The 60,948-nt window shown below is 43.8% G+C and overlaps 1 protein-coding gene across 5 annotated transcripts; it reads right to left on the bottom strand.

The window, feature by feature from the left end:
• Positions 1-549: 549 nt before the first annotated feature.
• Positions 550-28,937, bottom strand: FBXL15 (F-box and leucine rich repeat protein 15). Of its 5 annotated transcripts, none has more exons than XM_075288289.1 (5): positions 28,878-28,937; positions 19,138-19,196; positions 12,761-12,920; positions 7,926-8,428; positions 550-1,257 (listed from the first exon to the last, which is right to left on the bottom strand). In XM_075288289.1, the coding sequence occupies exons 2-5, from the start codon at positions 19,161-19,163 to the stop codon at positions 1,068-1,070; spliced, it is 879 nt and encodes a 292-aa protein (XP_075144390.1). In that variant the 5' UTR covers positions 19,164-19,196; positions 28,878-28,937; the 3' UTR covers positions 550-1,067. The 5 variants fall into 5 exon arrangements, with proteins under 5 accessions (XP_075144390.1, XP_075144391.1, XP_075144392.1 ...); XM_075288290.1 differs by having other exon boundaries at positions 28,825-28,925; XM_075288291.1 differs by having other exon boundaries at positions 28,900-28,921.
• Positions 28,938-60,948: the final 32,011 nt, after the last annotated feature.

The raw sequence follows: 60,948 nt of genomic DNA, 5'->3' as shown, positions 1-60,948 counted from the left end.
GCCTACCCAACTCTTCCTATCAGCATGGCTCTTGCTTGTTTGGACCTGTGCAGTCTCAGTGCTGTTCTGTACAGAATATGGCTGCAGTGCATTGCATTAGTTAGAGTGCACCTCATACTATGCAACAGCCTCCTATGTCGGCATCAACTGGTGACAAAAACATCAATCTTTTTCAATCTTCCCCAATCTGTGCAAAAAATCTGCACTGCAAATTGATCAATATTGTGTATTTTACATCTGCAGTGTATCAAATTTTGCAGATTTTGCAATGCCTATGGTGAAATCTGCTGCAGTTATGCATGAAATCCAGAATAAAGACGGCACATTTTAGTGCATGCAGTGTATATGTCCTGTCTGGATCTAACTCCACTTAAACTGGAAAATTTCAGATGGTCTAGTGCCACGTGCCCAGATTATACTTTCATCTGGTCCTATATTTCTGGTCTTCCAGTTTATACAGTGGGCTACTTTGGTAGCTGATCTCATACAACTTATTGAATATACATGGTTTAGTTTAGCAATGTAAAATGCAAACACCCGGCCTCAGAATTCACATAATCCTTTCATTTATTAACTCTAATTTAATGTAATCATTGAACACAAAACATTTCCACCACTCTGTCTATCCATATTCATAATCTAGCCTGATAGTCTAGTCTGCAGCCTAGCCACGCTTCGGTCGCTGCATGAAGTTAGCTGGAGTGAATGATACTGTGTAAATATGTCTTCTCCTGCTCTGCAGTAATAAATAACGCCATCGGTGGTGTCACCGGCGGGGCAGTCTGCTGTTCCCTGCTCTGTAAAAGGTCAACAAATCAAAGATCTTGATGTGCTAATAATCACTATCAACCTCCTGTTGAATTATGGCAGTAAATCTCGGCTGCCTCCAGCCACAAAGTAATGTTCTCCGTCCTCACAGCACCTTTTAAAATCTTTACTGCTGCTGTAAAGTTTGGCTTCAGACTGTATGCCAGTGTGGGGGTGTTATGGGTCATGCCTGCTGGGTTTCTGGGATTTTGGCAGTGGTGGAAAATGAGATAATGGGTGGCCTTGTGTTGAAGATATTGCTAAATTTGAAGATTAATAAATGGTGCAAATCCAACAACGTCCTGCAAGAGAACCAATGCTCTTTGTAAGGGGGGCTCCACGTCCAAAGTAACGTCTCTCTTCCTCAAGATTCCTAGGCTAGATTCTGTCACGTTATGGCAATGCTTTACTTTGAGGGATTTCAGCTTGGCACAGTACTCCGCAAGAGTCCTAGAGAAAGAAAGAAGAGGATTTAATCAAACTGAAAACAATAGGAACCATTTCTGGTGAAAAAACCTGCCGGATTAATATCAGCTTAACACAATGACATTGTCAGAGGTATATGGAGTCTCCTAGCTTTCCCCCCAATGGCAGACATCATCAGGCCGTTAAACATACCCGATCCTTTGGTTTTCAAGAGACAACCTGCTGCCCTCATACGGGCTCACAGTTTAATATCCCAGTCTTGGTCATGTAGACATTAGTCCATGAAGCAGGTTTCCTGATAGTTAATTTCATTTTTGTTCAAAGGGTTAGAATGGCGCAAAAACCCCCAAAAACAAACTAGTACTTCCCTACCACCGTTTATTGGGTCCCTACTGGTCCCTGTTAGAACACAGGAAATGGCTATTCTACCAATCTGTGGCTGTAGCGGTGACCGGTAATGGTCAGTGTTTGAGCATATTGTATTTCATGACAATGACTCAATGTATAAAGTAATAGTGGAACAGGTTATATAGACCGCTGTCCTTACATGCCAGATGATCTTTGCTGTGTCTACCTGCACCACAACTAAGGCCTGGCTCACATCTGCAATTAGTATTCTGTTCAGGGAGTGCGTTTGGGGATCCCCAGAAAGGAATACTGAATGCATTTTAAAGTGGTGAGCAGTGAAAGCACACAGACCCCATAGACTATAATGGGGTCTGTGTATTTTCCGTGCGGTGTCTGCACAAGTCATGCAAAAAGTAGTGCTTGAAGTACTTTTCTCTCTGCATGATTCATGCGGTAAACACACACACCCCATTATAGTCTATAGGGTCTGTGTGAAACATACTAAACAGAAACACAGATAGGTCGGGTTCGCCTGTAATGCCTTTATTCTCCTTTAAAATGTCTTCCTCCGTTGCAGAGATATTCATTTATTTCACAATATGCAATTGTTCAGTCTGGATCGCTGAGGGCGGCTCCATCGCTACAAACTGCTATATAGTACAGGCGATGACTAGAAACTTTGTGATATACTTTATTAAAGAAAAGCATACTCAGGAAATGACCTATTCTTTCAATCACATTTTTATATTAAACATATTTTTGAAGAATTTTTGGCAATGTTTTTACATTTTCATGTTATCTAGATTTAAAAAATCCTAAAAATCTTGCCGTTAAGTCTAATAGTTTATGACTTGCTGCCTTTCACAAGCAAAATGAACCTATTGCCTTCTGTGGCAGAGTGTTGTAGGCATGCTCTGTGACCTGTGCAGAGAGGGAAGTAGAGATTTGGCTTAGGGGTTAGAAGTCAGAACTGCAGGATTTTTAAGATTTTGTTTTAAAAAAAAATAAAAACATGGGGAATAAAAAAATAAAACCTCACCAAAAATTCTTTAAAATTATGGTTAACATGATTTAAAAAGAAAATGTTCAATTTTTTCACTTATTTGCCGCCTCTTGCCAAGGATCAAACCTATACAATAAAAGTCTATGGAGAGAGTAAAAGTAGGAATCTGAGGGTTCCTCAAGGCATGGACATCTGCAATATATAGAGACTGTTTTCTTTCACATCACTTATGACATCCCGCTTTCTCCAGGCAGAAATGACTCATTTTATCCTGTAGCTGGCCTCATATTTTTCCTCCTTTCTCCCGCCTCTGTTGTCTGTCCGTGACCATGTGATGTACAGTCTATGGTCATGTGATGTATATCGCAGGTTCATGTGACTGACACACAGGTGCACAGCTCGTTATGGTCACAGCACAGTATTAAGACATCTGCCTGGTAACAAGCTGTACACCTGTGTGTCCATCACATGACCATGGACTGTATGTCACATGACCATGGACTGATTTTTTTTTTTCCACTGGGAGTAAGCAGAATGAATGACAATAAACAGAGATCTAGAAACTGTGAGGAATGGATACAGAAAGTATATTGGAGAATTGTATAACTTTTCATTACACAAACAATAACCTTTGACTCTCAATCTTACCCCCTCGTTCACATCTGCGTTCAGTATTCCGTTTTGGAAGTTCGCATGGGGACCCCCTGAACGGAATACCAAACGCAACTGCAAGCGGTGTGAAGTAAAAGCACACAGACCTCATAGACTATAATGGGATCCATGTGCTTGCTGCATGCTGCCCGCACAAATCATGCAGACAGCAAAGTACCGTATTTTCCGGACTATAAGGCGCACATAAAATACTTCGATTTCCTCAGAAATCGAAAGTGCGCCTTATAGTCCGGTGCGCCTTACATAAGGCTTGAAGCGGCGGCCGCCGGCAAAGTCTCCATGCCGCTTCCATACATTGCAATGGGAGCGCGCTATTCAAATAGTATTCGCGCTCTCATTGTAATGTATGGAAGCGGCATGCAGACTTTGCCGGCGGCCGCTGCTTAAAGAGATTCTACTAGAGATGAGCGAGTACTGTTCGGATCAGCCGATCCGAACAGTACTCGCTCAACTCTAGATTCTACCATTAAAAGAACTTCTTCCCCCTAACCACGTCGGAATAGCCTTAAAAAGGCTATTCGTCTCTTACCTTTCCCATAGCCAGCGCCGCCTTCTCCCTGAGCTGTGTTCGCGCCTTCCGTGTCGTCTTCTTTGGGCCTCATGGATGACGCATGCGCAGTCGGCTCTGGCTGCGAGAGCCTGTTAGAGCCGACTGCGCATGCGTCATCCATGAGGCCCAAAGAAGACAGAGACGGAGCTGCGGAAGAAGGCGGCGCTGGCTATGGTAAAAAGGTAAGGAGATTATTCCGACGTGATCAAGAAGGAAGTTCTTTTAAAGGTAGAATCCCTTTAATTCCTCGCGTGCCGAGCGCTTCCATTCATTTTAATGGAAGCGTGCCATTGAAATGAATAGAAGCGGCTGGCACGTGGGGGGTTAAGCGGCCGCCAGCAAAGTCTGCCGGCCGCCGCTTTCAATCATATAAGGCGCACCGGACAGCGCTGCGCCTTGTAGTCCGGTGCGCCTTATATATGGACCTAGGCAGGACTATAAGGCGCTCATGGGTAATGCGCCTTATAGTCCGGTGCGCCTTATAGTCCGCAAAATACGGTAGATTGTGAACTACTTTCCTGTCCGCATGATCCCTGCGGAGATCTTGCGGCAATCACACGGACCCCATTATAGTCTACGGGGTCCGTGTGCTTTCACTGAAACAACGCTTGCAGTTGCGTTCGGTATTCCATTTGGGGGGGTCCTCATGCGAACTCCCCCGGACAGAATCCAAACGCAGATGTGAACAAGGCCTAAGTCTTAAACTGGACAATCTCTGTAAGTCATTTTTACATCTCTACATTTAATCGCTTGTCTTTAGAGATATCTATAATGCGGTCTAGATATTTTCCCACAGCTTCTTTAACGTGTTGTTGTTTCCCAACATTATTAGTAACTGTCCAGTATGGGTTCTCCTTGTGAAATACTTTGAGGATTGTCATGGCATGTACCATATTCTCAGCTGACTTCTATAGCTCATTGTCATACGACGCCCACAAGTAGATTCTCTTATGAATGCTACTCTTGTTCTCACCGCTGCATTTTATGGAGGGGGATGGGGACTGATCTAGGGAGGATCTCATGCATCTGTACATCAAACCAAACTTCAATACTTCAAACTTTTTAGTATTAGGAAGCTCGGCCTTTATGACAAACGCTGTATTTGTTTTACAGATCCTGTTATAACAAACATCATTGGAATATGTCAATGATGATTCCCAAGTGATCAAAACTCAACACCTTAATATAGTCTCCAAGCTCTAAATAAGTTATCAGTGTAAATGTATAAAATATTAATAAATATTCTCCTGGAGAGGAACGCCGGATGTTAAACCCACAGTCCTTGTGATTACTTATTTAATGGTTTCCCAAAACTGCCTGGTAAGCAAACACAGAAGAAAGAACTTGCCTCCAGCTCCGAGTATTGTCACTGGGCAGCATTCACACACGGTATTGCTGCGAGAAATAAACTGCTTCAAACGTGTTACACAGCAATTAAATGCATTTCAGCAGGTGGCTCGTGGCAGTCTTGTGTATTATACAGCTGTAATACTAGAGATGCTGAATTATACTTACAGGCTGCCCTACTTAATGGAGTTCTGTGAAAGTCCTATTTACATGGCAATGTTACAACACTATTAGGCTTCTTTCATACGGAGTAACACTCCGCTCATTCTGACACGTAAACACTTGTCAGAGTGAGCGCAGTAAAACAGAATCCCATTGACTTCAATGGGTGCCGGCTTACGCGCACTACCCATTGAACTCAATGGGAGGCTTATTTTTATTTTTTACCTATTGCTTTCAATGTGGTCCGCGCATACCATGAGTTCAATGGGTAGCAAGCGCAAGACTGAACCCATTGAAGTCAATGGGATTCTTTTTTACATCGCACACTCTGACAATGTTTACGTGTCAGAATGAGCGGAGTGTTACTCCGTGTGAAAGCAGCCTTACACCAAAGAAGTATATAAACTCATAGGTCATAGGCAACGTATTGTAAGCGACCATTTTCTTGTGGCCTGGAGGCATGCGAAGTCGGCTGCCCGAGGCCTAGGAGTTTGAAGCCACCGCCGGAAGAACATGCAAAGAGAGCCCGTTCCTGAAGAAGATGGAGGCGACGCTGGAGAATTCTCTCTCAGCATTGGGGATGCCCCCAGTGCTGTTTGAGTGCTGGGGCCCGTCCCCAGTGCTGTGAGAGAACACATTTGCATACCGACGAAAAGCAGGATCTAAAGACATCTAAAGGTAGAAGAAGAATAGCCTTTCTTAAGGCTATTCCGACATGTTAGGGACAAAAAATTAGTTTTAATGATAGGATCCTTTTAAATAAAGGCACCTATGCAGTAGTGAGGAGATATTGGACATGTCCCTATGCCTTGCTTCTGTGATATGGACATGAAACTGGATGCTTTAGTATTCCATCAGTATCTTCTCTTTATTTACGTTCATTGGTTTTATTTTATATTAAGCAAAAACAAATCTGTTTTTGCACAATAGAAAATTTCAATAGATGTAAATACTGATGCATATATCTTTTATTCTCTGTCTTTATGGGCATTTTCTATCCACAGAACAGATGAAACTAGTAATATAATGATACTCATATGTAACTCTACTGCCACTAGGTGTCTCCCTCCTTCTCAAATGCTGTTCGCTCCTTGTTTCTAGGGTTAGCCTACCTTTAGAAACCAAAAATCTCAAATTGGGAACATAGGAAGTGGAAGGGTAAAGAGGCAGGTCTCTTCTCCCAGCCTTTGCATGTTTTCTCACAGCTTTTCCTGCCTGTAATCTGCACAGTGGGTTGGATCCAGTAGGTGGCGCTGCCTCTGCTCTGGGAGTGTTAGCTGTCTGGTCTGGTTGTCCCGACCACTAGCCCATCACTGCTAACACAACTAAAGTCTCTGCACTTTTTGGTGTTGCAGTATTGAAAAAGAGGCTAACTATGTCTCTCCTATATGTAACCCTAACCCACCTGGTTACACATGGATATAGCAGGTGGAGCCTCATACTAACAGTCACCCTAAAGCTACCTACTGGATCCATGGCATACCGGAACGCAGGGTCTGAATCATTTCGCAGCTCAGTGTGTGTGTGTATATTGAGAGTCTCTGTACTTCTGACTAGCAGCTTGTGTTATTGCTGATGGGATGTTAGTCATAGACTGCAAGTAGCGTTCCTAACTGTGTTCTCAGGGATCTTTCTAGCTACATTGGAAGTTGTATCTAGAGTCCAGTGTCCCTGGATCTCCTGCAGTATGTTCACATGGGATTTTCTCAGCTATTTGTTTGCTATTTTTACAGTTACTTCTGGCAGAAGTACCAGAACCTCTGACATGGGTCTCCTTTTGGAGACTACTAGTTAGTAGTGAGAAATACAGTCCATGTGTCGGCTGTATTTCCTGGCCCAAATGTGGCCATGATCTTACAGCATGAGAGTGAATTATGATACTGTGGTCCTCAGAACCACCACAACCATACTGTCCTGCACTGACAGCAAGTAAGCGCAGTAATACTGAAGTTTATAATGTCATATATGACTATGATGCTGTGAGTTCACAGGAGCGGAGGTCATATTGGAAAATATGACGGATAGATGTACTATATTTCTCAGCCAAAATAGGGCCGTGAGAGAGGGCACCAAATGTAGGTAGTCTTTTAGGCCAGGCAAGGTAGAATTGTGTTATTAGGTGGCCTGTGACGAAAGATAACTAAGTGACTGGATAAGAAGTTTGTATGAAGTACATAACAACTGAAATACAGCCTTGCCTGCAACTAATCAATCACAGACTAACTAAGGCTACATTCACACTACCACTATTAATGTCCGTTGCTGTCTTCTGTTGACTCCAATGTAAACCACATTGCAGATGCTGTCTGTCATGTTTGTTTACTCTTGTCCTGCATGCACAACTTTTTCTTAAGTCGGAAAAGTAAAAAACATGACGGAAGAAAGCTTGGGGTAAATGCAGACGGATGCCCAACAGAGCGGACTCCATCTGTCATTTAATGTCTATCACTCTCATGTGACGGATAACGGTAGTGTGAACCCATCCTTACACCATTTACATTCTAGTAGCTTTTGATGGATCTTGTATAAATATTGCAGATGTCAGTAAAGTATAATACAATATGTATTGTATAAATACAATCTAAAATACAATACTATATGCATGCTTACCTAATGGATTCATTCTTGACACGCAGACATCCAGTCAAGTCAAAGTGCTCTAAATCTCGACAATTTTTAGCAGTCTCCTCCACGGCAATATCGCTAATGTTTGCATTGACCGCTAGTGAGAGAGATTTGATCTGCTTGCTTTTCTGCACCAAGTAACTTATTGCATCATCCTTCAGCTGACGACAAGCTGTCAGGTCCACAGCCTCCAAGTATTTACAGTGATCTGCCAGGCTGCGCAGGGACAGGCAATCCACCCATTCACAGTGGCCCAAGCAGATATTCCGTAAGTGGGGGCAGCTGAGAGAGATGGCTACCAAGGACTGACGGCTCAGCTGGACACAGCTATTCAGATTGATATGAAGGAGATGATGGTTCTGTCCAATGATTGGAAGTAGCTCCTTATCTGTTAACCAGTCAGAACAACTTCGTAGGTCAAGTCTCTGTAATACTGAATTGTGTCTAAGCATGCTAGAAAAAGCACTTTTTGGTAACTGTGAGCCGAGCTGTCAGGACAAAAAAAAAAGGTCAGACATATCTACAAAGACAGTTGCATATAACATGATATAATTATTTTATTCACTTCCATAGCACCAACATACTGTGCAACACTGTACAAACATTGTAAAGCAATTGCAAACATTGTAAATTGTAAAGCCGTACATGCCTGCAGTACAAATAATAATAAAAAAAAGTTTTATACTCGCCATGCCACTATACATAGGGTGAAGCCAGGGTGTACGTCTTTGGCTTCACTGCAGATCTGCGCTGGCGTTGCGAGCACCCGAGATGAATCCAATGAGACTCATCAGTTTAAAGGTTTGTTTGTCATTTTAATGCAGGTACAGATGGCTATAAAAATGGCAATCTGGGACGCTAAGGGTTAGTTCACTCGTAAATAACGTGTGGCTTATTTTGCCACCGGGAAAAAAAAGCTTCCTATTTAGGAAGCTTTTTTTTTACCTTGCCAAGCTTTTTTTGGAGTGTTTTTTTTTTTTTTTTTTTTTTTTGTGAAAACAGCTTAAAAAAAAAGCCAGGCTGTTTTCCCCTCCTGTAAAGTGAATGGGCTGAAAAAACAGCTAGCGGGTTTTTCCGTGCGTTTTTTTGCAAAAAAAGCATCACTTATCTTTGCAAAAAAACGTGCGTTTTTCGCCTCCCATTCACTTCTATTGCTTTCTTCAGGCAGAAAATGCCTGAAGAAAGGTCATGTCACTTCTTTTTCTGCTAGCAGAAAAAAAAAAAGCTAGCTATTCACATAGGGCTCCATTGTAAAGGGGCTGATATTGAAGCGAAATACGCTGTCAAAATCAGCTTCTTTGCCCCCCATGTGAACTAGCCCTAAACCCTCCTGCCTATAAAGACCTGTGGATGGTTTATGTCCCAAATCAACCTTTAACTCAGGTGATGAAGCAGTCACAGTCTGCAGTAACTACAGAATACCTCTCGCATGTCTACTTTCTGGGACCCCAGATTTTGCAGGTGGTAGGACTGCCTTGGCAAAGACTATATATTTTAAAATCAGATTGATAGACATCCCAGTATAACTTGTCATCTCCTGATAAGATTATTCTGAGTTTAGGGGTCCAGTGAGTGTTTCTACTCTGTAAAGGATGTTATGTAGGTGTTCCTGGGTGGATGGTCACTGAGTAGAACACCTACTGGTCTCCTAAGCCAATGGGCAGAGATATAAATGACTTTATATAGACTACTCTAGAACCTGCATTTTCATGTGACACATTCCCTATAAAGCAGTTGACACTAAGGGCTGATAAAACATGCATGTTACATTGGTTACAGGTATCATACATGTAAATCATAAGGGGGTATGTATGTACTCCCTCGTGTTACAATAGCCAGTGATATCCCTGTAATCCTGAGATCCATCACACAGTTCCTGTTCATCATGAAAAATATAAGAAAACATATCGCACTGAGCAGCACTTATTGATCAGTCTCATGGATAGTTTCAGAATGTGAGATGCCTTGTTTGGAATTGGATTTCTCTATTATCTAAGTGGCTCTGTCAGCTAGGTAACATCATCTGTCAGCCAGCCATGCCACCTACTGCTCGCTATATAAAAGGTCAATGTCTTGTCTAAGATCTTCATTAAGTCCTTGTGACTACAGACATGATGAATATTAGGCCACATTGCTTATTTCAATTACCTTACTGAATAATTATTGATTGAGAAGAGGAGGAATCCGGGTGAAATTGGATCGATCGCTTCATATCACACAATTGATTCTTTAGTGGGAAGGAAATTCATCATATTCATGATATTATTTCCAAGAAACCTTGAGATAAATTTATCACATGCCTCGGTTTACACTTCTAGAAAATCTGTGATTTATTTTAAGATGTTATTTTTAATGAGTTTCTGTAAACTTTTTCTGAGGGTGATTTGACATACGGTATTTTTCTGAAAAAAATGTTGCTAACGTTTTCCTAGCTAAATTTTTTTTTTTCTTAAACTTTTTGTTTCCCCTCACAAAAAAAGCATGATTGCCGTTCAGAATGAGCGGAGCGTAAACTCCGTGTGAAGGCTCCCTAAGCGTGAGTTCACATAGTGGAAAATAAAGAAGAATTTGAGGCAGGCATGAATTCGAGGCCCAGATGATTGGTGTGGGGGTCTCACATAACAGCATCCGCAGAAAGACTGAGTAGGACACTTAAGGCGGGTTCACACCTGCGCCCGGTCTCCATTTTAGGCAATCCAGATGGGTTTCCGTCTTCTGCCCCGAGAAAGTGGACAGGGGACGGAAACCCAGCAGTCAGTTTTCAAACCCATTCAAGTGAATGGGTTTGAAAAGTGAGCGCCCGTGACTGTTTTGTACCTGTCCGCAGCAAAACCAGTTTTTATAACTGGATACAAAGTTTTTAAAAAAAACGATTTCGCTGCAGACAGGCACAAAACGCTCACAGGCGCTCACTTTTCAAACCACTTGAATGGGTTTAAAACTGACTGCCGGGTTTCCGTACCCTGAAAATGTTTGTAACTGATACAATATACACTAGTTTTGAACAGAATCCTCCCCTCTCTCTGTCAGTGATGTGATAAAAGGGGTTGTCTATCCAGTCTCCATAGCTAGGCCTTCCCCCTGTCTCAGAATCAGCCCCTTCATATATGTGCCCAAAACACAAGCAACTTTTCTATACTGTATCACTCCTCTTCCTAGACAGGAAGGATGTCGGTCATATCTAACATTACATTTATATTTATATAGAGATTTTTGGTATCTTTATGTTTAGTGATTATGTGACATGATGACTTGTTTGACATAGGTTTAAATAAATAAAGTCTGTGCCATTGAAATGATCCTATGATGCATTAGAACTAGAGATGAGCGAACACTAAAATATCTGAGGTTCGAAATCCGATTCGAACAGCCGCACACTGTATGGCTGTTCGAACGGATTTCGAACCCCATTATAGTCTATGGGGGGAAATGCTCGTTTCAGGGGTACGCAAAATTCGATAAAATTATACTTACCAAGTCCACGAGTGACGGTCGGGCTGGATTCCCCTTGAAGTCTTCTCCCGGCGCAGCGCCCCCGCGGTGTCTTCTGGCTGGAATTCACTCTGCCTAGGCATCGGGGCCTAGGCAGAGCCAACTGTGCATGTGTGGTCGGCTCTGCCCGGCCCGACGCCTGAGCAGAGCCGACTGCGCATGCAAGGGCATGCCCGCGCATGCGCAGTCGGCTCTGCCTAGCCTAGGCAGAGTGAATTCCAGCCGGAAGACGCCGCGGGGACGCTGCACAGAGAAGACTTCTAAAGGTAAGAGAAGAACCAGCGTTGATTGGAAGAATGTATAGCATTCTGCCAATCAACGCTGGTTCTGCATCGAACCTTAAACTTCGAACAGCTAGTAGTGTTCGATCGAGTACGAGTACCTCGAATACCGTAGTATTCGATCGAACACTACTCATCTCTAATCAGAACATGATAGAAGTTTGAACTTAGCCTTAAAGGGGTTGTCCCGGGTATTTTGTTATTGCAGTAAAAAAAAAAAAAAAAAAAAAAAAAAACACAACATACTCACAGGGGTGTAACTACAGGGTAGTGGCTGCCCCAGGGCCCAGGACATTAGGGGGCCCGCTGGCCCCTGATGTGTGTGTTTTTTTTGCTTTTTAAATAGGCTGTTACCTGCTGGAGTGACTCAGACCTACTGGGGGACTTTTCAGACCCCTGAGTATAATGATCGGAGGGCTAGGGAAGGTGAGGGAACATAATAAACATTGTTACTTACCTCTCCTGCACTCCAGAAGGCTTCGGGCCTATTTGGTGACATCACGTGGGCCGGGCCTGTGTCATTATGCTTCGTGACCCAAACCTGGCTCACGTTAAGTCTGGTCCATCTTTGAAGATGGCCAACATCAGCGGGGAATGCATTGGAGCCCAGGAGAGGTAAATAAGAGTGTTTATGTTTGTATCTCTCTGGATCTCCGATCATTATACTCTGAGGTCTGAAAATACCCCAGAGTATAATAATTGTTCATGGGTGGTCCACAATGGGGCATAATACTTTATTTTTTCAAATTTTTCACCTTTCTCATTTCCTGCCTCATGCCACTATAATAAAATATACTGGACAACCCCTTCATAGTGGATAGACCAGTCAAAAGCAGAGGGCAGTGTCTCAGACTACTAAGCACACAGTATACTGCAAGTAATCTAAGAAACTGGTGATCAGAGAAGAGAAGAGAAAAAAGTAGACAAGAGGCTGGTGGCAGAAGGCACAGGGATATGATACCTGCAGGGAATGTGTATATGAGTTGTAGTTGTAGTATTCTGAAGACGTATGACACATGTAAAGTCACAGAACATTCAGCAGTTTACCTGCGTAGAATCAAAACTGCGGCAATTGGCCAGATAGAGCTGGACTAAGGACTGGAAAGCTTTACTGACTCTCTGCAGACTTATGATGTGCCTCAATGGTAAATATGAAAGGATATGAGGGACTAGCACATCTTCCCAAGGCAGATCTAGCAAGTGCAAGCTGTAGGGAAAAAGAACAAGGATTAATTTATCATTAGCTGGAGCACAAGCCCAAACTTTTTCTTTTCTTTTTTCACTTATGTTATGGTAACAATGAAACTACAACTGCTATAGAGCGCACTTATCTTTATGCACTTTGCCCTAAATTTATGACAGCAAGATACTGAACACTGTCCTTAAAAGGGTTGGCCACTTTCAGACCAATATTGAAAAACAAATTTACAATAAAAAGTTGTACAATTTTCCAATATACTTTCTGTATCAATTCCTCACGGTTCTCTAGATTTCGGCTTGCTGTCATTCATTCTGTTACTTCTAGAGCAGGGGTTGGCAATTAATTTTCCCATGGGGCCACATAAGAAATTGAAACTATGCTAGAGGGCCATGTGCGCCGCGGCAAGTTTAGCTCCACCCACTTCTACGTTGACTCTGCCCATTCCCAATCATCTTTCCATGTGCGCCCACAAAGTATAATCCTCCTACAGTCACCCGTACATTATATGTCCCCACATTAAAATGTTCCCTTCTAACTGCCCCACAGTATTAGGTCCCTCTCCTGGTGCCCCAGTTTAAACTGGGGGAAACTAGAGGGGACATGAAACTGGGGCAGCTGGAGGAGGACATTAAACAGTGGGGGTAGTTGGAAGAGGGCAATAAATTAGTGACAGCTGGCGCGGGACATGAAACTGAGGGTAACTAGAGGGGGACATTAAAATCGGGCAGCTGGAAGCAGACATTAAACCATAGGGGTAGCTGGAGGGTAACATTAAACTGGGGGCAACTAGAGGCAGACAGGTCCCCCTCCAGCTACCGCCACAGTTTAATGCCCCCTCCAGTTGTCCCCAGTTTAAGTGCCCCCTTCATCTACCCCCAGTTTCATGTCCCCCCCCCCCTCCATTTCTTCCTCAGTTTCATATCCCCCTTCATCTGCCCCATTTCATGTCCCCCCTCCATCTCTCCCCCAGTTTCATGCCCCCCCCCCTCCATCTGCCACCTCTGCCCTAGTATAAGATTCCCCTTCCATCTCTGCCCCTAGGTTACTGAGACACACACACACACACACACACACACACACACACACACACACACACACACACACATTCTCCACCCTGCATCTCACATTCCCCTCTCAGTACCTTATGACACACACCACATGTCTCCATCTTCTTGCACTGTCCTGCCGGCACTAAGACACGCCTCCCTAGTCAAGCTATTCGGGCCGGTCTGAATCAGTCAGAGGGCCGGATATGGCCTGCGGGCCATGCTTTGCCCAGGTCTGTTCTAGAGGGTAAAACTCTGACCATGGTCATGTGATTTATGGTCCATGGTCATGTGATGAGCACAGGTGCTGCTCGTCGTGGTCACAGCACAATAATCAGACATTTGCCTGGTAATCAGCTGTGCACCTGTGTGCTCATCACATGACCCTGGACCGTAAATCACATGACCATGGTCAGACTTTTATCTCCTAGAAGTAACAGAATGAATGACAGCAAGCAGAGATCTAGAAAACTGTGAGGATCTGATACAGAAAGTATATTAGAAAATTGTACAACTTTTTATTGTACATTTGTTTTTCAATATTGGTCTGAAAGTGGCCAACCCCTTTAAGGAGAATCTTTCACCTTGAGCATAGTGCATGAACTACAGGTAGCATGCTGACATGGCCAAAATGGGAGCTGCTCCTAGAGAGGAATTCTAGCAGTGAATTCCCTCTATGTTATCCATATGCTCTTATAAAGGACTGGTCTTGGTGAGACTCCGATCATAGATTACAATATTCTTCAATTTTAGTCACTTGAAATGATTTGCTTATCTTGTAATGCTTCTGCTAAACTCCTCTTACTAGACAGCAGTGCATTGTGGGAACTCAGATGACAGGTACACAAAACTAGGATGTTCGTTAGGTCAGATGGCATAATGTAGATAAACTTCAGGACCAAAAGAAATCAGCAGAATATTAGAATTCAGCGCACTGTTGACTTTCTAGCGGTATATAAAACCGCATGTGCCCGAGGACATGAAAGGTCCTCTTTAATATTTGTGGGACAAATTGTTATTTGTAATGATACCACTTAATATTCTGATTTGGCAGTCTATGGGACTTTCACTATATAACTATTGAGGCTGGTCATAAACCTGCCTCCGTGGCTATATTACTTTTATAGGCCTGGGAGACTTCAAATGGCTCCCAGCTGTCATAGTAACAGCACGGCCTATGCATCAATAAAGGTACGATAAGATAAAATGGAGACCCGGTAGCTATGGCGGCCGTCATCTTTAAAGATACCACATTTGCCATAACAGTGTAGCACATATCGGGAAGTGGTTAAAGGTCTGCCACTTGCAGACCAATATTAAAAGACAAATGTTATTGTTTATACAATAAGTTCTACAATTTTTCAATATACTTCTTGTATCAATTCCTCTGAGTTTCCTATATCTCTGCTTGCTGTCATTTATTTTGCTTACTACTAGTGAATAACAATCTGTCCAAGATCATGTGATGGGCAGTCCATAATCATGTCAGTAAGGTCAGGTAAGTGCATGGCTTGTTACAGTCACATCTAGGGTTGAGCCAATCTTGAAATTTCAGGATCGTTTTTAAAATCCGATTTCCAATCATTTTCTATTCGATCCCGATCCCAATGCAAGTCAATGGGATTTTTTTTTTTAATAATCGAAGATCAGATTTTAAAAACAATCCTATTCACTACTCTACACTGTGTAGTGATTAAAAGAAAATCCCCCGGCTACTTAGCCCCCCTGGTTTCCGCTTACCTGCATAATTTTGCTGCAGTTCCCCGTTCTTCTCGGTCCGGTCCTCTCTCATTGACATGCCTTCACGTCAATGAGAGAGGACCGGACCGAGAAGAACGGGGAGCGACAGCGGAACTGTGCAGGTAAGTTGAGCGAAGTTCGTGAGTAGATAGTATCTATCTACTCTTCTGTTTCCTCCATGCTGTGCCATATATTGGACTCTTCTACATCTCAGATGTAGCAGAGCTGAGTATACGGTAAAACAGGGACAAAGCAGAAGAGTGGCAGGCTGCGGTAAATCCATAGGAATGAATGGACGCAGCTGGCACGCAGGGGAATAAGAGGCAGGACGCCGGCAAAGTCTGCGTGCCGGCTGCTTCCATTCATTTCCATGGGTGCGTGCTATTCGAAACAGGAGTTTCGAATAGTACTCGCTCATCTGATACTATAGCTTTTCCCACAATGATTGGCCAGTAGCCAAGCATTGTGGGAAATAACCTCCAACCTCGATCGCAGGAAAAGATTGGGATCGGAATTCCGATCGCTATAGAGAAATTTACTCGATCGCCGATCGGAATCTGAACATTTCTGATCCCAATCGCTCAACCCTAGTTACAGCACATGCTTTATCACATGACCATGGACAGATTGTTATCCACTGGAAGTAAACAGAAGAATGAAAGCAAGCAGAGATCTTTAATGCATTTATGTATATTAGAACACAATGGGGGAGATTATTCATTTATACCGGATATTTGGTGTGAAGGAGTAGCAAACCTCAGGATTGTGAGTTTTTAAAGAGGACCTTTCACCACCGGGGGCACATGTGTTTTAATACACCGCTAGAAAGCCGACTGTGTGCTAAATTCAGGGCACTATCGGTTTCCCATTCGGTTGCCCCCGGTGAAGAGCTATCAGTGCCGGTACTGTGGCTGTTCACTATCAGAAGGGCGTTTCTGACAGTGAAGATCTACGGTACCAGTACCGATAGCTCTTCACCGGGGGCACAGATTGTGAAAGCCGATAGTGCGCTGAATTCAGCGCACTATCTGCTTTCTAGAAGTGTATTATAGCGCATGTGCCCCAGATAGTGAAAGGTCCTCTTTAAATGCCAGTTGCGACAAAAATTGTCACAGCTAAGGATTTTGTGTGATTCTCCCACTGCTGTGACATCACTCATTCTACTTGAGCCGCAACAACAGTGAGTGCTCCAGGGGGATTAATGTCAACCCCCAGTGCATCATTTGCCTTATTTGTATCAGACTTCACATTTGTTTTTCTCAAAATCTGTAAAAGTGGCATGCATAACATAGGTATAGTTATCACTGTGATGTATAACACAGTGGTGAATGTTGAGTATGCGTGGGGGAGGTGATAGTCTTTTTAAATATATTTGGTTTATGTTGTTAATGGCAGCATGACTTTTCATCCAGGAGTGCAAGTCCTGTAAGTGCTCTGAGGGTGGTCCTTCACCCTGAAGTGCTCCATGTATTGTGCTGCTCCACATCCGCTCCCCACCGGTCTGAGTGACAGCTGCTGCAGATTCCTGGTCGTATATTACAGCTTTCACTCAGAGAATAATGAAAGTGCTGCAGGTAATAAAATCCTTTGTGGTTTTGACATGAAAAAGTTTCGGATTTATCAACTTTTAAATGGGGCCATCCTACATGTGGAGCAGAAATCTCAGGAGAAGTTTCAAACTTCTGCTATAAATTCTTAGAAAAAATTTTACATCATATTTTCCTAGGCAAATTCAATCTGTTTGAGCTTGTCCATGCGGTCTAGGTTAGATATATTGTGAATAGACATCAGAAAGTGATATTCTTCTATCTCCAAGTGTCAGCAATCACATAAGCCTCAGATACAGCGGCGATCACTATGACACATGCCCTGAATATTTTTGTCCAGATCGCTGGAAACTTGCATTAACAATTTACTCACTAAGTCATACAGAAGGCAAAAGACATGAGTTGTACATTTACATGACTACTCTGAGTACCTGCTAGCAATGCTTTCTATGTCAGATTCACAGCTAGCTGCTAGGTTATGACATCCTTGCACTTTTTAGTTGTCACGCACACTATTAAGGCTCCTTTCACATAGAATTAGTTTACAAGGAAATATGCATTAGCGACAATCTGTATCTCATACTCACCCCATCCTCTTCTGGAAAGTCATCAATTACTCTTTTTCTATGAATCTCAGGGGAGTTTTTGTGTGTCTCCACCGTACCAATTTAGATCTACAACTATGATTATTCAGCTAAATAAATCAGCGTACACATATTTATTAGCAGCTTTGCAGATTCTCCCCTGCACTGTGGCGCTCTCATCCATCTGCTGTGCATGGAATTGCAGCACAACATGATTTACTTAAAGGGGTTGTCCAAGATAAAGCCAGGGGAGGTGGAAAAAAAACAAAAAAACACTCGCCTTTGCCTGGTGCTCAGGTACCTCCCAATATGGTCTGGTACTGGTTCTCCAATGTTCTCTTACATGCAGCAGTCCCCGCCATGGCTGCTGAGGACATCTACCACAAGTAAACATCAGAGCATGTGTCTGACCTATGTAAACTATGGGGGGGCATCCCCAATGCTGCCAGAGAAATCTCCAGCGCCGCCTCCATCTTCATCCGGCGCTGGGTTCAAACTTTTATGCATGCACAGTCGGCTCTGTGGGCCTCAGGCAGAGCCAACAGCACATGCCCACGGCCATTTTTTTGTGGCCGCTTACGCGAGTGTACTGCGCATGCGCAGTACGCTCCTGTAGTTCAACAGAGTACAGAGGCCCGATGGCAGAGCCGACTGCACATGCGTAGAAGTTTGAACCCAGCGCCAGAAGAAGACGCAGAGAAAGGCCGTTCCAGATGAAGATGGAGGTGGCGCTGGAGATTTCTCTCGCAGCATTGGGGATGCCCCCAGTGCTGCGAGAGAACTCATTTGCATACCGAAGAAAACCGGGATTTCTGCCGAACGGTGGCATGGAAAAGACATCTAAAGGTAGGAGAAGAATAGCCTTTCTTAAGGCTATTCCTGCGTATTAGTGAGAAAAAAATATAGCATTTTAATGATAGAATCCCTTTAAGACTAACATGAGTTATAATGACTATTATAATGTTATAATGACTATGTTGCACACCCTGCTCCTGGCGAGCGAGGTACAGTACAGGGGTTGTGACACGCCAGGAAACTGGTGTAGAGGGATTGATATTGTATTTTATGTTGGTGGTGAAGTTTGGTTATTATGTTTTGTGTTTCTTTAATAAAAAATGCAAAAGGCTTATAAAAATTTTAAAAAAATATGAAATTTTCCATTTAATTCAATTATCCGATTTGTAAAACGGACCACCAAGACCACCCAAATTAGGTAATATCTAACATTTACTATACATCTACTTTATGTTGGTATTTTTTAAAGAAAGAAAATGAGTGAAGATTGTCAGGTATGGAAGTAACTTACCTGCCATTAATCTTGTCCTTTGCCATCTTGAAGGTAATCGTATATATGACGCTTACTGGCTACACAAAAAGAGAATAGATTCAATTAATTTATTTTCAGTTTTATATACTCCCTTATCGTTGCTAAGCTGATCCTGTTCTAGTCAATACTAGCTAATCTTCCTAAACCTTTCACTCTCAATACCATTTACTTTCCCTAAGCTCTCTCATCCTATGATTTATGCATACTACCTCCAATATTTCACATTAACATTTATTATCATGGATCCCAAATGTAACATATTCTTTCCTCTTGACTTGCATACAAATAACTTTCTCTTGGGCTGCAACAACACAAATGCAATGACACTGTTTCTTACAAGGTTATGCTCTTTCCCCCTTGGGACTTCGTCTCGTCCCAGATGGTCCCATGGAAGGATAGGATGGCAGCATATATATATTGACTTTGTAACTGAATGTTTCGTCTGACATTTCATTTTATGATGCCATCAAACATAAAATAATCATAAATGAATGTACATGTCTGTTCCTTTCAGGCAGGGGAGAGGAGTGGCTGCCAGACTCCTCCAGTGCTGCTTATCCAAAGGAGAAACAGAATCAGGCAGAGAAAATCCACGTTTTCTCATCTATTTTCAGTTGCTGTAGAATTTGGATATTGTATTGTCTACTGCCAGGTTACAGGGGGATCTGGGTTTTATTTTTATGGTCTTTCAGTTGGATAGGCCATTGTTATCTGACCAGCAAGGGTCCAAAGTCGGGCACCCATACTGATCAGCTCTTTGAGACTGCTGCTGGGTTTTAGTACTATACAGTGTACGGAGCTGGAAGCAAAGGGGTCCATACATTGTATAGAGGTTGTGCAATGTTACTACAGCTCTGCTCCATACACTGTATAGTGGCTTAGGCATTGCTATCTGCTTCCGGCTCAATACATTGTATAGTCTCAAAATGTTGATGGCTGTAGCAACCTCTTGTAGCACCTCCTCCCCAACCAATCCAATATTGATGGTCTATCTTAAAGGGGAAAAAAAATGGTATAACGTTTATAAAACTGGTCCCTGCAGCAATGACATGACAAACAACATTCATACGACTGCGGCCAGTCACTCGTCTCAGCGTCGACATGTGTATAACGTATGTGATGTTATTGTGCAGGACCGGTGAGAACTACAACTGTGAAGGTGCTGCAACAACAGGGTAAATAACAGGTAAGTAATGGTTACATTTTTTTTTTTATTTTTAATAATTCTTTTTCTGCCTTTAAGCAATTTTCAGAAAATCTTAGGTATGCACCATACTTACATAAACATAACGCTGTTGTTATAGAACTACGGGTCACAGTATACAGTCCAAACAAAAGTTTTGTCACTTCTCCATGTTGTGGAATCAAAAGCTTATATACTGACTTTATGTTCATCCATTGGTTTTAGAAATGACTCATATAAAAGCTGAAACCCTCCCAAATGTTTTTTTTTGTTAAGAAAATTAATTGGCTTCACCACTGAAATATTGATCATTTAATGAACACAGAAAGGTCAGATTTTATCAAGACAAAAGTTATGTTGCCCAAATAAAGTAATGTGAAAATCAAACCAATAATTCAGTTCTAATACAAAGATGGTGAATGAAGTTGTGGTGCTATTAGAGCCAGATTTAATATTATTTGTGACTTCCATGAGCTTGCGTTTCCATGATCCATGCGTTTCGACAATGATTCATACAATTTATTGATGAAGTCATTAGTAATAGCACAGAATGCCATCTTACAGCCTCCCAAAGGTCATGAAGATTCTTTTGTTTTGTCTGCCACACTTCCTCAATGATGTTCATGTCTGGTGACTGGGCTGGCCAGTCCTGGAGCACCTTCATTTTTGCAAATATAAGTAAAAGGTCAGAAAATCAGCCATGATTTCTTTATTGTGGCCGGGATATCTTCTGATAACCCGGCTACAATAAGAAGATCATAGCTGGGTTCCTGACAAGTCCCAGACCATAGAAAGATTCTACAATGGTGGTCGTAACCATTGGCAACCAATCAAGACAATAGACTGTCACCACTAAGAAAGTTAGAGAAAATCTTTAAAACTTTGCAGAATTTTCAATTACTTACATTTGCAAAAATGTTTAAAGGGATTCTACCACTAAAACACTTTTTTTTCTAGTTACCACATCAGAATAGCCTTTAAAAAGGCTATTCGTCTCTTACCTGTGGAAGTGCTCTCCGCCGCGCCGTTCGTTCAAAATACCGGTTTGTACCGGTATGCTAATGAGTTCTCTCGCAGCGATGGGGGCGTCCCCATCGCAGGAGCAGCGATGGGGGCGTCCCTATTGCAGCTCGAAAACTCACCGCAGCGCCGCCTCTCCTGTCTTCGGTGTCCTCCCTTTGCTTCTTCAGCGTACTGTCGGACGCCTGCGCAGTATGCTCTGTTCGACGAAGATTGCCAAACGTACTGCGCATGCGCGAAATTGCGATCCCAGCCATAGTGCGGGCACCGAACTTTCGCGCATGCGCAGTACGTTCGGCAATCTTCGCCGAACAGAGAGCATACTGCGCAGGCGTCCGACAGACGCTGAAGAAGCAAGGGGAGGACACCGAAGACCAGAGAGGCGGCGCTGCGGTGAGTTTTCGAGCTGCAATGGGGACGCCCCCCATCGCTGCGAGAGAACTGATTAGCATACCGGTACAAACCGGTATTTTGAACGAACGGCGCGGCGGAGAGCACTTCCACAGGTAAGAGACGAATAGCCTTTTTAAAGGCTATTCCGACGTGGTAACTAGAAAAAAATGTGTTTTAGTGGTAGAATCTAGAGATGAGCGAACACTAAAATGTTCGAGGTTCGAAATTCGATTCGAACAGCCGCTCACTGTTCGAGTGTTCGAATGGGTTTCGAACCCCATTATAGTCTATGGGGAACATAAACTCGTTAAGGGGGAAACCCAAATTCGTGTCTGGAGGGTCACCAAGTCCACTATGACACCCCAGGAAATGATACCAACACCCTGGAATGACACTGGGACAGCAGGGGAAGCATGTCTGGGGGCATAAAAGTCACTTTATTTCATGGAAATCCCTGTCAGTTTGCGATTTTCGCAAGCTAACTTTTCCCCATAGAAATGCATTGGCCAGTGCTGATTGGCCAGAGTACGGAACTCGACCAATCAGCGCTGGCTCTGCTGGAGGAGGCGGAGTCTAAGATAGCTCCACACCAGTCTCCATTCAGGTCCGACCTTAGACTCCGCCTCCTCCGGCAGAGCCAGCGCTGATTGGCCGAAGGCTGGCCAATGCATTCCTATGCGAATGCAGACTTAGCAGTGCTGAGTCAGTTTTGCTCAACTACACATCTGATGCACACTCGGCACTGCTACATCAGATGTAGCAATCTGATGTAGCAGAGCCGAGGGTGCACTAGAACCCCTGTGCAAACTCAGTTCACGCTAATAGAATGCATTGGCCAGCGCTGATTGGCCAATGCATTCTATTAGCCCGATGAAGTAGAGCTGAATGTGTGTGCTAAGCACACACATTCAGCACTGCTTCATCAAGCCAATACAATGCATTAGCCAGTGCTGATTGGCCAGAGTACGGAATTCGGCCAATCAGCGCTGGCTCTGCTGGAGGAGGCGGAGTCTAAGGTCGGACCTGAATGGAGACTGGTGTGGAGCGATCTTAGACTCCGCCTCCTCCAGCAGAGCCAGCGCTGATTGGCCGAATTCCGTACTCTGGCCAATCAGCACTGGCTAATGCATTGTATTGGCGTGATGAAGCAGTGCTGAATGTGTGTGCTTAGCACACACATTCAGCTCTACTTCATCGGGCTAATAGAATGCATTGGCCAATCAGCGCTGGCCAATGCATTCTATTAGCGTGAACTGAGTTTGCACAGGGGTTCTAGTGCACCCTCGGCTCTGCTACATCAGATTGCTACATCTGATGTAGCAGTGCCGAGTGTGCATCAGATGTGTAGTTGAGCAAAACTGACTCAGCACTGCTAAGTCTCTGCATTCGCATAGGAATGCATTGGCCAGCCTTCGGCCAATCAGCGCTGGCTCTGCCGGAGGAGGCGGAGTCTAAGGTCGGACCTGAATGGAGACTGGTGTGGAGCGATCTTAGACTCCGCCTCCTCCAGCAGAGCCAGCGCTGATTGGTCGAGTTCCGTACTCTGGCCAATCAGCGCTGGCCAATGCATTCTATTAGCCCGATGAAGTAGAGCTGAATGTGTGTGCTTAGCACACACATTCAGCTCTACTTCATCAGGCTAATAGAATACATTGGCCAATCAGCGCTGGCCAATGCATTCTATTAGCTTGATGAAGCAGAGTGTGCACAAGGGTTCAAGCGCACCCTCGGCTCTGATGTAGCAGAGCTGAGGGTGCACAAGGGTTCAAGTGCACCCTCGGCTCTCCTACATCAGAGCCGACGGTGCGCTTGAACCCTTGTGCAGCCTCGGCTCTGCTACATCAGAGCCGAGGGTGCGCTTGAACCCTTGTGCACACTCTGCTTCATCAAGCTAATAGAATGCATTGGCCAGCACTGATTGGCCAGAGTACGGAATTCGGCCAATCAGCGCTGGCCAATGCATCCCTATGGGAAAAAGTTTATCTCACAAAAATCACAATTACACACCCGATAGAGCCCCAAAAAGTTATTTTTAATAACATTCCCCCCTAAATAAAGGTTATCCCTAGCTATCCCTGCCTGTACAGCTATCCCTGTCTCATAGTCACAAAGTTCACATTCTCATATGACCCGGATTTGAAATCCACTATTCGTCTAAAATGGAGGTCACCTGATTTCGGCAGCCAATGACTTTTTCCAATTTTTTTCAATGCCCCCAGTGTCGTAGTTCCTGTCCCACCTCCCCTGCGCTGTTATTGGTGCAAAAAAGGCGCCAGGGAAGGTGGGAGGGGAATCGAATTTTGGCGCACTTTACCACGTGGTGTTCGATTCGATTCGAACATGGCGAACACCCTGATATCCGATCGAACATGTGTTCGATAGAACACTGTTCGCTCATCTCTAGTAGAATCCCTTTAACTTTTAATTATCTACAAATATAGATATGATTATGTACATGGGAATACCCCTTTAATTCTACCCTTAGGACCACAGGTCACAGAACATTCTACAATTTCCTGAATTACAGGTCAATATACTTAGTTCTATCCTCTTAGAAAGGTACTTAGATCTATCTTCCAATCTACAGGTCACAGTCCATAGGCTCATCTTATGAACTGCAGGTAACAGGTCTATCCTCCATGCTGGAACTTTTAGTTCTACAGCAGCAGAAAAGTCAAGAGACTGAATATATCTGAAATGAACCATATGTAATAATCAGATAAAATCTCTCATGATCTGGTCTTATTTTTCAGAACGTTATGATTGACCCATGATATTCCCTAGCACAGCACATACATTATAAAACAGGACGCAGGAATTAGACTTACAAAAGAAAAGAGCAGAGCATTGCCCCCTAAGCAATACAGAAATACTAGAGACCACAGACATTATTAGACAGCCCTTTCCATACCATCTTCCAGTCTTATGCATGTCGTACCTGTTCCTCAACCTTCTAGGTCCCCATGTGTAAATTTAGGAAATGATCCTCCTTCCAAAAACTGTGACTCGTTCTCAACATAAGCCACAAACACAACACAAAAATGACAGATGACACAAAGAGGACACAATTTCAGGAACAATCGGAATCCCCCGGCAGACACATGTGAGCTTACATTTCCAGACAGCCCCGGCTCTGTATAAAAGTCACTGCTGTACTGTGGTGACCGGGACACATGTGACCGCAACCACTGGATTAAACTCTTAGTATATACATAGGACACAGGATTTCATCCATTAACCCTTTTTTGGCCTTTAAAGACCAATACTTTTTTACATTTTGCCTCCCAGTACTGACACAGCCATATATTTCTGTTTTGTTTTTTAATACTGACATAACCACAATTGCTTCTTTTTTTTTTCTTTTTTTTTTTTTTTTTTTTTGGGGGGGGGGGCTTCAGTGAAAAAAAAAAAAAAATGATGATTTTTATGAACATAACTAATAATTCTAGCATCATGATATCTTTATTATAGAGGTTGCTAAGGTTAAAGGGATACCAATTGCGGTATGTACTTTTTCTGTTTTCTCAATAAAAAACTGTTTATTCCATTTTTGTCTAATATTTTCTCAAACAGAAATTTTTATTTCTATTTTAAGGCTAAGGCCCCATATACGGTAAGTGAGCCGCAGTCAAAAAACGCTTAAACAAAGATTGCGGTAGAAGCGTATCGCATTTTTTTTCGCAGCAAGTTTTCCTCTGTAGACTTTCCGTCTCTAATATACCTTTACGGAAAACGCCAGCATTTCCATAGGTATAATTGACACGCTGCGATTTGCAAAAATGTGACTGTTTTTAAAAGCAGCATGTCCACTGTGGATTTTTTTTTGTGTGGATTGGATTAGCCGGAATCACAGCAACTTTGTAGGTAGTGTAAAATGCAGCATTTTTTGCCACAGAGTTTCCACCGCGGCCAAAACTCTGCACATTTGTAAGGGTTGGTTCACACTAATGCTTGTATTCCGTCCGCAAGGATTCCGCATGGAGACCCCCCGGATGAAATACCAACGCTAATGCAAGCGCTGTGCAATTAAGTACACGGAGCCCATAGACTATAATGGGCTCCGTGTGCTTGCCGCGCACTGCCCGCACAATTCATTCGTGCGGGCAGTGCGTGGCAAGCACACAGAGCCCATTATACTCTATGGGCTCCATGTGCTTTGCAAGCACATCGCTTGCAATTGCGATTGCATTCCGCCCGGGGTGGTCTCCATGCGGACTCCTTGCGGACGGAATACAAGCATTAGTGTGAACCAACATGGGTCTAAAGCTATATTCCCATCTAAGCATCTCTGGATATATGATATCCATAAGATATTTCATAAATGCCTGAAGGAAAGGGACATACATCTGTCTTGAGAAAGGGGCTGTATATGCAAGTGAATAAGACACTGACACGTTTAAATGGATTCCTTTATTAAAATTGTATTTTTTCTGCCTACCACGTCGGAATGGCCTTAAGAAAGGCTATTCTTCTCCTATCTTTAGATGTCTTCTTCGGGCCACCGTTCTATAGAAATCCCAGTTTTCATCTGTATGCAAATGAGTTCTCTCGCAGGGGGCTCGTTTCAAACTTCTAGGCCTCGGGCAAAGCTGACTGAACATGCCCGCCGGCCACAAGAAAATGGCCGCTTACACAGTAAGTGTAAGCGGCCATTTTCTTGTGGCCAGCAGGCATGCGCAGTTTGAACCCAGCGTTTGAAGAAGACGCGAAGGGAGGCAGACAAGGATTGAGGCAGCGCTGGAGAGTTCTCTCGCAGCCCAGTGCTGCAAGAGAACTGATTTGCATACAGATGAAAACCGGGATTTCTACCGAACGGCGGCCCGGAAAAAATCTAAAGGTAGGAGAAGAATAGCCTTTCTTAAGGCTATTCCGATGTGGTAGGCAGAAAAAAATACAATTTTAATGAAGTAATCCCTTTAAGTCTCTTCATACATTCGTGCAGGACTTGTGAATAAACGAACACGCAGCCTCAGCTATTACCAGACATCCCATTCAGGTACATAGATCTCTTTCATTTATTTGGGCCACCAATTGGACCATATTCCAGGTCAAAAACGTAGAACCTTCATCTATTAGACACTTATGGCATTCCTATGGATATACTTGTAAATGGCAACTATATCCCTTCTAGGCGGAGGCCACAAGTAACAAAACACAGCCAAAAAAACAAAAAAGGCAGTAGAAAACACAATCCCAAAAATGTTTGCATTGTTCACTAATTTTCTGCTGCGTGTTGCATTTTAGCTTCTCCCCGTGTTCATGGGGAACACACATAAGTACATACCGTAAGTGTGCAGCATTTGTCTCTGCAATGTGGGAATGAGAATAAATGAAATCACATTCAGTTTGACTATAAAACACAACTCTATTTCAGCAACGGCCAAAAGCTCTGTGATTCCGCAATGTGTCCTCAGCTGAACATAATATATGGAAATTCATGTTTGTTCCAATATACGGTATATATTTAGAGACAACATACCATCAGACCTTGCAGACTCTTCCCTTTAAGTCATGCCCGGTTCACACATGCTGATGTGTTCCGTCTGTAAGAGTCTGCATGAGGACCCCTACGGACAGAACACAAGCGCAAGTGCTGTGCAGTTCAAGCGCACGGGCCCCATAGACTATAATGGGTTCGTGTGCTTGCCGCGATTCCCCGATGCCTCCCAGTGTGGTAATGTAGCTCCGTGGATATCTTCCAGCACAAGTACACGTGACAGCTCAGGTTAATCAGCTGCCTCAAGAATGGAATTCTGTCCATTGTTCTGATCCGTCAATAAGACACACAGATGGCAAAGATAGTGAATCTGTCAGGTGTCCATTCTTTTAAACTGTAAACACTGTACAAATAACTTGCTGCACTTTTTCGTATATATCGATTTTCATGACACACTGCAATAGAGTCTGCACTGCAGATGTGAACAAATTCCAAGTCTTTGTGAAGAAAACCTTGTAGGTGTGAACGTCTGTTACGCTAGGTTCACACTTTCCGTTCATGGGGTCTGGAAACCTAATCTGCTTAAAAAAAGCAGTTCCCTTCAGAAATTTGCAGACCCCATAGACTATAATGGGATCCATCGGGTTTCCACCCAAAAATGTAGAGAGAAAAGTCCTGCTTGCAGCGTTTTACTCTCCAAATTTTTAAAATGGAATGGGGAACGGAATCCTCCAGCAAGAGATCAGGCGCGGGTGTGAACCTAGTCTTAGTGGTTCTGTTAGGGTCCATTCACATTAAGTATTTTGGTGCTGATTCTGGCGCGGAATCTGTGTCAGAATCAGCGTGGGGAAAAAAAAGCCTCCTATTGACTTCAATGGGAGGCTTTCTTTTTTTTTTTTTTCCCCATGCTGATTCTGCACCAGAATCTTCCGTGTGAATGGACCCTAACAGATTCTATTAAAAATGCTGGAGAAGAACACACAGACTATTGCACCATTTTGTGTGATAAAATGGCCAGCGCCTTGATAAAAACCCATCAGACCCAGTGGCCACACGGTGGCTCAGTGGTTAGCACTACAGCCTTGCAGTGCTGGAGTCCTGGTGTTCAAATCCTGCCAAGGGCAAAAAAACATCTGCAAGGAGTTTGTATGTTGTCCCTGTGTTTGCGTGGATTTCCATCCCATATTCCAAATATACATACTGATAGGGAAAAATGTACATTGTGAGCTCTATGAGGGGCTCACAATCTACATTTAAAAAAAAATATATATATATATATATATATATATATATATATCTATATCAGATCCCATTATAGTCAGCAGGATCTATCAGGTGCCCTTTGATGTCTGTTATGGAAAGGATCCTGCACTTCAGTCATTTTCATTAATCTGCAACTATAACTGAGCAATGCGACAATATTACCATCACAAGTGTGAACACAGCCTTATTAATAAATCATCAAAAAAATCCAATCCATGCAATACAGATGACACAGTATACAGGCTCTAGCCTATGTCTATAGCAGCCATCTCCGGAAATCTGCAGATAACACAAGCTGTGCATGTGGAGACAGGTCACAGTGCACACTACACCGCACATCCACACGAGACATGAAGCGGCCATCACAAACCTCGGGCTCCGTCTACACAGAGCTGTCACACACAGATCTTTCTCGCTTCCCACCTTCAGTCAACCCCTCCTCTACCCGTCTCTAAGCCAGCTGTCAAATCTGCCGGTTTCCCATGGCAACGAATAATGACGTAATTCCGTCGCCGGTCGTGCAAAGATGACGTAAGGCGCCGTCGTTCCTCCATCTTGGTGAGGGCAGAAGAGACATCAGAGAGGAGGAGGATTTGGCGCATTTTTTGTTGCTGAGGTGGCGCTCACTCAGTGTATGTGACTGTATGAGGTGACTTGTTATATAAAGTGTGGAATAGTTACATGTAGGAAAGAAATTCACCTCAGAAATGCCGCCTAAAATACTGTGTGAAACTGTATTTGTGGTAATGTGAGGACTACATGGCCATGAGGGGAAATAATGGTTACCCCAATGTTAGGTCAGCAGTGGTGTAGGCTCCTTATGTAAGAAGGTTTGGGACAAGTTACTGACAGGTGCTGTGTACTGTGACAGGTAAACCATGAAGGGGCTGACTGGGATGTTGTGATATTGCTGGTGCCTTGGCAATATTTTAAGGATTTTCCAAAAAGATTACACATTTCCCCTCACTTCACATTCTCTACAGCCAGAAAGACTGCTAGACTAGGTTCACCCCAGCCCTTGAACTACATTTGGGGCTTCCATCCCCGAACCCTAAGAGAACCCCCCCCCCCCTCAACACCGGTGTAAACCTAGCCTAACACATACATCCAGTGCACTACAAGGGGGGTATTTATGCAATAGTTTTACTCACTTTTTTTAAAAAATGTTATGTGTATTGAATATAGCAGGGGTTTTTTTGGGGGGAGGAGGGGGGTACAGGTACTTTTCGTAGTCACTATAGGTAGAAATGTTATAAACCTGTACACAGTACAATATGGTGTGTGTGGAGGGGAGTATACCACTTAGTATATCTTTGTTTTCTTTATAGCATGCCTCTATATTATATAACGCGGTGTACTGCATTATTTCACGCTGGGAATAAAGAAAAAAAAGAAAAAACCCCTACCATATACTGCCGAACACACATTAAAAGAACATTATACTGACAGAAGCCAAAAAGAAGTGCATAGGTTAGTTAGTGCTGAACGAGTAGTATTTGATCGAATACCTCGCCGCCATAGGATTGCGTGTAAGCGGCCGAACACAAAGGTGTTAAATGCACCGAATATTAATGCGCTTAACCCTTTGGTGTTGGGCCGCTTACACGCATTCCCTATGGCGGCGAGGTATTCGATCAAATGCTACTCACTCAACATTAGTTAGCAGGGTATCTTTGCAGACATTGTGTGAAAAGGCAATTAAATTTTTTATTTTTTTTTAAAAAGCCACCCTAAAATGCTTTTAAGACTGAACACATTGAAGCGGTACATTTTTGAGTATCCTCCCACTGCAGACCCATCCAGGACAAAAAAAAAAGGCAAAATAAAATGTTTATTTGCTATAGGTTTTACCCTTCTGACTAGATCGGTTCTCAACTTTTTTTTCTTGCAAACAGATGAAACCATGCTGAACCCACAGCAAGGGATTGACTTGTTTACAAACCATCTACTACATTAGTAGTATATATTGCAGCAGGTTATATGCCAGTATCTAACCCACTGTGACTATGCCAGAATAAAACGTATGAAATTCATGGCATTTTTCTTCACGAGTGTTTGAAGATAGGTCTACTGAAGTAACCTTCCTGCCGATGATGGAAAAAAAACCATATACTTACATGCGGTTTTTAACCCCTTCCCACCAACGGCATATTTCAATTTTTGTTTTTCACTTTTGACTCCCCCTCCTTCCAAACCCCATCACTTTTATTTTTCTGCTCTCAGAGCCATATGAAGTCTTAGGCTCCCCCCCCCCCCTTCTTATTGCTTTCAATGTGATACGCGCGTATCACATTGAAAATAATAGGAGAAAAAAGCAGCCAATTTGTTTCTATGGGGAGCGCATGTATGCCGGGATCTGGGAATGGGATCTGTTTTAACGCCGCTGATTCGGAACGTGTTACACATTCAGAATCAGTGAGCGTATACTCCGTGTGAAGGGGCCCTTAATGTTTGTGGGAAAAATTGATCTTCATGATGCCGCCATTAATTATTCTGTATAAATTACTGGGGAGCTGGAAAAAAAAAGTTCATTTGTAAGACTTTCTTACAGGCTTCGGCTTTACGGCGTTCACTGTACAGCCAAAATGACATGCCACCTGTATTCTATGTTTCGGTACGATTCCAGGGATACAAAATTTATATGGTTTTATTTACAATTTAACCCCTTAACAAAAATCCAAAACTGTTAAAAAAAAAATAAAAAATTTCTGAAAGTCACCATATTCTAACACCCATAACTTTTTTTTTTTTAATACTTCCATGTATGGGTATGCATAGGGCGTCTTTTTTGCAGGGCCGGGTGTACTTTTCAGTTCTACCATTCTGGGGACTTGCTTTTGCTTTGATCGCTTTTTATTCAAATTTTTATCAAAAGCAAAACAGTAAAAAAAAAAACGTCGGTTTGGCACTTTTGAATGTTTCTCCCGCTACAGCATTTACCGTACAGAAAAATATTTTTATAGATTTGTAGAGTGGGTGTTTTTGGACACAGGAATACCTAATGTGAATGTGTTTCACTGTATTTAAGTACTTTTATATGTGTTCTAGGGAAAGGGGGGTGATTGATCACTAATGCAATGCATTACAAAATACCTGGGCTTCTATTGCAGGCTACATAGAGTAACCTGCAATAGAACAAATAGAATGACAGGCCGGGGAGCCTTCACAAGGTTCCCCGCTTTCATGGCAACATGACGCCGGCCCCGGAGCTTGTTACAGGTGCCAGCGATCACAGGGAAAATGGTGCCTTGATCAGCTTTGACCAAGGCGCCGGAGGGGGTTAATGCCCACGATCGGTGTGGGCATCATCCGGGGGGCATTAACGCTGGGTATTTACTGTATAAAACAGTAGACACCCGGCGGCTATGGCAACCGCCATAGTTAAACACCCGGGAAGTGGTTAAAGCCACTCTGTTCTCATTTGAAGTCAGCAGGGAGAAGATGATGGCATAAGCTGAAGTTGGTTTTTTTTTCATTTTTTTGTGGAGGCAGGGTGCTGGTTTGCCCTAGAAGCCATGCAACCGTATGAATATTTAAAATTTCTATTCATTACAGTACAACATCAACAGAGAAACAATGTGTTACATGTCACTAAGGGTGCATGCTCATGTAGTGGTTCCTGCATATGGCCACCAGTGAATGCACAATAATACTGGATAATCGTGTATTCATTAAAGGGGTACTCCCACGTTGCATACTCACCCGTCTTCGTTTCTCTGAAATCTTCTGTCTTCCGGCTTTGTTTCGTCATTGGTGGGCGGGGTCACATATGCAAAGCCAAGCGGCAAGATGCCGCCAGCCCTGCGTGCGCGCTCATACACCAGTCTATCCTTCACAATGCAAATACAGACCCGACAGGATCGTTGTGACGGGACAACCCCTTTAATGACCTCATGGGTGGAGTTTCAGCCATCAAAAGGTCTGTCAGTATTTTTGAGCCTGCGTTTTAGTCTAAGGCCCCACATTGCAGAAACACAGCTTTTTTTGTTGTAGATTTTACAATGGTGTTTTGAGTTGGGATCCATGCGCACGGAGGAATTTGGTGTGGAATTCTCCATGCTGAAAAAAAAGCCTACCATTGATTTCAATGGGTTCTGCTAGCTGTTATTTTCCACTAGCGGAATTTTAACAGAGTTTTGGATTTTTGCTGAGGGTAAGTTCACACTGAGTAAACGCTAGCTTATTTTGTAGAGTAAAATTACACTTGTAAATTTTGCTATCCCATTGACTTCAATGATATTTTTTTACACGTGTAAAAATACGCCTGTAAAATGTCATTGAAGTCAATGGGAGTCTTATTTTTACACGTGTATTTTGCAAAAATACACGCGCGTTTACTCAGTGTGAATGCACCCTAAGGGGTTAATATGTATATAAAACTATATAAATTTGGTGTCCCCGGAATCATACTGAAACATAGATTACAGGTGACATGTTATTTTGGCTGCACATTTAGTCCATTTACACGGAGTAACGCCAGGCGTTTTTTGTGCTTATTTTAAAATACAGGCGTAAAATTACTATAGAACTCAATGGAGACTGCTTTTTACGGCTGTAAAAATAATCACAAAAAACGCCTGGCGTTACTCCGTGTGAATGGACCCTAGGCTGTAAACACGAAGCCCGTAAGAAAGTCTCGCAAATGCACTTTTTCTTCAAATCCACCACATTCTGAATTTTTTCCAACTTCCCAGTACATTGTACAGAATACTTAATGGTGGCATCATGAAGAAAAATTTGTCACGCAAACATTAAGACCTCATATGGCTCTGAGAGTGGAGAAATAAAGAAGTTATGGGATTTGGGGGGGGGGGGGAGGGGGTCAAGAATGAAAATTGAAAAATGCCCGCGGTGGGAAGGGAGCTGAGATCACTAAGTAGGAAAGTGACAAGTGTGTTTGTTAGGCAAATCTTGTAAGGTTTGCCTAGCGGTTTCCTTCGGACCGAACATGTCTGAAATTGAACTGCTATTATTATACTCTGGGGTCTCTTCAGACCATAGAATATAATGATCGGAGACCCAGGGGAGGTGATTAAAAAAAAAAAAAAACTGCTCAAATCTCCTGGGCTCTGACGCCAATCTTTGGGCCTTTCAATGATGTCAGAGACCTGTAATTGGGCCTCAGTGGTCTCATGGGTCACATTGGCATGATGATGCCTGCAAAACCCACCTGATAGTCATTGAAAAAGGACAGAAGACCAGAGCCCAGGTGAGGTGAGTAACTGATTTTTTTTTTATTTTTTTTTAATGTTTGATCAACTTCCCTGGGCCTCCAATCATTATACTTTGGAATCTGAAGAGACCGCAGAGTATAATACTTCATGGGTGATGAATCCCAAAAACGAACAGCAGAGGGTCCACTGTGGGACATTTATATAGTGTTGAGGCATCTATGGGACATAATATCATGTGAAGAGGCTACTATGGGACATTATACGCCAAGCGAAAATTTGTTTTGGGACCCAGTCTTCGCTAGTCATGTCCCTGAATCCTGGTTTTGGTTTACACACAGTGATGCAAAATACTAACATTGCACTAAATAAGGCTAAAAAAAAATTTCTTCTTAGTTTAATGGAGCATTCACATGATCGAGATTCAGCTGTGAAAATTAGTTCCTGTTTTGGACAGATTTACCGGCCTGCACCATGCGCTGGGAGAGGGACTCCTATCAGCATAGATAACTACACTGACATACTGTTCTGTACTAATCTGTGAAACATCTTCAACTGCTTAAATTAGAGGCTTAGATTGTGGCTCTGTAAAGAAGGATGTATGGATATTCTGCTTCCTACATGGACAGCAGTAGTACAGACTTTGTTTTCATACAGTGGAAGCTGCTATAGCCCAAATGAGATTTTCTGTTTAGCATGATAAGGATTAAAAAGGCCTTATGCTGGCCAAATTAGCAAATAGGCTCAGCGGTTATACAGGCTTAAGTCTTACATAGAAACACTGGCTTTCTAGAATTTGACAATAGAAGACACCCTATCATACATGTTATAAAGGCAGATTTCGCATATTTATAGCTTACCCTGCTATGAAGTAACAGGCAGCATTTGGGTCTCAAAACAAGCAAGCACCCCTTATTAACAACAGATACAGATAGATATAGAACATTTTGTAGCAATCGTTTTAATATGTAGATAAGGGGACCTCTGGCCACATGATATGAGATAAATATGCTAAAATATACCAGCCTAGGGAGCAGAGCAGTTCTCTTCATATATTCTAAATAGACCTTATTCACATGATTTTTTTTGTTTTATAAATGGCATGAATGAGTATTCAAATAAAAAAAAAAAGTCAAAGGGGGCATTCACACTTAGGAAGTTGGCGCTGATTCTGGCACGATAACTCGCGGCAGAATCAGCGCTGAAAAAAAGATTCCCATTGACTTCAATGGGTTCCGTTTACAGCACGGAACCCATTGAAATCAATGTGACAAAACGCCTCCCATTGATTTGAATGGGTTCCACGTGGTAAACGGAGCCCAGTGAAGTCAATGGGAGCCTTTTTTTCAGCACTGATTCTGCCACGAGTTATCGTGCCAGAATCAGCACCAACTTCCTACGTGTGAATGCCCCCTAAATATTGCACATGATTGGACACACAGACTCAATAGAAATCAATTCATTCATTTTCATTGGATGTAAAACAGGTTGACATCGTTCAGCCATAGTACCAACCAAAAACAAAATTTTAGTCGAGGATCCAAAAAAAGGAAACTATTAAACGTAACTTTTACTACATGTTAATTTAAAACACAATAATAAGTATCCATATACACTATATCACTTATGTGTTTCGAGGCAGTAAACCTCATAGCATGATTTCTAAAACACAATACAAATTTATGATCAATTTCATCAACAAGGAAAACTCAAACAACAATAGGTATACTTTGGACCACATCTCATAATATGAGGGAAATGCCCAGTTAACCCCCTAGGAAGAGTATTTGGATAATACCTGTGTTGTAGTTCATGGTACAATATATAATATCTCTGAATATTACAAAAATAATGTAAAAAAAATAATCTATAGGCAAATATATAAATAGATAATCCTTATACTTAAAGCTGAAATCATACAATAATCTGTTTCACAAAATAACATGAAAAAAAAACCCAAAGGTTGGTATATACACAAATATTGATATTTGCAGCCTCAGCCATAAAAACACAGAAAACACGTAATTGAATGACATGCCGAAATTTAACAAAATTGATAACCTATGTAATCCAATTGTTATAAAAACACAAAGGAAAACATACCTATAAAAGTTCTATACTGTAATCCTGGAAGAAATGCTACAGAGTTGATTAACAGATAAGGTCGGGTCCACCGTGTTTGGGATGGAAATAAACAAGATCATGCGATGTGCTAATATGGTATAAGCCGGTAAATGTAAAACCCCTATAAAAATTACTGCTATATACGTTATATCAATAAGAAAACATACCTATAATGGATGCAATTTAAGGACTAGTTCACACGTACGTGTGGCTTATTTTGGTCCTGAAAAAAAAAAGCTTCCTAATTAGGAAGCGTTTTTTGAACCTTGCCTTTCTTTTTTGGAGCGTTTTTTGTTTTTTTGTTTTTTTTTAAAAGCCGCTTCAAAAAACGCCAGGAGGTTTTCCCCTCCCGTAAAGTGAATGGGCCGCAAAAATCACCTCCCATTCACTTCTATTGCTTTCCTCAGGCGGACAATGCCTGAAGAAAGGTCATGTCGATTATTTTTTTCTGCTAGCAGAAAAAAAAAAGCTAGCAGTCTACATAGACCACCATTGTATGGAGGCGGATTTTGAGGCGAAATCCGCCATCAAAATCATTCTCTTTGCCCCCGTGTGAACTAGCCCTTATATGATAGTCTGGGAAAGAAGTGCAGTGAAGTAGTTTGCAGACAGCATGGCCGTGTCTAGAGATGAGCGAGTATTTGATCGAATACCTCCCCGCCATAGGTATGCGTGTAAGCGGCTGTACACTAAGTGGTTAAACGCATTGAATATTCGATGCGCTTAACCCCTTGGTGTTTGGCCGCTTACACGCATTCCTATGGCGGCGAGGTATTCGATTAAATACTATTCGCTCATCTCTAGCCGTGTCCACTTTGTTTTGGCTGGAAGTAAACAATCAGCTATTAAATATGTAAATCAATAGTAATATCTGGTATATTATATGTTATATCAATGGGAGTGGACAGCCTAGGACCACGCACCTGACAGTAGAGAATCTCTTTAGTACATTGGATGCTGAAACTAAACTGCACAGATTGTTTAGGAATGTGCTAGTGAAAAAATTCTCATCTTTACTGGAATCAGTGGAGCAGAACCTATTGAAGGACGAAAAGAGGTAGAGTTGGTGAAAGTGTTTCACACAGCTGATGGGCATGACCTGTGCCTGATATGGACATAGGTTCCCAAACCTGAGCTCTGTGACGGAATCCTGATTTATATCCCACTGGTGCTTCTTTAATTGCCAAGTTAAAGTGCGTAGAAAGATTCACAGAGACCCTAAGAAAAGGATGAGTCTAAATAGAGCCATTTCTACCATGGAGAAAATGAGAGCTTTTGTCCAGGACTTTATCAAAGATGGCACCAGTAGCTCCACTATAGTGCCAAGCAGTCAGCTGGACTCTGACTCACAAGTCTCCCCAGCTACAACTGTTCTCGCTGACTATTTGGATCCTAGCCTGAAAGAGGTCTCACAGCAATTTCTATCTGCTGTCTTGGATTCCCCCATTTCACTTACCACAAAAATCAGTGAGGTATGGGTAGATGTTGGCCTACTCTGGTAGGACTTAGAAAGCATAGGGGGAGAGTGGTCCATTCAGAGGAACGCATATCTGCCCTAGATTAGTGTTTCTCAGCTTTTTCAAGCCAAGTAACCCCTTGTGTAAAAAAGTTCCAACCGAGTATCGCCAATGGACATTGTGGTGTCCATCATATGACACATCCTGCTTTCAATCTCAAATGGGGAAGAAAAACTGACAAATTCATGGAGCACTGTTTAAAAAGATCTTTTTCCAGAGGTGTCAGTCTCGGTGGGCTATGCAGACGAATGGGCCCATCGAACTAAGCCTTCCCCTCCTGGATCTCCACTTTGGTCTTTTCAGACTCTTCTATTGAATTGCAAGTATAGAGACAGCACCACGTTGGGCCCCAACGCTGAACTTCACTTTGAAAACTCTGTCTCCATTTTTTCCAGACTTTTTGCCAGAACTACAGTAATACCCATGTAAAAAGGCAACTCTGGGAGGATAATTTACGGAGTGTAAGCCGATGGCTGGTCAGGTAATGAAGGGGTATACATCTCACCCAGACTGTTCAGGTGGGTGAGATGAGAAAACTCCAGGAATGTTTGTTGTCCGCAGACAACTTTCGTCTGCTGAGCATTTTGGTAAATGCTCAGTACTGGGCTGGATTTTTTGGAATGACAGGTAGGTTGGTAGTGGGACCTGTCATTCCACCCCCCTCCAGTTCACACTTTGGGGATGATCCGGCAGCGACTCAGCTGTGGAGAGTCTCTTCGTCAAGGAGGCTTAAGAAGCCAGCTCCAGCAGCAACACTTTGGCAGAGCTTGGCTGGAGAGCTGACAGAGAGGTCATATTTTTGGAGCTGTGTCCTGAATGATTCTACTTGCTTTTTGGATTTCTGTTATTCTAGGTGAGGTAACCTATTCTATGTTTAGTTAGAGCCTAGCCGGGCAGGTATTTATTTTTGTGTTGTTTCCTTTGTTGCTGCACTACCTTTTTTGAGTGAAAATAAACTCTACCTTTGTTTTGGACTAAAAGAAACTGGACTTGTGTGCCTATGCCACCCCACCTAGCAATCCCAGACCCTGACAATTGGTGGAGGATGCAGGCATACAGCGGTTGCTAGGGGCAACGACACGTCCACTCCTTGCTGAGGTAAAAAAAAAAAAAAATTATGTCCCGGGTTAAGGCTGCTGCCGCTATACAAGCCCGGACTGTGGAGGAGATACTGAAGCATCTCGTGCAGTCCAATCTGCAGCATCAGGAGACCAACCGTTTGCTGTTGGAGCAAATTCTGCTCCTTAAAGAGACTGGTGTCACTGGCCTGCAGAGACCTGTGGAGTACAGAGATGAGAAGCGGGCTGTGCAAAGAGCTTTGCAAAAGATGATCCCAGATGATGACGTGGAGGCCTTCCTGACTGTGTTTGAGTGGTCGAACGGGAGAAACTGCCAGCTGCTGACTGGGCAAACGTCATTGCACCCTATTTGACCGGTGAACCCCAGAAGGCCTATTATGACCTCTGCCAGCAAGATGTCCAGGACTATGATAAACTAAAGGTTTAAATTCTTGCTCGGCTGGAGGTAACCACTGCTGTCCGTGCCCGGCGGGTACATACCTGGAGCTACCAGATGGACAAGCCTGTCAGATCCCAAATGTACGACCTGATTCACCTGGTGAAAAAGTGGCTGGAACTAGACACCTGTACCCCTGAAAAGATGGTGGAGAAGGTGGTCCTAGATCAGTCACCAGAGCTCTTCCTCCTGCGTTGCAGCGCTTGGTTGGACATTGAGACCCCAAAGATGCCAACCAGCTCGTCAGCCTTCTGGAAAGGTACCTGGCTACTGAGGCGGAACTCCGTGATGACCCTACAGCGCGACCATTCCCCAGGAACACCCGGCGGAGGGCACCTCCTTGTAAGACTGTTCCGTTATTTGAGAGTGGAGGGAAAAGAGCTGGAGATGTGTTTTCTAGGCAGTTCATCAGCCCAAGAAGGGACTCTGCTGGAGAAACCAGGGCTGGTACAGTGTTGGAGATGCCATGAGCGGGGACATATTGCTGCCCAGTGCCCATTCACCTCTGAGTCAATGGACTGTGACGCTGGTGGGCGTCGATCATTATTGCCAGACCTGTCTGTGCTGCGGGACTAGAGACTGGGCCTCAGGTCTGTCAACTTGAGGTGAATGGCCATTCTGTCCAGGCGTTGTTGGACTCTGGTAGTCTGGTCACTCTGGTGCATGCCAGCTTGATAGTTGGGGACTTTATCCCGGACAAATGTATGAGTGTTTATTGCATCCATGGGGATGTCAAGGACTACCCCATATCCTAGGTCACAATAGAGACTATAGTAGGATCTGTTTATTATGAAGTGGGTGTTGTAAAAAAACTTATGCATAATGTGATTTTGGGACGTGATTTCCCTTTGTTCTGGGATTTGTGGGGAAAAGGTACAACCACACAGCCAAAGGTGGAAACCCCGCCTACACCCAAAGTGCATGAGGAGGGTGACTCCTATCCGTTACAGGTCCTAGCTGGAGAGGAGGATGATGCCTCTTCCCCAGCTCCTGAGCCTAAGGGAGCGTTCACACTACCGTCGGTGTCCGACATGTAGTGTCCGCTCCTAGTGTCCGCTCAAAATCTGTCACGGACACTAGGAGCGGACACTAGATGTGTCCGTGACACCTGTCATTCACTTGAATGGGCATCGGGTGCGTTCTTTTGCACTCCGTGCCCGTCCTTCCCTGTCCGCAAGAGAAGATGTCCGACTTCTCAAGCGGACAGAGGAACCCTGCATGCAGGGTTTTTCTGTCCGCTTGAGAAGTCGGACATCTTCTCTTGCGGACAGGGAAGGACGGGCACGGAGTGCAAAAGAACGCACCCGATGCCCATTCAAGTGAATGACAGGTGTCACGGACACATCTAGTGTCCGTGACAGATTTGGAGCAGACACTACCTGTCGGACACCGACGGTAGTGTGAACGCCCCCTAACATACCTGAATTAGAGGTCTCACAGGATAATTTTGGTAATGCAGAGTTGAGAGATCCCACTCTTGCTAATGCTCGTAATAATGTGACAGTTGTTAACAATGTGCCTCAGGAACCTGATGCTGACCACCAATTCCCACATTTTGCTATGAATAATGACTAGAGATGAGCGAACACTAAAATGTTCGAGGTTCGAAATTCGATTCGAACAGCCGCTCACTGTTCGAGTGTTCGAATGGGTTTCGAACCCCATTATAGTCTATGGGGAACATAAACTCGTTAAGGGGGAAACCCAAATTCGTGTCTGGAGGGTCACCAAGTCCACTATGACACCCCAGGAAATGATACCAACACCCTGGAATGACACTGGGACAGCAGGGGAAGCATGTCTGGGGGCATAAAAGTCACTTTATTTCATGGAAATCCCTGTCAGTTTGCGATTTTCGCAAGCTAACTTTTCCCCATAGAAATGCATTGGCCAGTGCTGATTGGCCAGAGTACGGAACTCGACCAATCAGCGCTGGCTCTGCTGGAGGAGGCGGAGTCTAAGATAGCTCCACACCAGTCTCCATTCAGGTCCGACCTTAGACTCCGCCTCCTCCGGCAGAGCCAGCGCTGATTGGCCGAAGGCTGGCCAATGCATTCCTATGCGAATGCAGACTTAGCAGTGCTGAGTCAGTTTTGCTCAACTACACATCTGATGCACACTCGGCACTGCTACATCAGATGTAGCAATCTGATGTAGCAGAGCCGAGGGTGCACTAGAACCCCTGTGCAAACTCAGTTCACGCTAATAGAATGCATTGGCCAGCGCTGATTGGCCAATGCATTCTATTAGCCCGATGAAGTAGAGCTGAATGTGTGTGCTAAGCACACACATTCAGCACTGCTTCATCAAGCCAATACAATGCATTAGCCAGTGCTGATTGGCCAGAGTACGGAATTCGGCCAATCAGCGCTGGCCAATGCATTCTATTAGCCCGATGAAGTAGAGCTGAATGTGTGTGCTAAGCACACACATTCAGCACTGCTTCATCAAGCCAATACAATGCATTAGCCAGTGCTGATTGGCCAGAGTACGGAATTCGGCCAATCAGCGCTGGCTCTGCTGGAGGAGGCGGAGTCTAAGGTCGCTCCACACCAGTCTCCATTCAGGTCCGACCTTAGACTCCGCCTCCTCCGGCAGAGCCAGCGCTGATTGGCCGAAGGCTGGCCAATGCATTCCTATGCGAATGCAGACTTAGCAGTGCTGAGTCAGTTTTGCTCAACTACACATCTGATGCACACTCGGCACTGCTACATCAGATGTAGCAATCTGATGTAGCAGAGCCGAGGGTGCACTAGAACCCCTGTGCAAACTCAGTTCACGCTAATAGAATGCATTGGCCAGCGCTGATTGGCCAATGCATTCTATTAGCCCGATGAAGTAGAGCTGAATGTGTGTGCTAAGCACACACATTCAGCACTGCTTCATCAAGCCAATACAATGCATTAGCCAGTGCTGATTGGCCAGAGTACGGAATTCGGCCAATCAGCGCTGGCCAATGCATTCTATTAGCCCGATGAAGTAGAGCTGAATGTGTGTGCTAAGCACACACATTCAGCACTGCTTCATCAAGCCAATACAATGCATTAGCCAGTGCTGATTGGCCAGAGTACGGAATTCGGCCAATCAGCGCTGGCTCTGCTGGAGGAGGCGGAGTCTAAGGTCGCTCCACACCAGTCTCCATTCAGGTCCGACCTTAGACTCCGCCTCCTCCGGCAGAGCCAGCGCTGATTGGCCGAAGGCTGGCCAATGCATTCCTATGCGAATGCAGACTTAGCAGTGCTGAGTCAGTTTTGCTCAACTACACATCTGATGCACACTCGGCACTGCTACATCAGATGTAGCAATCTGATGTAGCAGAGCCGAGGGTGCACTAGAACCCCTGTGCAAACTCAGTTCACGCTAATAGAATGCATTGGCCAGCGCTGATTGGCCAATGCATTCTATTAGCCCGATGAAGTAGAGCTGAATGTGTGTGCTAAGCACACACATTCAGCACTGCTTCATCAAGCCAATACAATGCATTAGCCAGTGCTGATTGGCCAGAGTACGGAATTCGGCCAATCAGCGCTGGCCAATGCATTCTATTAGCCCGATGAAGTAGAGCTGAATGTGTGTGCTAAGCACACACATTCAGCTCTACTTCATCGGGCTAATAGAATGCATTGGCCAGCGCTGATTGGCCAGAGTACGGAACTCGACCAATCAGCGCTGGCTCTGCTGGAGGAGGCGGAGTCTAAGGTCGGACCTGAATGGAGACTGGTGTGGAGCGATCTTAGACTCCGCCTCCTCCAGCAGAGCCAGCGCTGATTGGCCGAATTCCGTACTCTGGCCAATCAGCACTGGCTAATGCATTGTATTGGCGTGATGAAGCAGTGCTGAATGTGTGTGCTTAGCACACACATTCAGCTCTACTTCATCGGGCTAATAGAATGCATTGGCCAGCGCTGATTGGCCGAATTCCGTACTCTGGCCAATCAGTGCTGGCCAATGCATTCTATTAGCTTGATGAAGCAGAGTGTGCACAAGGGTTCAAGCGCACCCTCGGCTCTGATGTAGGAGAGCCGAGGGTGCACTTGAACCCTTGTGCACCCTCAGCTCTGCTACATCAGAGCCGAGGGTGCGCTTGAACCCTTGTGCACACTCTGCTTCATCAAGCTAATAGAATGCATTGGCCAGCGCTGATTGGCCAATGTATTCTATTAGCCTGATGAAGTAGAGCTGAATGTGTGTGCTAAGCACACACATTCAGCTCTACTTCATCGGGCTAATAGAATGCATTGGCCAGCGCTGATTGGCCAGAGTACGGAACTCGACCAATCAGCGCTGGCTCTGCTGGAGGAGGCGGAGTCTAAGATCGCTCCACACCAGTCTCCATTCAGGTCCGACCTTAGACTCCGCCTCCTCCAGCAGAGCCAGCGCTGATTGGCCGAATTCCGTACTCTGGCCAATCAGCACTGGCTAATGCATTGTATTGGCTTGATGAAGCAGTGCTGAATGTGTGTGCTTAGCACACACATTCAGCTCTACTTCATCGGGCTAATAGAATGCATTGGCCAATCAGCGCTGGCCAATGCATTCTATTAGCGTGAACTGAGTTTGCACAGGGGTTCTAGTGCACCCTCGGCTCTGCTACATCAGATTGCTACATCTGATATAGCAGTGCCGAGTGTGCATCAGATGTGTAGTTGAGCAAAACTGACTCAGCACTGCTAAGTATGCATTCGCATAGGAATGCATTGGCCAGCCTTCGGCCAATCAGCGCTGGCTCTGCCGGAGGAGGCGGAGTCTAAGGTCGGACCTGAATGGAGACTGGTGTGGAGCGACCTTAGACTCCGCCTCCTCCAGCAGAGCCAGCGCTGATTGGCCGAATTCCGTACTCTGGCCAATCAGCACTGGCTAATGCATTGTATTGGCTTGATGAAGCAGTGCTGAATGTGTGTGCTTAGCACACACATTCAGCTCTACTTCATCGGGCTAATAGAATGCATTGGCCAATCAGCGCTGGCCAATGCATTCTATTAGCGTGAACTGAGTTTGCACAGGGGTTCTAGTGCACCCTCGGCTCTGCTACATCAGATTGCTACATCTGATGTAGCAGTGCCGAGTGTGCATCAGATGTGTAGTTGAGCAAAACTGACTCAGCACTGCTAAGTCTCTGCATTCGCATAGGAATGCATTGGCCAGCCTTCGGCCAATCAGCGCTGGCTCTGCCGGAGGAGGCGGAGTCTAAGGTCGGACCTGAATGGAGACTGGTGTGGAGCGATCTTAGACTCCGCCTCCTCCAGCAGAGCCAGCGCTGATTGGTCGAGTTCCGTACTCTGGCCAATCAGCGCTGGCCAATGCATTCTATTAGCCCGATGAAGTAGAGCTGAATGTGTGTGCTTAGCACACACATTCAGCTCTACTTCATCAGGCTAATAGAATACATTGGCCAATCAGCGCTGGCCAATGCATTCTATTAGCTTGATGAAGCAGAGTGTGCACAAGGGTTCAAGCGCACCCTCGGCTCTGATGTAGCAGAGCTGAGGGTGCACAAGGGTTCAAGTGCACCCTCGGCTCTCCTACATCAGAGCCGAGGGTGCGCTTGAACCCTTGTGCAGCCTCGGCTCTGCTACATCAGAGCCGAGGGTGCGCTTGAACCCTTGTGCACACTCTGCTTCATCAAGCTAATAGAATGCATTGGCCAGCACTGATTGGCCAGAGTACGGAATTCGGCCAATCAGCGCTGGCCAATGCATCCCTATGGGAAAAAGTTTATCTCACAAAAATCACAATTACACACCCGATAGAGCCCCAAAAAGTTATTTTTAATAACATTCCCCCCTAAATAAAGGTTATCCCTAGCTATCCCTGCCTGTACAGCTATCCCTGTCTCATAGTCACAAAGTTCACATTCTCATATGACCCGGATTTGAAATCCACTATTCGTCTAAAATGGAGGTCACCTGATTTCGGCAGCCAATGACTTTTTCCAATTTTTTTCAATGCCCCCAGTGTCGTAGTTCCTGTCCCACCTCCCCTGCGCTGTTATTGGTGCAAAAAAGGCGCATGGGAAGGTGGGAGGGGAATCGAATTTTGGCGCACTTTACCACGTGGTGTTCGATTCGATTCGAACATGGCGAACACCCTGATATCCGATCGAACATGTGTTCGATAGAACACTGTTCGCTCATCTCTAATAATGACCTCTTGTATCGGGTTGCAAAAAGTAATTGGGAAATTGTGGAGCAGCTTCTTGTACCAAAGCCATACCGCTACAGTGAAATGAAACCTGCAAGTAGATTTGCAGTTTCCATCTCATCTGAAAGCTAGGAACATGGGCTATCAAATGAGATAAAATTGTGAATCTACTTGCAGTTTTCATCTAACTGTAACACTTTATGTGAGCTCTCTCTCACCCCCTTCAATAGTGCCGACACTGTGCGGTACTACTGACTTCTTTAGTTGACAGCTGTGATCAGCAACCCCTTGGACAGCTGATCACTGGCTTATTTTATTGCCCATGTTCATAGCTTCCAAATGATATTAAAATTGTGACACTATTCACAAGATTGATATCACAGTTGCACTGTATACGATCGCTGCACGATCTCAGCACCATAGTTAAGAGGGACAGAGGGAGCGTACTGCTGTCTTTTTTATCTGATAGTTGTGATCAGTGACTTTTTGGTCACTGATCACAGCTATCACATAAAAAAAGATGGTGGCACTGCTATCTCTGTCCCTCTATTATCTGTGGTGCTGAAGAACGGGCATTGTGCTACTGTGCTGAGATGTATTGTGACACTCACAATTTCCATCTCATTTGGAAGCTAAATGTCTGAGCTTCAGAGTAAGGTAACATCTAGTGACCAATAGGTCATCAGATCGTCATCATCAGATGTCTAAAGTGAGAAGCCCAGGAAGCAGTGTCACTAAGCACTTCCACCACATTCACTTACACTAACAGAATAGCATGTAAATAACGAACCGTCACTCGGTGGTTAGGCAGGTGCCCGGAAATGGCTTCTTACGGCCATCATAATGCAGTAAACAAAAATTTCCGGCACTCTATGAATGTGCTTCCAAAGTGAATTTTATTCTGACAAATAAACGTTTTGGTCTGAAAGACTTTCCTCAGTACGTCGGTAGGAAGAAATAGGAAGCCAAATAGAATGGATAGGGAATCCTGGTGGGTGAGTGTGCAAACAGAATAGCATTTATACACATACATATTCAGTTACACTAACAGAATAAAATGTATACACGTACATACCCCTTTTTAAAATTCTTAGCACCTTACCCCTGTCCCTGATATACCGACCCCACTCCCCTTCTATTATCCAAACCCCCTATTTCCTATAACGTCTTTAAGTTAAGGGATTCTTCTTTAAATTTAAGCAATTATATACTGTTAAAAGTTAGTATTGCTTAGTGCACAAAGAACTCAGCTTTGACAGTTTTCTGTACATATAGTTCAAACTGTCAGTCTCAAACCTGAACTTTTGTGTAATTTTAGCAAAAAATCAATGTTTGATAAAAAGTTGCATGAAGGTGGCTGTGAGTATAATAAGCTAGATGGTATATTTATGATGGCCAGGGTGTCTGCTGTTTGGAAATATATAGTTTTTGGCGGTTTAGTCATTGTTTCTGGTGTGTGTGTGGCATGTTTTATCCCTGTCACTACTACTTTCAAATTTGAAGACAAAAAGCAGATTTGGGGTGTTTGTGATTTTTGTAGTTTTGAGAACATAAATAGTGTCCGGGTGTATACACATGTGGTATGTATAAACTCCTCACACCCTGGCCTTTTAGTTTTAGGAAGTATTAGATGAATATAGTTCAAACTGTCTCAGAGATTTAGTCTCAAAGCTGAACTTTTGTGTAATTTTTGCAAAAAATCAATGTTTGATAAAAAGTTGCGTGAAGGTGTCTGTGAGTATAATAAGCTAGATGGTATTTTTATGATTGTCAGGGTGTCTGCTGTTTGGAAATATATAGGTTTATGGGGTTTAGTCATTGATTATAATGTCTATGGCATGTTTTATTCATGCTACTATTTTTTTCACATTTAAGGCCAAAATCAAGATTTTGAGGTACACTTTTTTAGGGTCTTAAAGGGAGTTTAGTCACATATATGTAGTATTGATGAATTAAAGGCACCTTAGACTTTAGTATACTAAAGAAATTATGTCAGTATATCCCTGCATGTGCAGAGTTTAGGTCAGAAATTTGGAATTTTGGATTTTTTTTAGAAAAAAAAACTTTAACTCAAATGTATACAAGTATAATGTAGCATTCCAAGATAGAACTGTTCAAGCTATATTCCCCTGGCTCCCTGCTTTCAGAAAATATATTTGTATGGGGGTCTTTGACAAACATTTAATTTAGAAATATGCGTTTTATTCAGACATGTCAAAACTGTGAAAATTGACTCTGGCTACTGGAGATGAAAAATTTCCAGAGACCCTTGGCAGCGAAAAGGTTAAAAGGATTCTCCCATTAAAAAACTTTTTTTGTCGTTCGTTGACACTTAGGAATAGCCTTAAGAAAGCCTCTTCTTCTCCTACCTTTAGATATCTTCTTCACCCACCGTTCGTTTAAAATTCCGTTTTCCGTCGATATGCAAATAAGTTAGCTCGCAGCACTGGGGGCGTCCCCAATGCTGCGAGAGAACTCTCCAGTGCTGCCTCTATCTTCTTCTGGAACGTCCTCTTCATGTGTCGTCTTCCAGCGCAGGCAGTGAAAATTGTAGTCCTCGGGCCTCACTCAGAGCCGACTGCGCATGCCTGCGGCCACAAGAAAAATGGCCGCTTACACAGTAAGTAAGCGGACATTTTCTTGTGGCCTGTGGACATGCGAAGTCGGCTCTGCCCGAGGCCTACAATTTTCACTGCCTGCGCTGGAAGAAGACACATGAAGATGACGTTCCAGAAGAAGATAGAAGTGGCACTGGAGAGTTCTCTCGCAGCATTGGGGACGCCCCCATTGCTGCGAGCTAACTTATTTGCATACCGATGGAAAACTGAATTTTAACCAAACGGTGGGGCGAAGAAGAAATCTAAAGGTAGGAGAAGAGGCTTTCTTAAGGCTACTCCTATGTGTTAACGAGAAAAAAAATGTGATTTTAATGGTAGAATCCCTTTAAAGGGGCTCTATCAGCAAAATCATGCTGATAGAGCCCCACATATGCGTGAATAGCCTTTAAAAAGGCTATTTAGGCACCGTAAAAGTTATATTAAACTACCCCCCCGTTTTAAAATAATAACCTAAAAAAGAATGTGCTCTACTTACGGATCGTGCACGCTGGGCGGGCATTCAGGGTGTGTCTTCATCTTCATCCCCGCCTCTTCTTCCTCCGATGTCCTCCGGTCCCGTCTTCCTCCAGCGCTCGCGAACGTAGTAGAGCACATTCTTTTTTAGGTTATTTTAAAACGGGGGGGTTGTTTAATATAACATTTACAGTGCCTGAATAGCCTTTTTAAAGGCTATTCACGCATATGTCGGATCTGCTATATGTACTGGGACCTACCATCCAGGTCCCAGGAAATGTGGTTATTACCGCAACCTTTTTTGTTTTCTTATCTGGATATTCTCCTATAACTCTCCTGATGAGCCTTGCGTAAGTGGGGCTTACAATGTCATGATCAGAGTCTATTCCTTTATACTTATTTGCTAATGGTGTAGCGGTAGAAATTGTTACTGCAGCCTATTCCATCCGACCTATTAGAGGCAGACTGCGATACCTATACTGAGACCGCTAAGAGGGCCACCACTGCTGGACCCAGGGACCGTATTATCCTTGGATAGCAATTGAATAAGGGGTGACAGGAATATTGACATTGGCCCTTGGAGCTATCAGGGGGGAACTGGCCATACGGGTGGGTGAATACCACACCGCTCTGCCATTATTGCGTATCATTGTTAGTTGTGTGGCTATCCCCGACTCAGACCACCCCCCTATGCATTATCCATAAAAGGATAACAAGTGTGCAATACTAGTTGTTAACACTGTAACACAATAGCAGTTACAAGATACACAAACGTTTTTAATCATATTTATTAAAAGCTACGTTTTATTTTTATTTGAGTATACCCCTGTGCTGAAAAACTTTTATGAGACTATATAGTACCCAGGCAACCTACTCCTCTGATTTAGGAGCTTACCTAGACATCTGCCATTCTCTCAACTCTCTCTGCATAAAGTTCCCAATTCCTCGCCCTGGTTGGTGGCCTACCCTTGGAGATTTATTCTAGTAATTGTGAGAGAGTTAAGGGTGTGGTCTGGGAAGACAGGGACTTTCCAGCCAGGCATCTAAAGGGTGTTTGGTAAGGACTCGGGGAGGTCTGCTGACTAATCAGGCCCTAATAACAGTCTAAGTGTGAAGGCTAGCAGTGTGGCACCACACAGACAGAGTTGAACTGTCCAGACCGGACCTCCAAAGATGGTACTGTGCCACCCGTGGTTGTTGCCAAGGTGGGAGACTGGTAGGCAGTCTCCTGTATAGTCAGGGAAAAGTTTCCTTACGTTTAAGTTAGTTTTCTCAGCCGAGAAGGAGTTTGTTTTTGTTTATTCTGTGGCTTTGCAAAAGCAGTGTATGTGCTACATGTGAATAAAGCCTGAACTCGTGTGCAATCCAGTGTCTGTGTCCCTGTTTCCTGTACTGCTGCAAGCATCTACCTGAGCGATTCCCCCCCCCCCCTTTTGGTGCTTTGGATGCGGGCATAAGTGTAGTGAGACATACACAAGCTGAAATAGAAAGCCACAGCTATGGAGGAGATTGTGAAACAGCTGGCTAATCAGCAGCAGCAAGAGACTAACAAGCTGTTGCAGCAGAGGCCTAGCAGCAGCAGGCTACTGCAGCGCAACAAGAGACTAATGGACTGTTGCAGCAGAGACAAGCTGAGGCTAATGCAGCACAACAAGAGGTTAACAGACTGTTGCAGCAGAAACATGCAGCGACCTGTCAGCAGCAGCAAGCTAATGCAGAGCAACAGGAGACGAACCGTCTTTTGGCCAAGCAGATGTCCATGTTGCTCGCTGCTCAGCAAAAGGCCGACCCAGCAAAGCCAGAGCGGGATGCCATGAAAGAGGTCCGTAAAGCGCTGACCAAGATGACGTCAGAGGACGACGTAGAGGCCAGAGGGTTTGAAAGAGTGGCCAACCGTGAGAGGCTTCCACCGCAGCTCTGAGCAGAGGTGTTGTCTCCTTTCTTAGTTGCTGAGCCCCAGCAAGCTTATTTTGACCTGAGTGAACAGGATGCATGTGATTACCAGCGCGTGAAAGCAGAGATCCTGGCCCGACTGGGTGTGGACCAGAATGTCCAGGCTCAAAGAGTCCATGATTGGGAATACCAGGAGGCATTACCACCAAGGTCACAAATGCACCACCTTGTACAACTTGTCCGGAAGTGGCTGCAGCCAGAGACATTGACCCCAGCGCAGATTGTGGAGTGGGTTGTCGTAGACCGGTACCTGAGGTCTTTACCGGGTAAGATCCAGAGGTGGGTGGGGCATGGTCACTCAAGAAACACCAATGCATTGGTGGGGTTGGTGGAGCGATACTGCGCCCCCAAATCCCACAAACTCCTAAGGCCCAGAGGGCCAGTTTATCTCTGGCTTCCCAGGATAAGGTAGTGACCCAGGAGAGAAGGACTGTCATCTGCTGGCAGTGCCAGGAGCCAGGCCATATTGCGGCTAATTGTCCCCATGCCACTGAACCCATGGACTGCAGCCTGGGCCGAACGGTGTCCCTCTATGCTGCACCTGTTTACATTGCTGCCACCCCAGACACTGTTGATGAGCGCCACCTGTGCCAGGTGACCATGGCTGGGTGCTTAGTGGTGGCACTACTGCATTCTGGCAGTCGGGTGACCCTTGTTAATGAGAACTAAATTAACCACAGGACTGTCATTGTATGCACAGTCGGGGTCCTGTGCATACATGGAGATATAAGGGACTACCCAACCATGATTATCTCCATCCAGACCCCCTGTGGAGAGAGCCGACATGAGGTAGGAGTTGTTAAGAACTTGCCCCATGACCTCATTCTGGGACGGGACTTTCCTCTATTTTGGACTCTGTGGCATGAAAAGCAAGGGTCAGAGGATACAGCCCCAAGAATACCACAAGTGTTGTCTGGTCAGGTCCTTGAGCCTGAACCTAATGACCAGGACTCTAGGATTCCTGCCGTAGGGGTGACCATGTTAAAAGAGGATTGTCGCTCTATGTCTCCCCTAGAGGTAATGGCAGGTGAAGGCGAGGAGGCTGGTACGGAACTTCAGATGCCGGATTTGAAAGTGTCGCATGATAACTTTGGTACTGCACAACACCAGGATCCCACTCCGCAAAGGGCCTGGAAAAATGTTAGTGTTATCAATGGTGTGTCTCAGCGCCCAGGCACTGATGAGGTGTTCCCCCGCATGGTTGTCAACCAGGAGTTGTTATACCGAGTTGACAGGGTGCGAGGTGAGACCTTAGAGCAATTACTGGTACCCCAGCCGTATAGCCAGACGGTGCTGCAGTTGGCACATAAACATGTGCTAGGGGGTCACCTAGGTGCCACAAAAACGCTGGAACGCATATTACAGTGTTTCTATTGGCCGGGGGTATATCATGAAGTTAAAGTCTTTTGTGAGACATGTACAGTGGCCTTATCTGCATATGATCTTGTGCAGATTTGATTTCAGCCCTAACTTTGCGAAATTGATAGCTATCTTATACAAGTACCCCAGTACCTGAGATTTATTTAATGTCACATTTTGTTTACTCTGCCACAAGACACATGACAGAGATGCTTTTGCTCTTCGCCCTAACCCCAAGTTGAGGCTGCCCACCCTACAGAGGCTTAAGGTTGAGGCTGGCACAGTACTGCGGGATGTATTTTTGCACTACTTAGCTGGGCAAATTTATCTTTGATATTGGGTTTCTACTCTATTCTTTTGTGGATTCAGGGCATCATCTGGTATGATATGTAAGTTTTAGAATCCTGTGGCCCCTGTTGGAACCTGGTGCTGGGCAACCCAGTCGCCTCCTACCATTTCATTTCTTGGCCAGACATGTCTGGACTCGTGCGAAGAGAGTTTCTTATTACACTCTCATTTCTTCCTTTACTGTAGGAGCGGAGAGAGGTTTGGTTTTTATCTGATGCACCAATACTAGCTCACCCAAATAAGACTATTTCGCATGGGGAGAGTTGCCTTTGATACGTGCCACTGCTGTACTCGATAGCATGTGGATTTTATATACTTACTGTGGGTCTGTCCGTACATTACCTCCTCTTAGGAGGAGGCCATTGTATTTGCCAGAGGGGTGATGGATAGACAAATCTCGAATACCCCTGCATTTTGTCTGCTGGTACTGATTTCTGAGGACGATTGGACACATAATGAGAGGGTATAACCATGGAAAGTATTATTCTTGGCATACAAAGCCATCAGCGTGCAAAGGATGGCTGACAGACCCCCCGCCATGTCCCCCACCACACTTTTCCACTAATACAAACTGGTTAACTGTATATTCTTTACAAGAACAGAGGCTGCCCAGCTATAGGATTCAATATGCTCATCCCCATTAACCCATTATACTGTCTGGGGCCCACGTAATGTGTTAACTTTAGCTGGAACATTATTAGAAATTGATTTCTGTTGTTGTTCCTTGAATATATGATGACTGCTGCAAAAAACACGTCATAAACTATAATACACTTCTGGTGTGGAGGATCAGGAATCCTTTTCTGCAGTCACTCTTAGGTAAAAAAAAAAAAACATCCTTGTAAAATGGATAAAACTGTTTTTCACAGCCATTTTGTATCCATGGAGCAGCCATTTGTCACAGATCCCTCATGAATTTGAGTCTGACTGATCCATACAGAACGGCTAAAACGGGACTTGCTTTCATTTTCCATTCACACAGTCCATAAAAACATGGACATCTGAATAGTCCGATAGACTGTAGACATTGATTTGGAAGAAACTATGTGACAGATGTTTTTCACTTTTCTGTCTTTCTCTAGGGTCACCATGATGTCACCTTTTTGTGGAATGGTAAAGCTATATGTTAATGTAAATGTAGTTATGTGTAAGTGGACCCGAGTTTAGTGGCACTTGGCAGTTTACATTGCAGAACCTCAGTTACCAGATTGTGGGTGAAATGCTGGATGCGTAACTACTGCTTTTTATAATTTTTCAGTCCATATTGCATTATTTGTGCTGTTTGTGAAACTTGTATGTTCCACAGGAGGGCAGCACAAAAACTTTGATATCAACACATTTTGAGTGGTGTTTTATTTTTGTTGTTGTTCCACCCCTTTCCTTCTTTATTTGCTCTCTGATATGCAAAAACTATTCCTGGGGGTTGTAAACTAGCTACCTGAAAGTTACCACATACATAACTACACAGGACAGGAAAACATTGGGAGATTGCTACCTGGAAAGCTGATATCTCAGTCAGGGGTAAATACACTGTCTACCAATAAGTATTTGGACTCCTGTGGTAGAATAGAAAACAACACTAATTCATATTCAATAGCTGATAGAGCCTCCACAAGCGGCAATTACAGCCTCAACTCTCTAGGGCATGCTTTCCACAAGTCCTTGTATAATGGCTAGTGGTATTTTATTCCATTCAGCTTGGAGAAGACAGGTATGTTCTTTCACAAATTCTGGACGACTGCAGTTTCGGAGGTCTGCCGACTTGGCACATTCTGACAATCACCGTTCACCTTCCACCTCGTAATCACATAGGCCACTGTCGATTTTGGGTAATTCAGTTCGCTTGCTATGTCCTTAAGGATCGACCATTTCTGTGGTACCCCACAATTACCCCTTTCTGAAAATCAAACAGCTCTGCACTTCGTGGCATCTTGCATGCGACTAATGCCAATGCTGTTTCCTACGCAATATTTAAAGGGGTTGGCCACTTTCAGACCAATATTGAGAAACAAATGTTATTGTTTGTACAATAAAAGGATATACAATTTTACAATATACTTTCTGTATCAGTTCCTCACAGTTTTCTAGATCTCTGCTTGTTGTCATTCATTCTGTTACTTCTAGTGGATAAAAGTCTGACCATGGTCATGTGATTCACGGTCCATGGTCATGTGATGGACACACAGGTGCACAGCTGATTACCAGGCAAATGTCTGATTACCTGTGAGCTCATCACATGACCATGGACCGTAAATCACATGACCATGGTCAGACTTTTATCCACTAGAAGTATATTGGAAAATTGTACAACTTTTTATTATACAAATCATAACATTTGTCTCTCAATATTGGTCTGAAAGTGGACAATCCCTTTAACGATGAAAAGCGCGACGTACATCACGACCGCAGATATTTGCATTTGCATTGGTGTCCAAATACCTATTGGTAGGCAGTGTAGCTAAGGTGCCTTTACATGCAGCAATTATCAGGAACAAACAATCTTATTGAAAAAAAAAATAGGCAGTGCGAACTCTGCTTTAACCTGGAGCTGGCTGTATTCTACCATTAGACTATGATGCCAAACTTCCTAAGGCTGCAGTCACACTAGCCTTTGGCGGGTCTGTTCCCCATTCCGCTTAAAATATGCTGAGAGAAAGGTCCTGCAAGCAGGACTTTTCTCTCCTCCAATTTTGAGCAGAAACCCTATAGACTATAATGGGGTCCGTAGATTTTCATGGGTAACCACTTTTTAAGAAGATAGGGTTTTCGTTTTTTGAAGCCCCAAGTGTACCTGAAGAACTGAAACCCGAATGATAGAGTAAACCTAGCATAAAGCCCCAATTTCAAAATATAGTGAAAACCTTCCGTACCGGGGAAAATTAACACAATGAAACTTCTCCAGAAGGCCAGTCCTTTGAGAATACCCTCCCCCTTCCTCCACTCCTTTAAAAATTTAGAAAGCTGACATGCTGGAGACCTGTAATCATTTACATATCTGCCTGAGACATAACTACATGCTGAGTTTTGCAGTAAGGGCCCCTTCACACGGCTGAAACGCTGGCTGCTTTAGAACGTGTAAACGTTCCGTAGCAGCGGCGTCTAAAGCAGTTCCCATTGTTTTCTATGGGAGCCGGCATACGTGCGCTCCCCATAGAAATGAATGGAAAAAGCAGCCCATTCATTTCTATGGCGAGCGCGCGTCTGCCGGCTCCCATAGAAAACAATGCGATCTGCTTTAGACGCCGCTGCTACGGAACGTTTACATGTTCTAAAGCAGCCAGCGTTTCAGCCGTGTGAAGGGGCCCTAACAGTTTTATCTGGGTTCTTATTTTATTTTGTCAGAGTAGCCTGAGGATACCAGACAGATATTCTGAAATTCCCGTTTCCAAGTGACTGCCTTGCAAATCCTTCAGCAGTCTTCTAGATCTTACTTTTGAAATTCTTTTGGCTGGGTAAAGAAGAGTGGGCAGCAGAGGCAGCTAACATACTTGTATTCAGATGTAGTGTTCATGTCACTGTGTGTACGGTATGGTAAAAACTGTGTACGTTTTTCCAAAAATGTATGTGGTTCTGCAGCTAACATAAGTGAAACTCATTGGGGTGCATTTATCAATGTGTTTGCTCCCGATTTTGACATGAGCTGTGTCTTTCTTGCACCTTTTTCGCCGTTACGCCAAATTTATGGAGTGTTTGTGCTTTTTTTTCTACGTTAGAATTCCCTATCTGCCACTTTATGTTCATCGTATTTATTATTTAGCCTTTTTTTAAGTTAAGTGTATAACTGCATGGCTGCACCAAGGAGCACATGCTGTCGGTTCCAAATTAAAACAAAATGGTTGCCCGTACGGGGAGAACACAAAGTGACACATGTATATCTAAGTGCTCTAAAGTTTATTACATGTTACTTAGCTCTCATAGAGGAATAATGGCTGAATGCTAATTTAGGTATACAAACTACATCACATAGAAATATGAATTATCATTGGTAAGAGTACAAAATGGGCGTTTACAAACTATGAATACGTGCATAAGCAATACATGAGTTAACACATGGTTGTCCATGTCATCCATTTTAGTTTTAATCATGCTAGCACAGTGTTCTAAGATGGACGGCATGTCCTTGATACTTAGAACTAGTTTAGACTATTTTCATATCTAATGGACATTCTGTGTCTCGTTACGGGACATGAGAAGCTAAGTGATATTGTGAGAAACTCAGAAACATTCCAACCTGTTTCCTAAATATGATAAGAAAGCACAATTGTAAGTCTCTTATAGTAGCTACGTGAGAACAATATGGAATATATGCAGACAAGATGGCAAAATGCTAGTCTCTCTCTTTACACACATATTTGTCCCCTCACACTAGCGGAGGCCAAGGGAGCGCAGACCTGGTCATACTCTCTTCTTTTAAGAAATTGTTTTTCGATTTGAAGTCACTTGTTTCTGCTTCTTAAAGAGATTCTACCACTAAAATCAAATTTTTTTGTCGATCACGTGTAGGAATAGCCTTAAGACAGGCTATTCTTCTCCTACCTTTTAGATGTCTTCTCTGTGCCACCGTTCAGTAGAAAACCCGGTTTTCGTCAGTATGCAAATGAGTTCTCTCAAAGCACTGGGTCCCATCTTCGGCACGAACGGCCTCTTCACGCATCTTCTTCTGGCGCTGGGAGTCAAACTTATAGGCCTTGGGCACATCTGACTGCGCATGCACGCGACACAGTAAGTAAGCGGCCATTTTCTTGTGGCCTGTGGGCATGCGCAGTCGGCTGTGCCCGAGGCCTAGAAGTTGGACTCCCAGCTCCGGAAGAAGATGCATGAAGAGGCCATTCCTGAAGAACATTGAGGCGGTGCTGGAGAGTTCTCTAGCAGCACTGGGGACGCCCCAGTGTTGTTTGAGCGCTGGAGCCCACCCCCAGTGCTGCAAGAGAACTCATTTGAAAACTGGGATTTATACCAAACGGCGGTGCGGAGAAGACAACGAAAGGTAGGAGAAATAGCCTTTCTTAAGGCTATTCCTACATGTGATCGACAAAAAAATTGATTTTAATGGTAGAATCCCTTTAAAATACCATTCTGTTCTGTGCCTGCGCCTTAATTATATAGGCTCAAGACACATGGTGAGGACATGTGCATGGAATTTATCAACAGCTTGCTCCCGATTAGTAAGGCTCACCAGAAATTGAAAGGGCGCACAAAAGACGCAAAATTTAATCAAAAAGAGGCGCCTTTGATAAATAGCACCCATTGAATCGAACCACAACAGCTCTGTTTATATACACCGTCAGACTCTGTTATTGACCCATGTGGCTTTCTGTACTGCCTTGATTTTTAGAGAAGATGGCTGTAGTGTTGTACGGACCAAGCACTTTCACCAATTCCCTCATAGATTGTAAGCTCTTGTGAGCAAACCACTCACTCCTGCTGCTTCAGCTGTTTAGATTGTTACTCTGTCTGATTTTATATGTTCATGAACCCCCCTGACTTGTAAATGAGGAATATATAACAGATATATTAATAAGTATAGTCCAGATTGCAACATGTGTTTGGTAAAATCTGTATGGAAACTATAGGGCAACTAATATTCTTAGCAACCCTGTTATTTTGGGGTCACAACCCAGGGTCAAGGTAGCAAGTCCAATAATATTCAATGACAAGATCAGGATTATGTGATAATGTTAATATATTCCATGACGTAACTCTTAGTAAGCCTTTACTTTTACATATTTCACTATTTTCACAAGGATTTCTGATTATACATTTACAGCTTGCATCAAAGCCCTGTAGTAATTCTAGAACGCGTGATGTTTTGGTTTATGCATTTCTTACACATTCTTCTTTGAATAGGCTTCTGGTCATTCACAGACATGCCTCTCCAGCTGTGTGTTCTCATTGACTGATGTTATCTACCCTTTGTTCAGCCAGGACTACAGCCTCTCCAATGGGACAGTCTCTTCTGCAGTTGTGAGCATGCTCAGATGGAAGCTATACGTTATCTTAGAGCTGTCTTTTCAGCACCACGCGATTCTAAGCCACCCAAGTTGTTTCTTCTCGTCCTTAGATCCAGCCGCTGTGGCACATGTGTTCTTGCCAATACAGGTGAGTAAAGATCTGATGATTTTTCTTGTATGTCTATGATTTATCTGCGTAAGGAAGGTGCTGGAATAGACAGAACAGGGTGGGTCTGCATAGTATTAAGTCTTGCCTGCAGCCAGCTAGAGGACACCTTGAGATAGATGCTACATTGCAGGCTGAGCTCAGTCTGTCTAGCTCCTTGTACACATATTAATATCACAGACATCCCTGTTAGTGAATGCAGCCTCTTTGAGATAGAAGACAGATTTGCACGCCATGGTATTATTCTGGTTACCATAACAACAGATTTCTCCGTTTTTTTACATGCCACATTCTCTGTTTTTGCTTTCCAACAATGATATTTTCATACAGGTAACGAAAAGTTAAGGCTAATAACAGCAGGGGGTCATGTTTGAGATATTGCTCGGCACGCATCTTGTTTAACTCTTTTTGTGCCAAGACTCATCCTGCACATGGTAAATTGTAGTCATTAACCTGGTAATTAGCAAGGCAAACACAGATCGTACAGCTGGTGACAAAATTGTACATGACCCTGTGAGCAGCAGAAGCACCACAGGGCTTGTAACCACTTCCAGATTCACACTGCAGTGGACATAGTAGTTTACATTATACTTGGGGACTGGATTTCATTTTCAATGCTTGAACTGCTTATGTTAACCTCATTGTAGCCTTATGGCATTAATGTTAATAGCCGCGTTCCTTGCCCGAATGTTCGTAATTAATTCATTTTGATTACTTTAATAAAATCACAGATTGATTTATCCTTCTTTAAAATGTCAGTTTTAGCTTCAGTTTATATACAGTGTATATTGAGATATACTCAGTCACCTACAGAAAAGATATAGCAGTTCTTTTTTGTGTATACTTTTTTTTTTTTTTCATTTCTGCAAAGTCAAGGAGCTGCAGAGGCCACTGGAAATTTCCTTGAAATGTTAAAGGCATCAATTTAATTTTAGATTGCATCTGGTGTGGAGGGTTTATGCTATATATAGAACACAAATCAATGACTGATCAGGAATATCAGGCAAAAATATTTTGTTAACGAAGAAAACCCAAATGTAGAGCGTTTAAGGCTAAGGCCTCATGTTGCAGAAACACAGCTTTTTTTTGTTGCATATTTTGTTGTGGTTTTTTGAGCCAAAGCCAGAAGTGGATTGAGGAAAATGTAGAAGTATAAGAGCTTCATATATATTTCTAATTTCTTTTGTAGCCATTCTTGGCTTTGTGGGAAAAAACTGCCATACATTATGTTATGAAATGGTGCAGTTAAAGCTGCAGCAAAATCACACTGGAAAAAATGCATCCTTTTTTTTTTTTTCCATTTTATGGGTGAAACTTGTTAAATAAATATGTTTCACCTGTAAAAACGAATTCAAAAACCATGGCAGAAATACGTGAGGGGTTTTTTTGTGCATTTTTTTAAAAAAAAATTTGCATCCTAGTATACTATCTGACTACACCTTTAGGCTGAGGTTCCACATGTTAAGAACCTGATGCAACAAATAACTCAGTAAGTCCTGGGCGACTAGAATCCCCAAGCGATGGGGCAAAAACAGTCCTGGGTGTGCTACGCTCTCCTAACCGGAGCAGAACCAGGCCCTGGAGTTCTTCACCAGAGCTCCTGATGGTGGAATTGGACTTGGTAAAAAGTCCAAGGCCCGGATTCGTAACTGCCCAGAGAGCGACGCACACCCAGCGAACTCCCAAGAAGGAGGACCCAGAAGGACCCAGACACTAACCTTAGAGTGAAGCCCAAGAGAGCAGGAAGGACTAGAGTGCAGATGAGCAGGAGGGTAATCCAGGGGAGTCACGCAGATACCCAAGGAGCAAATACGTGGTCAAACAAGCAGAGTTGATAACTGGAGGTCATGTGGTAGCAGAAGGCAGAGGCAGAAGCGAAGTCAGGGAAGCTGGGTCATACACTGGAGGTAAACGTTGTAGTTAGAACAAGATCCAAAAGGGAGGTCAGGTGGAAGCTAAAGGTCATACACAGGAGGTCAGGAATGTGCCAAATCAGGATCACGGAGGAGAAGTCTGTAAGGCAAGCCGGGTCATGCACATCCAAGGAAATCCAGGTACATGGAATGAGGCAGGAGGTAGCAGTGACAGGAAACAGGAGAGGCTCGTCACTAGAGGAGCTGATACCGCAGGGAAACAAAAAACCAGCAGCTGGCCAAAACCAAAATGATACCTAAATAGCCTCAGGCCCGCCACTGCCCCCCACCCCCGACCCTGGAAGTGCTGGTCCCGCTAGGGGGAAACTGGAATCTCCGCACACTCAAGTGAAGGCATCTGCCCTACCCCAGTGCCAGGACCAGTAGTAATCCCGGCGCTGGACAGAGATCGGGTCGGGCACCTCTGCGCAGCACAGCGGAGGCCCAGGCCCGTCCTAACACCACATTGCAGAAACACAGCTTTTCTGTTGCAGATTTTATTGCAGATTTTCGAGCCAGGGTCAGGAGTGGATTGAGCAGAAGGTAGAATTGTAACATCTTCCTATATATTTCCCATTCCTTTTTTGGTCAATCTTTGCTTTGGATCAAAAAAACACAGCAAAATCTGCAACAAAAAAAGCTGCGTTACTGCAATGTAGGGCTTCGGACTCACAGTAAAGGCACAGAGTGTTATTTTTTTTCCTTCAGTTTATTGGGTGGAATTTATTATCATTTGTTCATTAAAAATAAAACTGAATTGATGTTATGGCAAAATTTGCAAATTTTTTTTGCAGATTTGCACCCGGCAATTCCCCTTTTCCAAAAAGTGGACGTGTCAGGGGCAGGGCTTCAGGAAAACAAACATTTAAAACTTAGACCTAGCTCCTACTTGGCATAGATGTGACATTCTGCTATACAGAGGACAGGAGATGTTCCTAATGTATTTAGAGGTATTACCCTCTCAATAAATTAGGCATATCTCACTCCTGCACAAGGAATCAAAATTGCCATAGGAAGCTTCAGTCTTGATAAATCTTCTCTCAGTCCTGTCCCTGAGCCTCTGTCTGTGGCACTAAGGGTAGACTTTAACAAAGTGCGTCATGTGCTGCCCTATTCTTCTTCAGTCCTTGTTGCACACACTTGTTTAAGCGGTCAGCGAATGGTAGTCACTTGATTTCGTACAGAGAAACTACTGTCATGAATAAGCAGAAGTCTCTGTACGGGACTTCTCATACACATATATCATGTTTCCTTATGAACATTTT

The sequence above is a fragment of the Leptodactylus fuscus genome, chromosome 10 (assembly GCF_031893055.1).
Source record: "Leptodactylus fuscus isolate aLepFus1 chromosome 10, aLepFus1.hap2, whole genome shotgun sequence".
Lineage (NCBI taxonomy): Eukaryota > Metazoa > Chordata > Amphibia > Anura > Leptodactylidae > Leptodactylus > Leptodactylus fuscus.
Note: the sequence above shows the minus strand (reverse complement) of the source record. Positions and strands in the feature narration are given on the sequence as shown.

Excerpts from the sequence above, each read along its gene's own strand:
- FBXL15 (XM_075288289.1), bottom strand. The coding sequence starts at position 19,163 with ATGGCAAAGGACAAGATTAATGGCAG. Across the intron at positions 8,429-12,760 it reads GCAGTTTTGATTCTACGCAG|CTCGGCTCACAGTTACCAAA; the intron begins GTAAACTGCTGA and ends TTGTCCTGACAG. Across the intron at positions 1,258-7,925 it reads GTCAAGAATGAATCCATTAG|GACTCTTGCGGAGTACTGTG; the intron begins GTAAGCATGCAT and ends TTCTTTCTCTAG.